At 44.4% G+C, this 71,604-nt stretch overlaps 1 protein-coding gene and 1 long non-coding RNA gene across 4 annotated transcripts; one reads left to right on the top strand and one right to left on the bottom strand.

Annotated features, from left to right (window-relative positions):
• Positions 1-21,838: 21,838 nt before the first annotated feature.
• Positions 21,839-64,204, bottom strand: CPNE7 (copine 7). The gene is made up of 15 exons (XM_001377467.4): positions 62,041-64,204; positions 52,578-52,760; positions 51,504-51,578; positions 47,239-47,313; positions 46,813-46,896; positions 42,958-43,047; positions 42,435-42,533; positions 40,688-40,774; positions 39,127-39,186; positions 35,922-36,055; positions 35,630-35,684; positions 34,899-34,950; positions 34,183-34,316; positions 24,782-25,018; positions 21,839-23,948 (listed from the first exon to the last, which is right to left on the bottom strand). Exons 1-15 carry the CDS (start codon positions 62,212-62,214, stop codon positions 23,811-23,813), a joined length of 1,677 nt encoding a protein of 558 aa, XP_001377504.1. The 5' UTR covers positions 62,215-64,204; the 3' UTR covers positions 21,839-23,810.
• On the top strand, positions 30,219-47,443 carry LOC107650619 (uncharacterized). Of its 3 annotated transcripts, XR_001626233.2 has the most exons (6): positions 30,219-30,664; positions 32,682-38,000; positions 39,534-39,758; positions 43,026-43,119; positions 45,939-46,050; positions 46,862-47,443. It is a non-coding gene; the product is annotated as an uncharacterized LOC107650619 (long non-coding RNA). The 3 variants fall into 3 exon arrangements; XR_008915021.1 differs by having other exon boundaries at positions 32,682-39,758; XR_008915022.1 differs by having other exon boundaries at positions 32,682-39,758; positions 46,791-47,443.
• Positions 64,205-71,604: the final 7,400 nt, after the last annotated feature.

The raw sequence follows: 71,604 nt of genomic DNA, 5'->3' as shown, positions 1-71,604 counted from the left end.
TCACCTTCCATCTTGGAATCAATACTGTGTATTGGTTTCAGGGCAAAAGAGGGGTAAGGTTTAGGCAATGGGGATTAAGTGACTTGCCCAGGGTCACACAGCTGGGAAGTGTCTGAGCCCAGATTTGAACCCAGGACCTCCCATCTCTATGCCTGGCTCTCCATACACTGAGCTACCTAGCTGTCCCTCAAATGCCTTCTTAACCACTGCCCCCAATTATTAGTATCCTTCTACCCTCACTCTGTCCCCTCAACCAAAAAAAAAAATCTATGTATTCACTTGCATATCTTTTGTATTGACTTTTCCTCCTCAAGAACAGGGGTTTTTAAATCTATCTGTGTGTGTGTGTGTGTGTGTGTGTGTGTGAGAGAGAGAGAGAGAGAGAGAGAGAGAGAGAGAGAGAGAGAGAGAGAGAGAGAATCCAAGGTTCCAAGGCAAAAGAGCAATAAGGACTAGGCAATGGGGGTTAAGTGACTTACCCAGGGTCACACAGCCTGGACATGTCGGGGGTCAGATTTGAACCAGGACCTCCTGTGCAGGTTTTGTTTTTAGTTGAGTTTTGGACTTGTAGTCCCAGCACCAGATCTGATACAGAAGAGATGTTTAATAAATGCTTATCAGATGGAGAGATGAATGAATGAGCCCTCCTTAACCTTCAGACATCTGAATCCTTTCACTCTTTCCAGGGATGCTTGGGGCTTAAGGAAAAGGCTGGTGTTAAGAAGATTTGGGGAAAAACTAAAGCTGACTTGGGTGCTCTCCTACTGCCTTCTATTCCCTTTCTTGTCATCTGGATTCCCAAAGTCCTGGTTTATATCCACATTCTCCCAGCCCTTTGTCCTCTGCTAGTGGGAGACTGGGGATATAAACCAGAACCTTGGTAATCCAGATGACAAGAAAGGGAATAGAAGGCAGTAGGAGAGCACCCAAGTCAGCTTACTGATTACCTTCCACTTACTAATATGTAGATATATATATATTACTAATATATATGTATATACATTTATATGTGCACATAGAAAGAGAAAAGGAGGGAGGGAGAGAGACAAAAAGAGAGAGATGGGGAGACAGAGAGATAGAGACAGAGGGACAGAGAGAGAGACAGAGAGATAGAGGGGGGAGAGACAGAGAGAGGAAGGGAAGAAGAAAAAGAGACAGACAGAATGGGGCAGTCAGAGACAGAGACAGAAACAGAGAGAGATATCAAGGGGGGAGAGAGACAGAGATAGAGAGAGAGAAACAGAGAGAGCCAGAAAGGTGTGGGGGGGGGGGGGCAGAGAGAGAGGAAGGGAAGAAGAAAAAGAGACAGAAACAGAGAGATATCAAGGGGAGAGAGAGACGGAGACAGAGAGAGAGACAGAAAGAGGGGGGAGAGACAGAGAGAGAGGAAGGGAAGAAGAAAAAAGAGACAGACAGAAGGGGGCAGTCAGAGACAGAGACAGAAACAGAAACAGAAACAGAGAGAGATATCAAGGGGGGAGAGAGACAGAGATAGAGAGAGAGAAACAGAGAGAGCCAGAAAGGGGGGAGGGGGAGGCAGAGAGAGAGGAAGGGAAGAAGAAAAAGAGACAGAAACAGAGAGATATCAAGGGGAGAGAGAGACGGAGACAGAGAGAGAGACAGAAAGAGAGGGGAGAGACAGAGAGGAAGGGAAGAAGAAAAAAGAGACAGACAGAAGGGGACAGTCAGACAGAAACAGAAACAGAGATATCAAGGAGGGAGAGAGACAGAGAGAAACGAGAGAAATGGGGACAAGAACTGGATCTGTGATTTCACTTATATAGGGAACTTCCAGATGAAAAACTACAAAAGCAGGCAATTTCCATGGTCTTAAATTCCCCAGACAATTGAGAAGTAGAGTCAGTTGGCAAGTTTATCAATAAGCATTTAATAAGCACCTACTATGTGTCCTTGAGGGAGACCACAAGCAAACACGCGTGTATAAACAAGCTATATAGAGGATAAATCAGAAATGTTTAACAGAGGGAAGACTCCAGAGTCGCCCAGGCTGTAGTGAATCCCAGTCTTAGACTTCCCGGTTGGCTCTCATCCACTATTGCACATTATGCCTCTCATACATATGTGTGTAAATACATGCATATACATATATATGCACAGGTGCATTCATCTAGGTATTTGGGTGTATGTCGTGTACATAGCCCTACATCCAGTGTTTGCATGTGCGTAGTGTGGCATGCATCCACATCCTGGAGAGCCGGGCTCAGCTCTCCTCTCAAATCACGCAGTATGGCTAGGGAGCGCCTTCATCTACTCATAGGAGATAATGGCAAATTGCCCCTTCCCATGGATACATCAGGGTCCAACAAGTGCACCCAGCAGCCGCAGCAGCAGCCCAAAGGTGAGCTGTTCCTTTCCTCCCAGCTCCGGGCTCCCTCTTCCATCCTGTAATCACAAGTCATCAGACAGCATTCATGTGCAAAGCTGAATTCAGGGATGACTCATCTCCGGGGAGGTGCGGTTGCAGCCTTGGGGGAGGGGGTCTGTGGGGGACTCCAGACTCGTCCCTGGGAACTAGACCTGTTGCAGAAAGCTCCCAGCTCCCTCTGGGGCCCTAATAAGCACACTGGCTCAGCCCCCGAAAGAGAGGTTGTCCCCCTAGAGAGGAGTGATGAGGGAGTCAGGGGACTGTCTTTATTTGTTAGCTCTCCCCAATACCAAGAACTCATTTAAATCCAATTCACATGCAAATCAAGACATCTCCCCAGGATGCCATTGGTCCTCTTCCAAAGGAAGAATTAACAGCTATTACAACTACAAACCAGGACTGAGGCTAGTAGCCAGATTCTTAGTCCAAGACTGCAACTGATTGACTACAGGAAGGTTTCCTGAAGGTTAAAAATACACTGGTTGGTTTTTATAGACCTCACTCAAGCTCTGGTCAGCCCCAAGTCCCCTTTGCCTATTTGCTTGCTTGCTTGCTTTCGTTTTCTTTCTTTTTTCTTTCTTCCTTTCTCCCTCCCTTCCTTCCTTCCTTCCTTCCTTCCTTCCTTCCTTTCTTTCTTTCTTCCTTCCTTCCTTCCTTTCTTTCTTTCTTCCTTCCTTCCTTCCTTTTTTCTTCTCTTTTTCTCTCTTCTCTCTCTTTCCTCCTTCCTTCTTTTCTCTCTTCCTTTCTTTCTCTTTCTCTTTCTTTCCTTCTTTCTTTCTCTCTTTCCCCCTTTCTCTCTTTCCTTCTTCCCCTATTCTCCTTCTTTCTTCCTATATGTATTTATTTTTTTTCTTTATTTCCTTTTTCTCTTTCTTTTTTCTTCCTTTCTCTTTTTCCTTCTTTCTTTCTCTCTTTCCTTCTTTCTCTCTTTCCTTCTTTCTTTTAATCTTTCTTTCTTCCTGTATTTCTTTCTTCCCTTCCCTTCTCTCTTAGAATCATACTAAGTATTGGTTCCAAGGCAGAAGAACGGTAAGGGTTAGGCAATAGGAAATAAGTGACTTGCCCAGGGTCATACTGCTAGGAAGTATCTGAAGTCAGATTTGTGTCCAGGACCTGCTATCTCCAGGTCTGGTGCTCTATTTATTTACTCGCCCAGCTGCCCCTTTGCCTGTTTTTCCAATTCTGTCTGTGTCCCTTTAATTTACTTTCCCTTTCTGGGCCTTGGAGCCTTAGACTTCCACCCAGATAAAGCTGGATCCAGAGCTTCCCACTAAAGTTTACCTCTCTTCTGCCTTGGAACCAAAACACAGTTCTAAGATTCTAAGACAGAAAGTAAGGGTTAAAAAAATCATATTGCTTGATTTCTCAAGGGGTTGGGGAGGGAGAGGGAGAACATTTTTTAAATGAACATTATTAATTTTCAAATACAACTGGGAAAATTTAACAAAATTAATTATCAATTGATTCCAAGATGGAAGGTAAGGGCTTAAAAAATAAAATAAAATAAAATAAAATAAAAATAAAGAAAATGGAAGTTTGGTTGGCACTTAAAGGAAACCAAGGAGATCAGAAAGGAGTGGAAGAGGGAGAGTACTCCAGGCATGGGGGACAGCCAGAGGGAATTCTTGGAACTTAGAGATGGAATGTCTGATTTGTGCATCAGCCAGGAGGTCAGTGTTACTGGGTGGAAGAATGCTCAGAGGGGAGCAAGGTGCGAGAGGACTGGAAAGGTATGGAGGGCTTTGAATGCCAAGGAGAGGATTTTGTATTCAAACTAGAGACCTCCATGGAGAAAGTTTGCTGGGCCAAAGACAAGAGCAAGAGAGTCTTCTCTGGATGGAGGTTTCAGGTTCCAGGTAGCTTCTTGGGCTGAGGAGGGAAGGTAGGCATTAAGAAGAGCAGAACAATATGTCCCACCATTGAAGGATGGTCAAAGATGATGAACGGAGAGGTTGGTGACCTCCTCCCCTCTCCTTGAGGTCCAGAGCACAGTCTGAAACCATTTCTTCATGAGACGGGAAACCCTTCTCTATCATGGAGGGCAAATGAAGGTCTCTGGTGGCCCAAGACTTTCCCCCCACTCTCCTCTGTCTCTTTGGCAAGGGATGAAATGGAGACTCCTTTCTGCCATCTACACTTACAGTGGTTGGATTTACTCTTGAGTTTGGGCCATTTCTGGGAATCAAAGCAAATGTGGCTTCATAGATCCAACTATGAGGATGAGCAGAAGTCTGAGAACCAGACAAAACTGGGTGAGGGGAACAGGAGAGGAGCCAAAGGAGAAAGAAAACCGAAAACTACATATTCCCATAGACAGCTCTAGAATGTAAGTTCATTATAGATGTTAGAACTAGAAGAGCCTCAGTCCAGTGGCTTCAAAGTGAAATGGAAACAATCCCTAAAAACCCCACAAAATAACATTATCTATGTTATATTTGAATTTTTATTTATTTTGTTCAACATTTCCCAATGACATTTAAATCTGGTCGCCCTTGGAAGTGATCTAGACAGCCTGTGGCTTGCCCCCAAGTCCAATACTCTTTTCCTTATGCCACTTTGTGACTAGAGGTTAACCATGGTCACCTGCCCAGCAAAGGCTGTTTGACCTTTCTGAATGGGATCTGTATCAACTCTATTCACAGACTGGGTGACTCAGTGGGTAGAGAGCCAGGTCTAGAGTTGGGAGGTCCTGGGTTCAAATTTGACCTCAGACACTTCCCAGCTGTGTGACCCTGGACAAGTCACTTAACCCCCATTACCTAGCCCTTACCACTTGTCTGCCTTGGAATTAATAATTAGTATTGATTTTAAGACAGAAGGTAAAGGTTTTAAAAAAGAGAGAAAACCTTCCCTCCCCTTATTTCTGCTCCTGTCTTTGTGAACAAGCCCCAACAGCCCCCCTCCACTTCCAGCTGCCCCAGGCACCTCCACAATTCCACACACCCCCCTTGCTCTTTCTCCAAGGACTCTTGGTCAAAGCCCAGAACCTCCTGCATTCCCTTCACTTTTGAAAGCCAGAGAAAATAATCACCAGAGCTGGCATTTATGTATAGAGTTCTCTAAGTTTACAAACATCTCAGAATCTCCATTGCCTAAGGCTAAGGAAACCAGTTCTGAATCTAGATCTTGGCCCTGTGGTATAACAGAAAGGAAACTCCATTTGGAGTCTGGGGACCTGGGTTCAAATCTCAGTCTGCCATTTACTGTACAGCCTCTTCACTGCCTTTCTCTAGGACTTAGTTTCTTCTTCCATAAAATGGGGATGGATAATGGGTTCAAATCTCAGTCTGCCATTTACTGTACAGCCTCTTCACTGCCTTTCTCCAGGACTTAGTTTCTTCTTCCATAAAATGGGGATGGATAATGGGTTCAAATCTCAGTCTGCCATTTACTGTACAGCCTCTTCACTGCCTTTCTCCAGGACTTTCTTCTTCCATAAAATGGGGATGGATAATGGGTTCAAATCTCAGTCTGCCATTTACTGTACAGCCTCTTCACTGCCTTTCTCCAGGACGTAGTTTCTTCTTCCATAAAATGGGGATGGATAATGGTAGACTAAATGAGGCCAGTCTATTGTAGGCTGCTGACTAACTGAGGTCTCTACAGCCTGCCTTGCACATGGATGCCAGTTCTCCTCTGTCTGTGAGGAAAACGGGCATGTAGTTTCCTTTTCTTCTGGAACATTCATGTCCTGTTTACTTCCTTTCTTCTTCCACCTCTGCCAAAGGCGCCATCAGCTTCTTGGTAAACATGTTGTAGCTGGAAGGGCTAGGGGTCTTTGCCACCTGCTGCAAAGCTCGAGCCCCCACTAACGGCGGTTTTCAGGAATTATATTACAGCTGTGGCAGCAGGACCAGCCAACTCCTAGTAGGCGCCCCCTCTAAGAGGCAGAACGAGGTTGAGGCAATTGGGGCTTTCCCCCAGGTGCTGAAATCTTGAGTGTTTGTCCAAGTAGAAATAACTGACTTTAAGTACTCAGCCAGAATAGTCAAAACAGGAAGCCACCAGATGGTGCGTTTCCTCCTCATAATGATCCAGTCCCAGGAGTAGTGCCTCCCTCCTTCCTGACCTACTCAGCTTTCCTCCCCACCCCATTTCCCCATCAGCAAGTTCACCGGCTCTTCTCCCTCTCTGCCACAGGGAGGCATCTTGGGGTCTCTTTTGTACTGCTTGCTCTGGGGCATGGATGTAGTGCTCACCCAGCAAGCCAGAACTGCTAGTTATATCTCAGGCATCTGGGAGTATTGCCTATCACCACTGGCTCCCATTCTGATCAGGAAACTGAGGACTGGAGGTCCTCCCTGCCTCAAGGCTCTCCCCTCTCCAATCCATCCTCCAGCCTGCAGCCAAAGTGACTCTCCTAAAGCTCAGCTCCGACCAGTCACTCCAGCGACTCTCTGTTGCCTCCAGGAGAGTGCAAAATGCTCTCCTTGGCATTCGAAGCCTTCCATAAGCTAGCCCCCCCCTTACCTTTCCAGTCCGCTCGCACCTTGCTCCCCTCTGAGCACTCTCCCACCCAGTGACACTGGCCTCCTGGCTGATGCACAAATCAGACATTCCAAGAATCCTCTCTGGCTGTCCCCCATGCCTGGAACACTCTCCCTCCTCCACTCCCTCCTGACTTCCTTGGCTTCCTTTAAGTCCCAACTAAACCTCCATGTTCTTCATTTTAAAATATACATTATTACATATAATATATACATAAAATTATATATCCAAATTATACATTCTATTATATATACATAGAATTTGTTTTGTTAATATTTCCCTATTATGTTTTAAAATTAAATGATTTTATTTTATTTTTAATTAATTAATATTAAATTATTTCTAAATTAAAATTAATAGTGTTCATTTTTTAAAATAGTCTCACTCTCCCTCCCCAAAACCTTGAAAAAGCAAACAATATGATTTTTTTTAACCCTTACTTTATGTCTTAGAATCAATACTGTGTTGGCTATACTTCAATACTTAGAAACAATACTGTATTGGTTCCAAGGCAGAAGAGCAGTAAGGGCCAGGCAATGGAGGTTAAGTGACTTGCCCAGGGTCATACAGCCAGGAAGTGTCTGAGATTATATTTGAACCTAGGACCTCCCATATTTCGGCCTGGCTCTCAATACACTGAGCCATCTAGCTGCCCCCATGCAATATGATATTATAAAATCCCATTTTCTACAGGAAGTCTTTCCCAATTTCTCTTATTTCTTGGACCTTCCCTCTCAATTATTTCCCACTTTTCTCGTATATAGTTTTCATGTATTTATTTGCTTGTTCTCTCCCCCTTTAGACTGTAAGTTTCTTGAGGGCAGGGTCTGTCTTTTGTCTCTTCTTGTTAATAAAAGGTGATTGATTGACTGATTGGACAGAAAAACACAGTGAAATTACTCATGAACTTAAAATAAATTTGTGGAAATTTAGACACGTTCCCTGAAGTGCAGGGCCAAGTGCAGGTTGGTTTCCCTCGGGATGTTGTAGACTGTCAGATTAAAAATGAATATCCAAATACTTCAAGTATTATATTCTTATAAGAATTTATTAATTAATAACTTGAAGAAAAAGAAAAATGATAGCAGTAGCAAAGAGAGAGTTGTCCAGACCGCCAAAAGCAGAAAGAGAGCCAGGAGGAGAGCACAAGAAAAATTAGAGGGTGGGGGTTACAGCAAACTCTTATGTACAATACGTGGACAAAGGGAAAAGGATTCTGGGAGATGAAGTCCAAGGGTTCAAGATTTCTTATTACACAAGACAGACAGGCTATGACCATCTTCTAGCTGCTTCTCAGCAAAGATCCATCTTTCCTGGTGTAGGTCTTGAAGTCTAGCCTTGGTGTTCTTAAGGACATGGGCTCTACTCTAAGGGTGATGGGCTGCCCAGTGAAAGCCCTCCCAAAGATCCAAATGCCAGCCCTGAGACAAAGGACTAACTGAAGGGTTGATTCTCTCTGGCTCAGCATTGTGCATTCCAGTTCCACTGAGAGCTACCCAGACTCAAGCCAGTCTTCTGGTCCATGAGGAGATTAGCTCCAAAGGATTAGACAAGCCATAGCTCAAGGGGGAGAGCAGGAACTGAAGAGCCAGGATTTGAATTAGTTTAGTAGATTACTAGAAGCCCACATGATAGCCCTGAGAGGTGGAGTGGAAGGGTTAACGCAGGCACAACTCTAGGAGCCATCGAAGGTCCATGGAAGCTGTTGGATCAACAGGGTCTCAGGAGCTTCTGCTAGCCTTTAAATCAGGCCAGCTAAGGCCCATCTGAGCAGCCCTCCTCCATTTATCCAACCTAGATTCTCTTCTCACTGGTTCCTCCAGCAGGAATTGGGACTCATGCCAACCCACACCCCATTCCCTTTACTAAAAGCCCAAGTTCTAAGGTTCTCCAGGGCTTCCTGTGTTCTCCTACTCCATTGAGGAAAGAACTTGGTCTTCCTTACTCAAAGCTCTTCCCTCGACCCTGCTCACCCCTACAGGCCCCCCACTCTCAAGGGGCTGAGATCCTTAATTATAGTATCTACAAGAAAGATGAAAGCCAGTTGGTCAGAGAACCTTACGTGTACCCTGGGGAGAGTGTGTAGAGGCAGTGGAGGAAAATGGATGGAAGGAGAAGGGAAGAAATTTACTATTATTTCTTTTTATTTAAAGCAGGAATTCTTCACCTGAGACCCTTGGATGTTTTTTGTTAGCATTTTGATCATTGTATTTCAAGATAATTAATTTCCTTTCTAATTCTATGTATTTCATTTTATGCATTTAAAAAGATCCTGAGAAGGGGACTCTAGGCTTCCCAGACTTCCCAGAGGTGCCAACACACACAAAAAGGTCAAGAATGCTTTGTTCTAATGGCATCCAGAAATCTGGAGAGGCCTGGGATCATAGAAGGAGTAGGTCCCCACGCAGTCCCTCCTCCTTGCCTACTTCTAGTTCCTTCTGTGAGAAGGCAGGGCAGAGAAAGAACACTAAGCTGGCACTGAGGCAACTTCTTTCCATCCCTGCCGACATTGCTTTGTCTCTCCAGGCTCAGTCGTTTTTAAAAAAAAACCTTTCCTTCCATCTTGGAATCAATACAATGTATTGGTTCTAAGGCAGAAGAAGGGTAAGAGCTAGGCATTGGGGGTCAAGTGACTTGCCCAGGGTCATATAACTAGGAAGTATAGAGAACTAGATTTGAATGCAGGACCTCCCATCTCTAGATTTGTCTTTCAATGACTGAGCCACTCTGCTGCCCCCCCTCCCCCCACCCCCCCACCCACCCCACCCCCCCACCCCCCACCCCCCCACCCCCCCACCCCGTCCCCAGTCATTGTTTTTAGAGCTCTTGGAACACCACCAACTCATGGCTGTGTGCTGCAGATAAAAGAAGACTCTGGAGCCAGAAGACTGGGGTTCAAATACCACCTTCACCACCTTATACCAAGTACTGACTGGTGCCTAAAACCAATTACCAGTTTACATAATTATAGCTTCTAATTGTGCAAATTCTGCCACAAGTAACCCCTTTGAAAGGATTCATTATTTCTACTAATTCACTTCTCAGGCAACTAGGTAGTAAAGTAGATAGAGATTTGGACCTGGATCAGATCAAGAAGATCTGAAATCAAATCCTTTCTCACACACCTATTAGCTGTGTGACCCTGGGAAAGTCACTTTCTGCCTCAATTTTCTCAACAGTAAAATGGAGATAATAACAGCACCTACCTCAAAGGATTGTTGTGAAGGTCAAATGAGATACTTGTAAAGGAGTGAGCATAGTGCCTGACGTATACTAGGTGGTATATAAATGTTTATTCCTTTCCCTCTATTTGATCTGTCAACTATGGATGATAATCTCTACCCCATCTACTCCTAACTAATTACTAATTTGAAAAAAACAGGTTTTTTTAGTGAACTCTAAGTTAAATTGGGGCATGTAGATGGTAGAGTAGATAGAATATGGGTCTTGGAGTCAGGAAGATTCATCTTCCTAAATCCAAATCCCAGTCTTGGATACCTAATAGCCGTGTGACCCTGGGCAAGTCATTTAACCCTGTTTCCTCAGTTTTTTTCATCTGTAAAGTGAAGGCAAACCAGTCCAGTAATTTGCCAAGAAAACTCTAAATGGGGTCCCCAAGAATCGGAAACAACTGAAAAATGACTGAATCTTTATAAACTCAATTAACAGCCAACAGTATAATTTGGCAGTCAAAAATCAAAGCATTGGAAGATCTTACCCAACTCTGCCCTCTTCAGATTTTATCTGGAGCTTTCTGCTTACATCTGATGGGACTGATAAGTTGGAATGTATCCAAAGAAGGGCAACCATGATGGATGGATGAATGAACAGAAGGATGGAATAAGTATTTATTAACCACCTAATAAAAGTCAGGTACTGTGCTAAGTGCTTTTCAAATCTGATCTCTTTCAAGATGGTGGGGGAGCCTTGATTCCATGTTATAGGAGAGTCCTAAAAGAAATGAGCCTGTTTAGCTTGGAGAAGACACAGGGGAGGTGTGACAACTGTCTTTAAATATTTGAAGGGCCAGTGATGTTGAGGATTAGGCTTGTTTTGAATGGCGCCAGAGGACGGGACCAGGAAAAATGGGTAAAAGTTATAAAGAGGCAAATGAAGTTGGGCTCAATGTCAGGATTGAAAATTCCTCCTAAAAGAGCTGTCCAGAGATGGAATGTGCTGCCTCCAGAGGTGACCTCCTTTGAGGCCTTCAAGAAGAGGCTGGACAACTACTTGTCCAGTATGTTGTAATAGGGGTAACTTTTGTGTATGGGTCACACTAGGTGGCCACCAAGGTCCCTTCCAGTTCTAGATCTAGGATTCTAGTAAGTCCTTGTTTCTGAGACTGAGTAGTAGTAATAATAATAGTGATTAATAATAATGATGATGGTGGTAGTGATGGTGATGGCTAGGGTTTACCAAGTGCTTTACATATTTAAGATCATTTGATCTTCATTTTTTTTTACACCCTCACCTTCCATCTTGGAATCAATACTGTGTATTGGTTCCAAGGCAGAGGAGTGGTAAGGGCTAGGCAATGGGGGTCAAGTGACTTGCCCAGAGTCACACAGCTAAGAAGTGTCTGAGGCCAAATTTGAATCCAGGACCTCCTGTCTCTAGGCTTGGCTCTCAATCCACTGAGCTACCCAGCTGCCCCTTGACCTTCATTTTTAAATGCTTTCAAAAGAACCCTAGATGGTTATCATGGCACCTGGGCGAGCTTCACAAAGCATGCCTTCAAATAAATTCTGTAAGATAAGTCAGATTTGAGGCAGAAATAGGAGAAACCTTGGGGTACCAAAAGGCTGCTCTATGGAAGGTATGGGATTCAGAGGGCATAAGGCAGGGGCAGGCTAGGAATTCCCTGAGGTTATACTTCTTGTCATCCTTTCTAGCCCTTGTTTCATCAAAAACTCTTCCATTTTCCATAGACCTGACAGGTAAAACTCCCCTAATTTGTTTATGATATGTCTAAATCATGTACCCATTTTGGCTTTATCTTGTTATACAGAGTGAGATGTTAGTCTATGCTTAATTTCTGCCAACCGGCTTCCCACTTTCCCCAACCATTTGTCATACAGTGAGCTCTTTCCCCAAAAGCTTGGATCTTGGGTTTATCAGGTAGCAGGTTATTATGGTCATTTTTATTCCATCGATCCACCACTCTATTTCTTAGCCAGTACCAGACTGTCCTGATGATTACTGCTCCCCAGATTGATATGCTCTCTGATCCAGGGACAGTTCCTCCTGGCTGTTCCACATCTCTCAGCTCTGGGCATTCTCTCTAACTGTTCCCCCCAGAATTAAAACGAATGCTCTCCCTCCTTCACTATGTTGAATTTCCTGGCTTCCTCCCACCTTCTACCAGAAGCCTTCCCCAGGCCCTCTTAATTCCAATGCCTTCCCTCGGCTAATTATTTCACATTTCTCTTCGATATAGCTTGTTTATATGTGTTTGCTCGCATATTATCTCCTCCACTAGATTATAAACTCTGTGAGGGCAGAAACGGTCTTTGCCCTCTTTTTTTGTATCCTCAGCCCTTGGTCTCATGCCTGGCACATAGAAGCACTTAATAAATGTTTACTGGACTGAAAATGTTACCTCTCGCAGCCCTGGTTTCCTCAGCCCTGTAAAGACAATGAGAGCAGCATCTACTTCTACAAGGTTGTTGTGAGAGTCCAGCGAGGTCACATATAAAGTGCTTTGGAAACTTCCCATGTTAGTGGAGATCCTTTGACAACAATAGAGTACCAGGAGGATGGCTCACAGCCCATGGAACTTTGTAAAAGTAGAACCACATCTTTGAAATCATCGAATTCGGCTCCTCCATCTATAGAAGAGTAGACTCAAGATGCCTGGAGACCCACTAACCCCTGCTGCTTCTCATTCATGCCAAGGATAAAATTTGACTGAGAAGTATGGTAGAGAGGTAGGTTAAGGGATGAGGCAAGAGGAAGACTGGGGCTGGGGGAGGGGGGCTAGAAGATAGAAGTGAGAACCCCGGGGGTGTGGGGGTCGAGACACAGAAAGATGGAGCCAGAGTTGAGAACAACAAACTTACCCTTCTCTCCATTCTACCCACCCCCATGTCTGACAGCCTTGCCACCCCCTCACCAATTACACACACTTAGTCACAATTTTCTCCCTGATTTGCCTCCTAGAAACTAAAGAAATAAAAGCACCAGGACTGGCTCCCACAAGCTCCCTCGCTCTAGTCTTCACACACAGGAGAGGTCTGCTGATGGATTCCATGATGGGCTGTGGGCAGAAGGGGAGGGTCCCTATGGAGGCTGCAGCAGCAGCAGGTCCTCGCTGGAGACAGAATGGAAACATGGAGCTCGTGCTCTTCAAACACCAACCCCAGCATCCCGTGTTCAAGGCCAGTGGTCTGTTATCGGGGACTTTCAGAGGAGTGGCACTAGCAACCCAATGGACCAGTCCCAGCCGCACACCTTGGATGGAGTTTTAATAGGGGCCACATAGGCAGGGGTGGATCCCAGAAGGAAACAGGGGGAAAGAGAGCTGGCCCAGTTCTGCAAGCTAGTGGGTTTAGCCAACTCTTTTTGCAGTAGTTGGAGCAGCTCTCTGTCTGTCTCTGTCTCTTAATTGCTATATGTGTGTGTGTGTGTCTGTCTGTCTGTCTGTCTGTCTGTCTGTCTCTCTCTCTCTGTCTCTGTGTCTCTGTCTCTCTCTGGGTCTTTCTGTCTCTCTGTCTCTTTTTGCGTCTCTCTGTCTCTCTCTGTGTGTCTCTGTCTCTCTTTCCTCTCTGTCTCTGTCTCTGTCTCTGTCTCTCTGTCTCTGTCTCTCTGTCTTTCTGTCTCTCTCTGTCTCTATCTCTCTGTCTCTGTCTCTCTCTGTCTCTCTATCTGTCTCTCTGTCTCTGTATCTCTGTCTCTGTCTCTCTGTGTCTCTCTCTCTCTATCTCTCTCTGTCTCTCTCTCTCTGTCTCTGTCTGTCTGTCTGTCTGTCTCTCTCTCTCTCTCTCTCTCTCTTCTTCCTCCCAGACTCCTCAGTTTCTGCTATTCAAAGAGAGTCAGAAGAGGACAAATAGAATGAATCCCTCAGAGTGAAAGTTTAACCTTACACAATCTAGGCTGCATACATGGTTGTTCACATGTTTTACTCCCCAGTTAGACTGAATTTTGAGACCAGGGATTGGTTTTTTATTTTCTTTTTATTCCTACCACTTAGCTAAGAGAACCCCAAATGGGGTCACCAGGAGTCAGACATGAAGGAAACAATTTACCACCACCACCAAAAGCACAGTAAAAGTACTTCACATTCATGTACATAGTAGGCATCTAATAAATACTTCTTCACTTGACTTGCCCTCAATACATTCTCCAAGTGTCAGGAAGACCTAATTTCAAACACTTTCTCAGACACTTACCAGCTCTGTGATCCTGGGCAAATCACTTAATCCATCTCAACCAGTCAACAATCTCACCTAACAACAAATCTCTCCTAAGCACCTACTGTGTGCTCTGCACTGTGCTAGGATCTCACAGAGGTATGAGGGACAAAGAAGCCTAATTCCCTGCCTTCAGGGAGGTTATAGTGTAACCCAAGTGACAAATAACTCAAACAAAATAGGGCATAGAATCAAGTGGTAAATTGGGAATTATCCGTCTGCTTTTCACTCTCAGTATCAATCCACATCAGGGCTAAGATTTGCTGTCACCGAGGAAACTCAAAAAGATATTATACAAAAGCAATTACCAATACGATCTGAGCAATTAGCAGCAGTATTACTGGAATAAGTGTACAGCCTCTCAAGGGGGCTATTTTTATTCTACCTGGACATGTAATCTGTTGTGCTTATCAAAATCTGTCTTGCCATATTACTTCAATTATTATACTGTATAAAGCTTTTTATTCTAGGGGGAGAGAAGAAAGAAAGGAAAAGGAGAATGAGGAACAAAGGAGAGAAAGAAATGGAAAACACTGAAGAAAAAAGGAAAGAGGAAGAAAGATGCACTGAAGAGACAGAAGAAGCAGTTATTGGCTTTCTAGGCATTTCTAGACTGGTAACTATCTCCTCCATGATTTGCTCTAAGGCCACCTAGTAAAGGAAATATCTATCTGTACAATTCAATTCAATAAATATTTAAGAACCTACTATGTGCCAGGCACATAGTGGGATACAAATAAGAAAGACAGTTACTGCCCTCAAGGAGCTTAAAATCTAAAGGATGTAGGGGCAGCTAGGTAGCTTGATGGATAGAGTCATGCCTAGAGATGGGAGGGTTCAAATCTGGCCTCAGACACTTCACAGCTGAGTGACCCTGGGCAAGTCACTTAAGTCAATTGCCTAGCTCTTATCACTCTTCTGCCTTGGAACCTATACTTAGTATCAAGTCTAAAACAAGGTAAGGAATAAACGGCAGCAAGAACAATCTAATGGGGTAACCCAAAACAAAAAGGTAGTTGGAAAGTAGGGAGGAGGGGAGGGGACCCCAAAGGGTACCTGGGGGAGGGTTGGCATTTCATTCTATGGAGTTGAGACCAAGCAGGATCTGTTATGGAGTATCTGACTCCGTGGCAAAAATCCTTATGAAATGAAAGATAAGACTCCTTTACTGATCAAAGCACTTCATAAAAGTGCCACGCCCTACCTCAGGAAGTTGTGAGTTCTAGGCCAGAGTGCTTCATCACCTGGGAGAAGATGACGTTCAGTAAGGCATGGGCTAGCACTATGTACATGAATGTGAAGTATTTTTACTATGTTTTTGGTGGTGGTGGTGGTAGTGGAGATAAATTGTTTCCTTCATATCTGACTTCTGGTGACCTCATTTGGGGTTCTCTTGGCAGAGACACTGGAGTGTTTTGCCATTTCCTTCTCCAGCTCATTTAACAGATGAGGAAACTGAGGCAAATAGGATTAAGTGAGTTGCTCCAAGGTCACACAACTGGTATCAGGGGCCAGATTTGAACTCAGGGAGATGAGTCTTCCTGCCTCCAGGCCTGGCACTCTATCCACTACCCACCTAGCTGCTTTAAGAAATGACAAATCATATAAAATACCTGGAAATCTACTTGCCAAGGCAAACACAGGAACACAATTACAAAACACTTTTAGGACAAATAAAGTCAGATCTAGAAATTGGGAAAATATTAATTGCTCATGGGTAGGATGATCTACTATACTAAAATGACACTTCTAACTAAATTAATTAATTTTTTCAATGCCATACTCATCAAACTATCAAATAATTATTTTAAAGAACTAGAAAAAATAATAACAAAATTCATCTGGAAGAACAAAAGGTCAAGAACATCAAGAGAACTAAAGAAAAAATGAAGAAAGGAACCCTAGCAGTACCAGATCTCAAACTATACTATAAAACAGCAATCATCAAAACATTCTGGTACTGGCTAAGGAATAGAATGGTAGATCAATGGAGTAGATTAGATACACAATATACAGGGATAAATTACTTTTGGAATAATAACTCACTCTTTAACAAAAGCTGCTGGGAAAATTGGAAAACAGTACAGCAGAAGCTAGATATAGACCAATACCTCATACCCTATGCCAAGATAAATTCAAAATGGATATGTAGTTTATGTATAAAGAGCAATACCATAAGTAAGGCAGAGGAATATAGAATAGTTTACTTGGCAGGTATTTGGAGATAGTAAGAGTTTGTGACCAAATAAGATAGAGTATTATAAGATATAAAATAAATAATTTTGATTACATTAAATTAAAAAGCTTTTGTACAAATAAAACTAATCTAACCAAGATTAGAAGGGAAGCAACAAACTGGGGGGAAAAGTTTAGCAAATATCTCCGATAAAGGTCTAATTTCTCAAATTTATAAAGTACTTAGTCAAATTTATAAAAGTACAAGCTATTCCCTAATTGACAAATGGCCAAAAAATACAAACAAGAAATTTTCAGATGAAGAAATCAAACTCGTCAATAATCATATAAAAATGTTCTAAATCACTCTTGATTAAAGAAATACAAATTAAAACAATGCTGAGATACCACTTCAAACCTATCAGATCAGCCAATATGGCAATAAAGGAAAATGGTAAACACTGGAGGGGACATGGCAAAATTGGGACACTAATGCATTATTGGTGGAGCTGTGAACTGATCCAACCATTCTGCAGGGCAATTTGGAACTATATCCAAATGGCTATAAAACTGTGCATACCCTTTGATCTGGTAATTCCACTACTGGGTCTATATCCCAGAGAGATAACAAAAAAGGGGAAAGGACTTTCTTGTACAAAAATATTTATAGCTCTTTGTGTGGTGTCAGAGAATTGGAAACTATGGGAATGTCCATCAATTGGAGAGTGGCTGAACAAATTGTGGTAAATGTTGGTCATGGAATGTTACTGTACTATAAGAAATAATAAGCAAGATGATTTAAAAAAAATGAAAAGATCTGTGGGAACTGATGCAGTGTGAAATAAGCAGAACTGGGAGAATATTGGCTAATAGCAATATTGTATGATGATTAGCTGAAAACTTGACTACTCGCAGCAGTGCAATGATCTGGGACAGTCCTGAAAGATATATGTTATCCATCTCCAGAGAAAGAACTGTTGGAGTCACCTTTCATATGAGTGTATTTTTGGTTTTATTTTGGGGTTTGGGTTATGTATGACTTTGCTCTTACATCAATGACCAATATGGAGTTGTGTTCTGCATGGTGATAAAAGAAAAGAAAAGACAAATCCACGGGCATAAAGGATTCAGAGAAGCAAGAGAAATCCTATGAACTGATACAAAGTAAAGTGAGTAGAACCTGGATAGCAGTCCATGAGATGACTACCATAATCTCAGTAGAAAGAATAATGATGACACAAATGAAACTGTTCAATTGGAATGACCAATCACGGCCCCCAAAAGAAATGAGAAAATATACCTTTGTTCTTTGCAGAAGTGGAAGACTATGAATGTAGAATACAGCATATACTGTCAGCCTTATTGTTGATATATAGGTTAATTTTGTTGAACTGATTCCCCCCCCTTTTTCTTTTTTGAAAGGGTGCATGATCTCAGAACAAAAGATAGCAATGAAGTATTGATTTAAAGAACCAGTCGTTCTGCATGTGCAGAGTAAGTCACAGAATCAGAATCATAGATTTGGAAGTGATCTCTGAGGTCATCTATTCCAACATTCCAGAACAAGAAAGTTCTTTATGACAATCCTGTCAAAGAGTGACCCCATCCAGTTCTACCAAGGAACCCAACTCCCTCCAAAGCCAACGTGTTCTCCTTTGAAATGATTCTCATTGTCTGGAAGTTTTTCTTTATTTGAACCTAGAACTGCTTCTTGGCCATTTCTGCTTACATTGCCCATCCCTCTTCCACACAGTAATCCTTCAAATACTGAAAGGCAAGTATCACAAGAATGTAAGCCCCACCTCAGAACCCCACCCCCCAGAATATGAACTCCTCAAGGGCAAAATGTGTTTTTCTAGTCCTGGAATCCTTAGCACCTAGCATAGTGCATATAGTAAGAACCCAACAAATATTTGTTCAATTTAATGAATTTCTACCCCTCTGTCCATCCCAGGTCTGTTTGTCTCCCTAGTCCCGGGGCTCTTTATGAGCTTGATTGCCCTCCTTCAGACACCCACTGGCTTGACAACAACACTAGGTCCTTATCTGAGCCTAGTATGACTGTCCACTTCACCTTGTCCATTTCTCCCTCCCTTTCCCCTGATAATTTCAATGCACCGCTGGAAGTAGGAGTTTGACCAGCAGCATAGAGACCAGAGAGTAGCATGGCCATCCATCACCTCAATTGAGCCTGTTTCCATGAAGCTGTCTGTATTTTGGAATTACACTAGGGGCCCTGTATCCACAAAGGATATATTCCAAGACCTACCATGGATGGCTTAAACCTCAGACATAAGTGAGCCCCTGCTGAACCCCATATGTGTGCTTTCTCTCCCTGCTCCTGTACCTCCACTGAGCACTCCATGGCTTCCCATCCCCTTACCAGAAAACAAAGAAAACCCCTAAAAAAAGAAGCAGAAGAGATTGCCACCAGGGATGACCGCTACAGCAGACAGACTTAGAAAGCTTCTACCTCTGCTACTTAGGGCTGGCCATAGATAACTGAAACTGAAGAAAGAAAAATCTCGGATGAGGAGGCCCTACTATATGTGATAGAAAAGACCTTAGAAGTCTTTCATTTTACAGATGAGGAAACTGAGGCCCAAGGAAGTAAAGGGACTTGGCCAGGCTGTCAAGGTCAGTAAGAATCAGAGGATTTGAATGTAGTTCCTCTAATTCTAGAGCTCTTCCCATTTAGTTTTGCATCAGAGAAGAGTCTAAGGATTGTCGGACACATTTCACAGCTAGAACAAAAAGGGTCAAGTGAACTTCTCATGGTCATACAGCAGATTATCAGTGAGGTAAAGATTTGAATTGAGCTCTCTCCAACTCCTGGCATGAGAACTTTTGCCCCTTCAAGGCTCTGAGGTTTCCTGGAGGAAGCCCTAACCCCTGAGGGTGACCTTAAGAGAGGGGCTACTCCATCACAGAACAGAGGGAATACTTCCATCAGGAATTCACCCAGCACCCAGGTTGCCATGGTGATGTCTATTATCCCTGCTTAAGAGGAGATGAATCAGGCACTATAAATAAGCCCTGAAGTTGATTGATGAAGGTCTGGAGGCTGAGGTGGGGCTATTTATTTTTCCCAGTCAGGCTAATTAGGGGGGATTTCAATCAGGAAGTCCCCAACAGCTGCCCTGCTTGGGGTTGGGGTATGAACAGCTGTGCTTCAGGGTGCTGCTGCTTTCAACAACATCCAGATGTTAACCCTCCTTCCTCCTTTCTGCAGAAGAGGGATACCTCTAAAAAGAGAAAGGGACAAAGCCCCAGGCCACAGGCTCACAGGATCAGAGATGTAGAGATGGTCATTTAGTCTGGCCATATCATATTACAGATGAGGAAACAAGTATCTAGAAAGATGAAATTACTTGTTCAAGATGGCACAGATAGTGAATGACAGTTAAGTGACTTAGACCCAGGTGCTCTGAGTTCATACCTAGTATATATGTAGTAGCATGCTGCTTGAGTCACATCAATAGGAGTGGGGGACACCATGCATTTATTTATTAAAATGCCTATGTACCAGGCATGATTATCTCATTTAATCCTCATTATAACCTTAGGGAGTAGGTGATATTATTATTCTCCTTTTACAGTTGAGGAAACTGAGGCAAGCAGAGGTTGCATGCCAATCAGCAATGGACAGTATTGACGAGTCAGTGCTGCACTTCCAGTCTGGGCAAGATATAGAATTCTTAAAAATAAATAAGTAGGAAGCAGGTAGGTGACTCAGTAGTTTGAGAGCCAGGCCCAGAGATAAGAGGTTCTGGATTCAAATGTAACCTCAGACACTTCCTAGCTGTATGATCCTGGGCAAGACACTTATTCCCCATTGCCTAGCCCTTACTGTTATTCTGTCTTAGAACCAATACACAGTATTGGTTCTAAGACAGAAGGTAAGAGTTTAAATAAAGGAAGAAAGAAAGAGAAAGAGAGAGAAAGAAGGAAGGAGGGAGGGAGGAAGGAAAGAGAAAGAAAGAAAGAAAGAAAGAAAGAAAGAAAGAAAGAAAGAAAGAAAGAAAGAAAGAAAGAAAGAAAGAAAGAAAGAAAGAAAGAAAGAAAGAAAGAAAGAAAGAAAGAAAGAAAGAAAGAAAGAAAGAAAGAAAGAAAGAAAGAAAGAAAGAAAGAAAGAAAGAAAGAAAGAAAGAAAGAAAGAGAGAAAGAGAGAAAGAGAGAAAGAGAGAGAGAGAGAGAGAAAGAGAGAAAGAGAGAAAGAGAGAAAGAGAGAAAGAGAGAAAGAGAGAAAGAGAGAAAGAGAGAAAGAGAGAAAGAGAGAAAGAGAGAAAGAGAGAAAGAGAGAAAGAGAGAAAGAAGAAAGAAAGAAAGAAAGAAAGAAAGAAAGAAAGAAAGAAAGAAAGAAAGAAAGAAAGAAAGAAAGAAAGAAAGAAAGAAAGAAAGAAAGAAAGAAAGAAAGAAAGAAAGAAGAGAGAGAGAGAGAGAGGGAGGGAGGGAGGGAGGGAGGGAGGGAGGGAGGGAGGGAGGGAGGAAGGAAGGAAGGAAGGAAGGAAGGAAGGAAGGAAGGAAGGAAGGAAGGAAGGAAGGAAGGAAGGAAGGAAGGAAGGAAGGAAGGAAGGGAGGGAGGGAGGGAGGGAGGGAGGGAGGGAGGAAGGGAGGAAGGGAGGGAGGAAGGGAGGGAGGAAGGGAGGAAATGTGCCCTACCAGACACTCAGCCTAGGAATCCCAATATCAAGGACTTGTCTTCCCTTATGTTGCCCCCATCCCAGCCACATAGGGCTTTTTAGCATTATGATCCCCCATCTTAAAACATTCCTCATGAAGACAGCTAAATGGCTCAGTAGAGTCAGCCACAAAGATGAGAGATCCAAGGTTCAAATCTGGCCTCAGCCACTTCCTAGGTTTGAGGCACTGGGGAAGTCAACCCTCATTGCCTAGCCCTTACCACTCTTCTGCCTTAGAACCAATACTTAGTGTCGATTCTAATACAGAACAGAAGACTTTAAAACAAACAAACAAACAAATATCCCTGATGGAGTTTCCTAGATGGATCACCTCATAGTTCTAGACCTACAAAAAAAAAAAAGGCCTGGTCCAGAATAAGAAATGTACCTCCTCCTTGTATTAGAGCCATTAAGAACCAGGGGTGCAGGATGGTAATCAACCAGGTGGTTTGTTGTTTTGTACAAAAGCAGGCTCACTGGGGTAAGAGATGGAGATGATGTAAATAAAGGAAAGGCATCAATAACACTTTAAAAATAAAACATCCTTGGCCTGTGCCTTATCCCCCAGTGTGCAGAAATGGAAGGGAGAAAGAAGGCAGATTTCACCAGCTTCTTAATTCTGCTCTAGGCTTATCACCAAGAGTCCAAGCCCCCAAATAGAACAGTGTGGCAGAAAAAAAGATGTAAAAGGACCAGGCTGCAGCAAGGAAAGGACACTCTTTATTAGGTTACTCTTTCCCTCTGCATCCTCCCCATTCCCCTCCTCCCCCTCCTGCAGCCCTTGAGAGGACATCACTGAGAAGAGATACAAGCAGACACCACATGGAGGGGCAGAGGGGAGCTCATAAGAACATGGAGATTGAAAAGTAAACAAACCACAGACCTGGGGAGTTTCTCGGTTTCTGGGGTTTTTTTCATCATGCATATTGCTGAGAGAGGGATTTGAACCTCATTTCCTATCCATTGGCCTGACAGCTCTAAGGATTGGGGGGATGGGGGTGCGTGGGATGGGGGCTGCGCACCTCTAAGCAAAGCAGCTCTATCCTATTCCATTCCACTTCACCTTACCTATAACTAGATAGTCCCTTGGGCCCAACTCAGTAATGACAAGGGTTCTGATCTTGGTGGCCCCCCAATAAGAGAGAAGCAGGTGCCCAGATGGGGAGGGAACTTTGCTAAGTGGGAGCCAGTAGAGAAGATAATAAGGAAGTAAAGGTAGACCCCCTGGTGCAATTTGACCATTTTCACCCTTAAATTCTTGGGGTTCAGGAGTAGCCACAGCTGGAGAAACAATTCTGTGAGCTTGACAAAAGGAGAAAGTAACCAACAGAGCCATAATTGGGGAAGGAAGGGGAGCACTAGGGCAAAGCCTTTGACCCAAAGGTAGAAAATTTAGGGGGTGCCAACTGCACCACTAAAGGGTAAACTTCCTCCTCACCATCAGCACTAGCCCAGAGAACACTTCCTGTCCACCCTTCCCACCCCTAACAGTCAAGGGCTTTGCAAAGTAGAGGGAAGGGTGAAAGGATTAGTAAAGGAAATCTTCCTTGGACTGATCTGTCCCTAGAAATGGTGGCCTCCTCACTGGGTTTATTTCCTCTTCCTTTGACAGCTTAAAAATTCTGTGCTATCCCAAGTAGTTCTTCCTCTCCTCAGTGGCCATAAACCAGATGAGCATCCCCTTACTCCTCCCTGTGCCAATTGTCCCCAGTTCAAAAATAAAAGAAAATTGCTAATTACAGATCTGAGAGAGAGGAAAGCCGCCTGGGTACAAGAGGCCTGTTTCCTTGGAGGGGAAGGAAGATAAATTCCAAAGTCTTTCCCTATTTCCCACCTTAACTTGGAAATTATTTTGAGATAGAACAGGAAGGTAATTGTCTTTTCTGAACAGCAAAGACTAGAGTCACTGACTTTACCTAACTCCTTCTGTCTAGAACCATCCACCAGGCCTGCAAATTAATTTCTCCCATTCCCTCTCCATTTCTGAGCCCACTGATGAAGGACAAAAAGAGAAATTCAGATAAGCTAAGCCAAAGGAGACCAAACCAGGTCAATGTGACCTCCCCAGAAGCTTGAGGAGGGAGTATCACCCTGGGACTTGGTCTCTACTCTCACACCATTATCACAAAGGGAGGACATTTAAGATAGGAATATGGGGTTCAGGTAGGAAAGGGCTACTCTCAGACTATTCTGAAAGGAAGAGAGAATCACTCTGTCTGCTCTTTGAATCTCCAAAAATCCCATCTCCTCCCCAACATGGAATCTTCTCCCACACTCTGTGCCTTTCTGGAGCAGAGAGAGAGGGGAGACCCAGCATTTATTGCCTGGACTCTGGTTCTCACTGGGGTTGGATCAGGAGAAGCCAGGATTCCCCCCCTCCTTGTTATCCCTTTTTTCACATGCTATGGCCCCTGGTCCGGACCTCTCTAGAACAAGTCACCATGGAAACACAAGATGTTGGGGGAGAAGAAGGGAAGGGGTGGGGAGAGTCTGATGTGAGCACTGGGGGAAGGGGAAGACAATCTGAGAGGTTCTGGGAGGTGATGGAAACAGACATCTCCTTCTGTCTCCCACCTCCGTGACCCATTCTGTCTCCCTCCCAACCTTCAGACTCAGCATGGGAAGGAAAAGTGAAAGGGTAGTGGCTGGCTGGAGGCTGATGGCACCTCTTCACTGTGGAGGGCCAGGGCTGGCATCAGGGGAGTCCATATTGGGACAGCGAGGAGGAAGCTCTTTGTGGCTATAGTATTCAACCACCTGCTTGGGCACCTCAGCTAGGACACACTTGGCCAGGGCTGTTGCAGAAGCCTGGGGAAGAAAAGGAAAAAAGAAGCATTTTATGCTTGTGACAAATATACCCTCTTCAAGAACTGAGGAATATGACCTCATGAGTAGACACCTAATCCAGGGACTAAGATGTTTCTGCATGAAAATAAAAACCTGCAATCATATGGATTTATAAATGCTTAACAAAAAAAAAAATGGGATCTTCTCAGAGCAAATTTCCTTCACTTCTCTATGCCTAGATTTCCTCATCTGTAAAATGGGGACAATACCTACTGCCTACATCAGAACACTATTGTGAGGATCAAATGAGTTAATGTACATGAAAACACTTTGGAAAGTATATAATATCAGGGCAGTTAAGTGACACAGTAGATAGAGGGCCAAAGCCTGGATTTGGGAGGACCTGAGTTCAGATCTAGCCTCAGACCCTTCCTACCTGTGTGACCCTGAACAAGTCATTTAACCCTGTTTGCCTAGCCCTTGGCCTTCTTTCTTAGAGTTGTCACTAAGAAAGAAAGTAAAGCTTTAAAAAAAGTACATCGTGTCATCTATATGTAAGGTATACAATCTCTGACCACTGGAGAACTTTGAGGCCCATACAATGATATTGGCTTATAACAGCATCCTCTGGGCATTTTAGTATCTAATTTCTTGGTTTGGATTTGAGATAGACCCATAGTAAACCAAATTTTCTCTATAGATAGAAGTATCATGATATAATTCCATCACATTTATCTAGATCACACAGCCCCCCCATTCCAATGCCACCTGCCAACAACCCTCCCTCTACACCACCAGTAAGATCCAGTGCTCATTTTCCTTATACAAGCCAATCTTCATCCCAAAGCACTCACATTCTTGAATTCACGGAAGGGGACAAACTGCACAATGTCTCGGAGGACAGGCTCTCCCTTGGGGGAACGCAGGACCCCATCATCCCCATCCAGAATCTGCATGTCTGTGAAGTCAGCATTGCCCACGCCCACTATGATGATGGACATGGGCAAGTAAGAGGCACGTACAATGGCCTCCCTGGTGTCTGCCATATCAGTCACCACACCATCAGTCAGGATCAGGAGAATGTAGTATTGCTGTATAGAGAGAAAAGAGGCAGGACACTGGAGAGAAGCCTGATAAACTCCCCTGCCACCTCTTCTGGGACTAGGAAGGAGGCAGGGTAGGGGATTTACTTTCTCTGGGGTGGGGGGGAAGCTACAAGCTGCTCCTTTCCTTTCTTATAACCCCTAGTAATAATTTCCAAAGCAGACACCTTTATCTTCTCTTCCTTCCAAAGGTTTTCCCTCTGTCCTTGTTCCCTCTCACCACCCAATTGTGTTCTTTATTTCTAAACCTTACTTTTTGTCTTAGTAACAACTCTAAGAGAGAAGGACAATAGTGACTTGTTCATGATCATACTTGCCCAGGTCTGAGGCCAGATTTGAACCCAGGATCTCCCATCTCCAGGCCTGTCCATACACCATTAACTTAAAAAAAAAAAAACTTTACCTTCCATCTTATTTTTTAAATCCTTACCTTCTGTCTTAGAATCAATACTGTGTATTGGTTCCAAGGCAGAAGAGTGGTAAGGGATAGACAATGGGGGTCAAGTGACTTGCTCAGGGTCACACAACTAGGAAATGTCTGAGGTCAGATTTGAACCCAAGACCTTCCATCTCTGGGCCTGGCTCTCAATCCAGTTAGTAACCTAGCTGCCCCCTACCTTCCATCTTAGAATCAATATTGTTTATTGATTCCAAAACAAAATGGTAAGGACTAGGCAATGGGGGTTAAATGACTTGCCTAGAGTTACACAGCTAGGAAGTGTCTGAACCCAGATTTGAACCCAGGACCTCCTGACTCCAGGCCTGATGCCTAGCTGCCCCTAATTCTGTTCTCATATGCACTTTTGAACCTATAGTGAACTAATTCATTGTAGTTGACCATTGGACTCCACCTGGCCCAAGATGTTCTTCCCCAAATGAAAAAACATTGCCCAAACTAAGAATATTCCTTCTCCCTTGGGTTCCCATTTGACATTCCTTATTCTTATGGCTTAGAAGGACTTAAACATAGAAGGAATCTGTGGTCCTTCCAGCCCAGCATTTTGCTTCTGACAAGGAGACTAAGGGACATACTGTAGGAAGACAAGTCAGGTGCTCTATAGCAAGCATTTGGGCTCCAAAGAAAAACAAAAAGAGCTCCTATCTTCAAAGTGAGACCCAAACACATACCATATAAGTTTTATTATCAATAGGTTCCCAGAACTGAACCCAGCTGTCTTTGACCAACACTTGGGTTACACTTTCATAGCCCACCAGGACTGTTTATACCTTTTTTGAATTTGTACTTCCATCTCTTGGGGAAAGCCCTATCCATCTGTTTTCTTCTTTGTAAAGTCGGATAATGATCCTTTTTTCTTTAAAAGCGTAGTTTTTTCTCTGGGGGAAGGAGATTTCTAGCTTTAAGAAGACTCCCTTCCCCTAATATACATGAGTTTGATGAACAAGGCTGTTTCCCTGTCCAAATTTCCCCATGGCATTCATAGACTTTGATCATAGAAATCATCTACTCTTGGTCCTTCTACCTTCTTTACCAGGCTCAGATAACATTTACAAAAGACCAAAATATTCTCTCTCCTCTTTTTCTGTCTCCCCTCAATGCCTTTAAGCATCTCATTCTTATGCTGAGAACCATCATCACTCCTGAACGCCTGGATGGAAATCAGTATATCCCAGAACTCTCCTTTACTCTTTAGGTAATAGAATAGGACTAGCCCTCATCTGGATGATGGAATATTTTCAACTCAGACAAATCTGACTAGAGGAAAAAATCGACATGTGAACCCAAGTCCCATTTCTGTTTATATATATATAGAGAGAGGTCATTATATATTCATAATATTCCATAATCCTTTAGCTCTCTAGGGAACAAACTACCCTGGGAGATTTTAATGCATTTTTACTGGTATTTTTTTCCTAGAAATAACAGTTGTTTCAACCTTTCAAACTAAAATGCCTCTGATGACAAAGAAAAACAAAGAGAAATATTCAATATAGTGACATCCAGTAATATATAACCTATTCTATCCTGGTAGTCCCCTGCTACAATCTCTGCTATGAGGAAGGTGCTGTTTCCTTGCCTATTGTCCCTGGAAGTTTTGGTTCATAATCTTTAGGTCACATCCTGAGTGCAGAGTTTTCTCTGCTCCTTCTGGGGTCACTAACTTGGAGAAAGTAGTTAATACTTCTTTCTTCAAGGGGCACCTAGGTGGCTAGGTGAATTGAGAGCCAGGAGCTCCTGGGCCTAAATCTAGCTTCAGATATTTTCTTAACTGTGTGATCCTGAACTGAACCCTCATTGCTTAGACCCAAGGTGGTGAACCTATGGCACACATGCCAGAGAGGGCACTCAGAACCCTCTCTATGGACATGTGTACCATCATCCCAGCACAGAGTTTTCAAGAGTTCATTACTAGAAAACCAGAGGGAGGCAAGGCTGGGCTGCTCCCCTCCCCATCACCACACACTCCAGAGGACATCTCTCACATCACCTGCCCCTCTAAAAGATTCTAAAAGCAGAAGGTAAGGAAGAGTGTTAAAAAAAAAAAGACTACCCCCTTCCCCAGCAGGAGAGATTCTGGGTTCTACTCTCCACTGACTTGAGAAGTCTGACTATTCTTCCACAATCCCACCATCTTTTAAATAGAAACATCAGGTGTGCTCCAAAGAAGAAGGGATAGATCAAGATGTTAATCCCTATAAGAAGTGACATGACCAGGACCACTGTGGTATATAATTGAATAATACACTGCCATGAAAATGACCAGTATGAGGAACATAAGGAAATTTGGAAAGACTTATACAAAGTAACACAAAGCCAAGATTATAGCAACAAAGAAGAGCAGTATATACACTGACTATTGGAAAGGGAAACTATTTCTATAAATACAGAGAAAGAATGAAATGAACAAGCAACACACAGAATACAAAGGGAAATTTTAAACAATTAGATATGGTCATCTTATAGGTATAAATTCACTTTTAAGTGAAAGAAATGAAAAAGTATTTATATTTGGGTTTTTGTCCTTTTTAAAAGTTACAAGTGAATAATAAACTGTTTAAATAAAATAATTTTTATTTGTACTTTGTTAAAACCTTTTCATTCTTAGGTTCTAAGGCAGAAGAGTGGTAAGGGCTAGGCAATGGGGGTTAAGTGACTTGCCCAGGGTCACACAGCTGGGAAGTGTCTGAGATTAGATTTGAACTCAAGACCTCCCATCTCTGAGCCTGGATCTCAATCCACTGAATCACCTAGATGCCCCCTAAATAAATAATTTTTAAAAAAAAAATTACATGTCCTACACAGATTGCTTGCTCTGAATGTACAAATTGTTTCCTAGGGACAGCCAGGCAGTACAGTGCATAAAGTATTGGATTTGCAGTCAAGAAGACCCAAGTTCAAAACTGACCTCAGACTCTTACTAGCTATGTGACCCTGGGCAAGCCATTTCACCTCTGTCTGCCTCAGTTTCCTCAGCTGTAAACAGTCACTGAAGCATATTAACTAAGCACTTACCATGTGCCAGGCACTTGCTATAGGCTGGGAATATTAGAAGGACAAAAGGAGTCTCTGCCCACAAGGAGCTCATTCTAATGGGAAGAACAATAAATAAAATCGCTAACATTTTTATATTACTATGTGCCAGGCATAGCAACGAGGGCTATATACTTATGATCTCATTTGACCTTCACAATAATCCTTCAAGGGAGGTGCAATTATTATCTTCATTTTACAGCTGAGGAAACTGAGGCAGACAGAGGTGAAATGGCTTGCCCAGGGTCATTCAGGGAAAATAAGAAAGGGTACCCTTTGCTTCTTTCTATCCATCTGAAAGCGGTGCTCTGAAACTACAAAACAGAACAGAGAATAGGGAGGCAGGCTACAGGATGGGGCTGATTTTCCAATATCTCTTTTTTATTTAAAACCCTTACCTTCTGTTTTGGAATCAATACCAAGTACTGGCTCCAGAGCAGAAGAGAGGTAAGGGCTAGGCAATGGGAGTTAAGTGACTTGCCCAGGGCCACACAGCTAGGAAGTATCTGAGACCAGGTTTGAACCCAGGATTTCATATCTCCAAGCCTGGTTCTTAATCCCTGAGCCATTAGTTTCCCCTCCAATATTTCTTAAACTAGCTCCTCTTGAAGCTTCATTATTTTGTTCCTGATGAGTCCTCAGAACATTGGGTACATTCATTTTCTTTTTTTAAACCATACCTTCTGTCTTAGAATCAATACTGTGTATTGGTTCCAAGGCAGAAGAGTGGTAAGGGCTAGGCAATGGGGGTCAAGTGACTTGCCCAGGGTCACACAGCTAGAAGTGTCTGAGGTCAGATTTGAACCCAGGACCTCCCATCTCTAGGCCTGGCTCTCAATCCACTGAGCTGCCCAGCTGCCCCCACATTCATTTTCAAGTAAAGATCAAAAATGCAAAGTCCATAAATGAGTTTTGGATTCTCTATTACAAGACTGGCCACCATTGACCTAGACCCTCAAAGCTCTTGCTAAAGAAGGCTTTTCCTTGGGCAAGGGTGAGAATGATGTTGCCAAGTCAATCCCTGAAGCTGCGTGTGAATCACACAGATGCTTGCCAACCCCTGGGTAATTCCTGACCTTTCCTTCCCCCTCTACTGATCACATCTCACCAGCTGCTGTCTGTTGACTTGCCAGGAGTGATGTATTAACAGAAAAGGTTCCTGGTGGCGATTAGCAGCTGCTCAAATGTTGTGAAAGGGCAGCACGGAGGCTGGGGAGAAGGCAGCAGGAAGTCCTCTCCACAAAGCTAGTGTGGGGGGCTCTGAGTGTCTGCCCAAGGCTCTGGCTTATCACTGGCCCAGGTTCTGCCTTGGCTTTGCCAGGAAGAGCTGGGCAAATGGAAGATGCTCAGAGCATGAAAACAAAAGCATCCTTTAGACCATGCCACTGTGAACTAGGAAGCTAGGAGCATGTGGGGAAAGACCTTCCCTTGGAAGCTAATAATGGGGGGGAAGGGTGGCTCAGTGGATCCTGAGTTCAAATCTTGGCCTCAGACACTTCCCAGCTATGTGGCCCTGGGTAAGTCACTTGACCCCCATTGCCTAGCCCTCACCACTCTTCTACCTGGAATCTATACACAGAATTGATTCTTTTCTTTTCTTTAAACCCTTACCTTCCATTTTGGAGTCAATACTATATATTGGCTCCAAGGCAGAAGAGTGGTGAGGGCTGGGAAATGAGGGTTAAGTGACTTGCCCAGGGTCACACAGCTGGGAAGTGTCAGAGTCCAAATTAGAACCCAGGACCTCCTGTCTCTAGACCTGGCTCTCAATCCACCGAACTACCCAGCTGCTCTCCACAGTACTGATTCTAAGAGAGAAGGTAAGAGTTCTTTAAAAATGTAAAAAGAATTAGAAGAAGCTAATAACCTTCCTTCCCCATCTTCCCCAGCCTAGGTTCAACAGTTTGCATTTCTATGAGATAATCGAGGTAAAGTACTTGGCCACCTGAAACAAATTCCAGAGAAGAAAAGTGAAGTGTTCGCCTGCCACAAAGAAAGCACTCTTGCCCAGGCTTTTGCAGCAAGCAGCCTTTTATCTGGTCCCTCCTGCTCTCTCCACTCAGCAAAGCCTGACCACATCACCTCTCAGCCAGCGGCCTCACCCCACCCCTGCTCAAACAACGGTGGCTCCCTACTATCCCCAGGTCTGAATCTCAAATGTGGTATTTAAAGCCCTTCACAACCTGGCTCCTTCTGCCCTTTCTGGTCTTCTTCGATCAATCAGTAAACATTTATTCTTATATTTGATTCCCCTCTCTGAGCCTGACCTTCCAGAAATGCTGACCTACTCCATCTTCCTTGAAAATGGCTCCTGGCTCCTGCCTTTGAACCCTGGCCCCACTGCCTGCAAGGTTCCCCCTCCTCACTTCTGCCTCCAGGACTCAGCCCAAAATAGCTCCCCTTCTGGGAAGGTTTTTCCCAGCTTCCCCTGCATCAGTGCCTTCCCTCCTGAGCTTACCTTTCAGCTCCTCTGCCTCTATCTTGGAAATACCTAGTTCTTTACATACAGGCTCTCCCGTTAGACTGGGAGCAACTAGTGAGGAGGAATCGTTTTATTTATTTATTTGGTTATTTATTATTTTTTTTGCCCTTCCTTTCTTCCTCTGTCCAGCTCCTAAAATATTGCCTAGCACATGGGAAGCCTTACTAAGGGTTTGCGTGAATGTTCCTCACAACTAAGCTCTGAAGGATATAAGACAGGTTGTAACTCCTTTTTACAAATGAGGAAACTGAGGCTCAAAGCACAATGTATCCAAAGTCATACAGCTCGTAAGTGGCAAAGCCAACATGTGAGTCCCAGACTTTTGAAGGCAAATCCAGTGACTTTTCAATAATGTTTCAGCTACTTTGCTATGATCTCACAACCTTCAAATACTCTAAGTCTGGGACATTTGAGCTTCCAGCTTCCAGTTCAGCCAAGTTTATTACATGCCTCTTTCCTCCCTTGAACCTCAACATTATCAGTCATTTCTTTAAAAAAAAAAAAAAACTTGAGAATCAGTACTATGCATTGGTTCTAAAGCAGAAGAGTGTCCAGGGCTAGGCAATGGGGGTCAAGTGACTTGCCCAGGGTCATACAGCCAGGAAGTGTCTGAGATCAGATTTGAACTCAAGACCACCTGTCTCACCCACTGCCCCCTGTATCAGTTGTTTCTGAAGTCGTCCAAGTCAATAGCTGTGCTTGCTTTCTGAGGCAGCCACAGCTCCATTCACAAGAACCCCTTCCACACGTGATCATTTCTGTCACTGCCCGTATCCCTAAATCTTGCACTTAATAACTTGGTTGAAATGAATTGGCGAGAGGGGAGCTAAATCTTCTCCTCTTTGGCAATATTTCCACTTGCTTTGGCTTATCTAGTTGAATCTCACAAACCCGTGATAAAGTCCAGCTGTTACCCTGGGGTTAGATAGGCAGAGGGGGAGCAGCTAGCAGAGAATCTGCTCTTTCACAGAAACTCAGAATAATAGAATTTATTAAAGCTTTTTATACTTTAAAGTTCACAAAGTACTATACATCTTATCTCATTTGATCCTTATAACTCGAGGGTACTATTATTATCCCCATTTTACAGATGAGGTAACCAAAGGGGAAACTGGGGTACCTTAGTAGATTGAGAGCCAGGCCTAGAGATGGGAGGTCCTGGGTTCAAATCTGGCCTCAGACATTTCCCAGCTGTGTGACCCTGGGCAAGTCACTTGACTCCATTGCCTAGCATTTACCACTCTTCTGCCTTGGAACCAATACACAGTATTGATTCCAAGACGGAAGGCGAGGGTTTAAAAAAAAATAGCTGTGGTCAGAGGGCACCTGGGTAGCTCAGTGGATTGAGAGCCAGGCCTAGAGATGGGAGGTCCTGGGTTCAAATCTGACCTCAGACACTCCCAGTTGTGTGACCCTGGGCGAGTCCCTTAACCCCCATTGCCCAGCCCTTACCATTCTTCTGCCTTGGAACCAATACACAGTATTAATTCCAAGACAGAGGGATAGGGTTTTTATAAAAAACAAACAAAAAAAAAAGATGAGGTAACTGAGGCAGACAGTGGTTAAGAGACTTGTTCAGAGGCACACAGGCCCAATTTGAACTTAAGTATTCTTGACTCCAGGTCCAGGGCTCTATGTACTGTACCACCTAGTTACTTCTTTTTTTTTTCTTTTTCTAGCTACTTCTAATAAGAAGAGACACCAGAGTCTAACACCTAACTAAAAGTCGCAGCAAGGTATAATAGATGCCAACACTGGAATTGGAGTCAGGAAGATCCTTGTTCAAATTCTGGCTCAGATACCTACTAGCTGTGTGACTCAGGGAAGATCCCTTAACCCCTCTGTGCCTAAGTTTCTTCATCTGTAAAATGAGGTGAGACTCAATGGTCTTCTAAGGTTCCTTCCATCTCTAAGTCTAAGACCCTCTAAGCAGGATTCCTCTCTTCCCCCATTTCTCCTTTCTCAACCCTGTAGGGGAAATGCCTCTAATCAAATGCATAAGGCCCCCACCACCATCACTATCATCATCATCATCACCTTTCAGCAGGGTCCCATATCCTAGAAAGAAAGTGCCAACTTTCTGGCCAAAAAGACCTGGGTTCCACTTCTACCTTTGATACACACTATGTAAGCACAGGCAAGTCCCTTAACCTCAATGAGCCTCAGTTTCCTCATCTGTAAAAGGAGGATACCTGTAGCATCTGCCTCTTCAGGTTGCTATGACGCTCAAGTAAAATAGCATACATAAAACGTTTCATGAACTTTAACGTCCATTATAAATTTCTCTTATCACTATTCTGCCTCCGTGCATATTCAGGCAGGAAGTTGCCAACAATAACTAGAAGCTTTACCCTGGCAGTGCCTTAGACAAGTTTTATTCAGTTAGCGGAGATCACAAGAATTTGCCAAGCCCCAAGGGCAGAACTGCTCCTGCCCTCCATCCTATCAGACAGCCTCAGGGCTGCCTTCTAGTTCCTTCTCAGTCAACCATATTTTAATAGTAGATAATAGGAAGCTAATATAATTCAGATTCAATTACTTGATATTCTCATTTTGCTGTTTTAATCATAATTCACATGTGCCTGATGCTTTAAGGCTGTTAAAGGGCTGGCTCAGTGAGTAGCCTTCTGGGAAAGCCTTGCCCAGCCATTGTTTGGAGAGTAGCCAAATGATCTATCTTACATGAGGATAATAGAATTGTTATAGCACAGTAAGAAATGATGAAGCTGGGAAATGCAGAAAGACACAGGGAGATTTATATGAACTGATACAGAATGAAATAAAACAATATGTGTAGTGACTACAATGGCAATGAAGACATCGAAAGGGGATCAAGCTGTGTAATTGACCAGTTGATAATGGAACCGGGGAGCATAATGAAACAAGCCTCCCTCCATTAAGCAGAGAAGAGGCTATGAGGGCAGAATGCTGGGTCCACTGTCAGACAAGTAATGGTAGCAGGTGTTTTGTTTAATTGTTTTTCTTTGGTATACAAAAAGGTTCCATTTGGAGGAAATGGAAGAGGGGAAGAAGACAAGGGCAAGTACTTTCAGAAATGGCTCTGATGTAGAAACAAAAGGCATCCAGAAAACTTTTTTTAAAAGCAGTATCCCAAGATCAGCTGTATACTGCTCAAGCATGCCCCTCCTTTGTACCATCAGGTACACTTTGGGTACCTACAGAAGCCTCTCCAGTTCTCTCCTCAGCGGCTGCCATCCTGGCCACCTTGGCAATGATGGGTGCCACATTGGTAGGGCCATAGAGTTGGATCTTGGGTAGGCAATTCTGATACGATTCCACCACTCCCTGGATCCCTGTTGAGGTGTAGTAGAGAGGAAAAGCCTCTTATGCCTGCATGGCACTGACCATCCGCTTCCTCTCCTCCCACAACCCATACCAGCATAATTGGCTAATGCTATCTCCCCAGGATGTATTTCTTCCTAATCTATACCCAGAGACCCAAAGCACTGACAGATGCAACAAAAGGCATGTCATTGTCATCATCAGAGCCCAGACCACTACCATTGTATAGTTCTGTTGATACCCTAGAGACTAAGAAGGGGAGCTTCTCCTAGATCCTTGGAGGCAACCTAGCACAATGAGGAAAGATCTAAATTTGGAATCTGAGTTCAAGACTCACAGTCAGGGTGGCCTAGGACAAATCTATTAACTGCTCTTGGCCTCAGTTTCCTCACCTGTAAAATGGAAGGATTGAACTAAATGGCCTCTAAGTTCCCTTCCAGTTCTAAGTTGATGAGCAATCGGGGCATTGGGAATAGACAATCTCCACTAAACGTGGCCCTCCTGAGGTGAGAGAAGCTCAAAGCAGCCCAAGGCAGTATCCTTGTAAAAGCAGTAAGTCTAGTCCTCTGTACCCCAAGGGCCCTTCCTCTTACCTTCACACTCATCATCATCTGGGTTGAAATTAATGGCAAAGTCATGGGAAACCTGAAATGGAAAGCAAGGATGGGAGTAGCTTGCCAATGAAATCTAATTTTCCAAGTGGAATTATAGTTCGTGCTACTTCCTTCCCTCACATCCCAGCTGAGCCTACCCAGCCATCCCACTCCCCAGAACCTTGCTCAAGAAGTTGCAAGATTCTAGAAGACATCCAGGGAAACCCTCTTAGAATTATGGGTATTTATGGATTTGCCAGATGGTTGCCCACCTCACTTTGGAATGGTATTGAACCCACATCTTTAGTCTCAATAACATGCACAACGCTTAGCACATAGTAGATCTTTAATAAATGCTGATTGAATGAATGAATGAATGAATGAATGAATGAATGAATGCATACAGAATGGATGATGAATGAATACTATTCTACCCTTAGATCAAGGTTTCTTAGCCTAGAGTCTGTGAACTTGCTTTTTGATTCCGTGGGGGTTTTGATTTTGATTACTGAATTCCAATACAACAGGTTTCTATCCTATATATTTCATTGTGTGGCTTTAAAAATGTTATTCTGAGAAGGGGGCCATAGACTCCATAGCCAAAGGACAGTCACAGTCACAGGATCCAAGAGGCTAAGAACCCTTGTATTGGATAAAGAAACCCCAGCCGAGTGCTATAAAACCAAGCTTGGGGATCACAGCTTTATAGAGATGTGCTCAGAAGCTCTGACCTCATACTTGGGAGGAATCCGGGCACCAAATCCCAGAGCAGAAAATTTCTTGTCACTGGAAGAGAGTAAATGTCAGATCCAGCACTCCCATCCTGCTTTGCTGACTCCCATGCTCCCACCTTGCCTTTCTGACTCCCATTTGTCTTCTTAATCCCACTCCCACAGAGAGTCCCCAGGAGACAGGGACAAACAGTGGAGAGCCAGGGGGCAGAGAGGGAAGGGAGGTGTGTTTGTTTATTTGTTTATTTGTGGGGGGGGCTGATACAAAGAGTAATGAAAGTGAACATCTCACCTGTCATAGTCCTGGCAAATTTCTCCCACAGCAATGAGTGCCTTCAGGTACTCATTGGGTTGGTAAGGGTTGATATAATGGAGAGAGCAACTATTGCGGGGATCTCCATTGGAAGCTGTAAAGTCAATGGCCACCTAGGGAGCAGGAAAGGAACACTGAGTCAGGATATCCCTGAATAAGAATGAAAACCACAGATAAGTCTACATTGAAGAGGTTGGTATACTTTTTTTTAAAGCCTTACCTCCTGTCTTAGTGCAAATTTTAAGACAGAGCAGTAAAGGCTAGGCCAGTGAAGGCAAACCTATGGCATGAGTGCCAAAGATGACACAGAGCACTCTCCGTGGGCATGCATGTTGCCCTCCCCTCACCCCACCCCAGAATTCATTACTAGAAAAGCAGAGGGATTCAGGAGAATCAACTTCCTTCCCCCTCTCCACTGTGCTTGACAACATTTTTTCATATCACCTGCCCCTCTGTTCAGCAGCCCAATGGGAATGCACAGGGTTGCTAAGGTAAGGTGGGCAGCTCATAGGCAGCAGAGCTGGAGGGGTGCAGAGCACTTGGGTCACTCATCTCCCCCTCTCTATACTCACTGAGGACATTCCTTACCTCACCTGCCCCTCTGCCCAGCAACCCAATAGGAGCACTTTCTCCCTCCCTTGTGTGGGGTAAGAGAGGGGATGCATCTGGCACTCATGGGGAGTGTGGCATGGCATGGCATATGGTCTCTGGGGGGTAGGGTATAGCATATGGCCTCTAGAGGCAGGGCACAGCACATGGTCTCTAAAAGGTTCATTATCACTGGACTATGCAATGAGAGTTAAGTGACTTGCCCAGGGTCACACAACTAAGTGTCTGAGGCCAAATTTGAACCCAGAACCTCCCAACTTTAGACTTGGCTCTCAATATACTGAACCACCTAGCTGCCCTGCCCCTATTCATACCTCCTCTTATCCTTCCAATAATCTTGAGGGGTAGATATTATACTATTATTAACATCTGACTGAAAAGTAAACTGAAATCAGAGATGTGAAATAAATTGTCTGAGGTCACACAACAAACTAATGACACAACCAGGACTAGAAGCTAGGGTCAAAGTACACAGCAGGCAAGAAATTGCACCATAGAGCTCACAGCAGATAATGTTAGCACTATGGCTCAATGGGCAGAATGGGGATGTTTACTTGGTCTCTCACAATTCAGAGAAGAACATACCAGAGTAAGGACCAGGCAGTTGGAGCTGGACAATGACTGAAAGAAAGTGATGGATTGAAGAAGGGAAGGTGGAAACACCAGTCTTTGACAAGCTCAAAATCACATAAGGACAGATAGAAGGAATTGGGGATGTTTAACTTAGAGAAGACTCAGAGGGAAGATGAAAGTTGCTTTCAAATAACTAGAGGGTGCTAACTAGGTGGTGCAGTGGATAGAATATTCCAGGCTCTTTACAAATATTATCTCATGTGGACCTCATGACAATCCTATGAGGTAGAAGGGCATCTAGGTGGCTTAGTGGATGGACAACTAGGTGGGAGATCCTGGGTTCCAATCCAACCTCAGACACTTCCAAGCTGAGTGACCCTGGGCAAGTCATTTAACCTCAGTTTGTCTCAGTTTCCTTTGCTGTAAAATGGGGATTGTTATAAGATCAAAATGAGATAATATTTGTATAGCACTTGGCATAATGCCTAGCACACAGTAGGTAATTAATGTTTCCTTCCTTTGTGTGAAAAAGGAATAGGATATGCTTTGTCCTTAGAAGAAAGAACTAGAAGTAACTAGGGGAAGTTATAGAGAAGCAGATTTGACTTGAGGTAATTCCAGATTTCCTAAGAATTAAAACTGATGAAAATGGAACAGGTTCTTTAAGGGGACAGTGGATTCCCCTTCCTGGTCTTTAAGCAGAGACCAGATGATTCCCTTTGGGGAGATGTCATAGAAGGGACTCCTATTCACATCCACATTGCTCTGTGACTTCAGAGGTCTTTTCCAACTGCATGAATTGACTTAGATATTGCACAGCAATTTTACTCTTCCCTCACCTTCCACCACCATCAAAGCAAAGGAGGTAGAAAGCAGGTAGGCTGACAGTCAACAATACTGCCTTAAGAATACCCATTACCCATTAAGGAGTGTTTTTCCCTTTCTAGGCTATCCTTAGTTCAGCTAGGTAGCATATAGAGCACTGGACTTAGAAAGAAAGAGGGGAGAGGACTGAGTTCAAATCTTGCCTTACTTATTAGCTATATGAACAGAACAAGTGAATTCATTTCTATCAACCTCAGTTTCCTCATATGTAAAATGGGAACAATAATAGCATCAACCTCATAAGATTATTGTTATAAAAGCCCTTACCTTCTACACAATAATGTATATTGAGTCTAAGGCAGAAGAGTGGCAAGGGCTAGGCAATGGGGGTTAAGTGACTTGCTCAGGATCACACAGCAAGGAAGTGTCTGAGGCCAGATTTGAACCCAAGATCTCCCACCTCTAGACCTAGCTGTATATCCACTAAGCCACCTAGATGCCCCCTACCTCATAGGGTTGTCATGAGGACCAAATGAAATAATATTTGTAAAGAGCCTAGAATAGTGCCTGGCACATAATAAGGAGCCATTGTCAGAGTCAAGATTTGAATTGTGCTCTCCCAGACTTAGAGCCCAGCACTCTGTCCGTGGTACCATGCTGCCTCTTGAGGGGGCTGTGCCCTCAATTAACCAATACGAATAGTTGCCTGTGTTATTCTGGGTAATGATGTGAAACTAGCTGTTGATAATCCCAAAGTATTTCATTTTTGAAACACCCCCGAGCTCAGTATATGACTTCCCTTTCACAGCACACTGATCCCCACATTATGTTATGCTTATGTTAAAATTAGTTTACATCCCCGAGTACCCACCCTCTGGGCAGAGGAGGGAGGAGGCCCAGAAATCTGCTGGATGATGGCAGGAAATTATCCAGACCAGGATATTAACCAAGGAGATGACTCCCCAAAAGGGGAACCAGGCAATAGTTAACTTAGCCCAGCTCAGAGGTTCTCACCACCCCTGCTGACCACCAAGGTCTTGCCCAGGAAGTGCCCACCTCCCCCAGCCCAACCCCGAGATTCCCTTTCAAGCTGTTTCCAGCACAGTACAGTGGGCGGCTCTGCTCCTGGCAGCGTTCCCAGCATCACCGAGGAGGTGACAGAGAAAGTGTTACTTACAGTGAAATGAATCTGGCATCCACCCATAATGTAATCCAGGAAGGAGTAGACCCTGTGGATCTTCCAAACAAATAGCATTAATGGGGCTCATTGACGACTCCACTGAGCACTTTCCCCTTGCCCTCACTGCCCTCTGCCAACTGCCAGACCTGGGACTCCAGAGATCAGTGAAGAAGCCTCCCAAGACATCAGAGGGAGGGAAATTAGCAAAGAGGGTAGGGAATGGGGCATGGGTCAGAAATAAAAAGCCAAATGTTTTAGGCTGGGAAGGAGGGAGCGGTGCAGAAGGTCTCCTCTTCCATTTACCCACACCTACTCATCCATCAGTCTAAACATTGTCCATCTGCACCCCTTACTTCCAATTTCATTACAAGCCCATACTCGATTCTCCCTCATCTCTCCCCCAGGGGCTTCATCATCACCACTAAATGATCCACAAATAAGCCCCACAACAGAGCCCAGAGGATCAATTAATTTAAGACTGGGAAGACTTTCTGTCATTCCAACTACCCTGGCCCATCTCAGCAAAACTCGGAGGAGCCTGAGATCTGAGGATGGAGTAGGAAATGCCCCCTTCTTCTTCTTTCTCAAGCCCACCGAGACTCAAGAATAAGGAAGAAGGGAACCTGAGGGTAATTATCAGTTTTCCTACTCTATAGGGTGTTGACCAAATGAAAGAGGAGAGGGTCATATTTAGGGTGCTCAGTTTCTGACCCTAGAAAAGCAACATGTCTGAAACAACTCTGGAATACCACATCACACCTCTCAGACTGGCTAACATGTCAGAAAAGAAAAATGGCATGCTGGAGGGGATGTGGAAAGGTAGGGCCTGAGATGCTATTAGTGGATCTGTGAACTGGAAAACAGCTTGGAACTCTGTCCAAAGGGCTATAAACCCACCCCTACAATTGACCTTTTAGGTCTGTATTCCAAAGAAATCAAGGGAAAAGGAAATGGGCCTAGACACACAAAAATATTTATAGCAGCCCTTTTGGCAGTGGCCAAGAATTGGAAATTGAGGGGATGCACAATGGGGAACAGCTGAACAAGCTATCATAGTGTATGACTGTGATGGAATTCTATTGAGATCTAAGAAATGATGAGGGGGATGGTTTCAGAAAAACCTGGGAAGATCTATATGAATTGATGCAGATTGAAGTGAGTAGAACCAGGAGAACATTGTACAAAGGAAAAGCAATTTTGTAACACGGAGCAGCCATGAAAGACTTAACTACTCTGCTCAATATAATGATTCAAAACAATTCCAAGGGACCCACAATGCTATTCACCTCCAGAGAGAGAACTGACGAACTCTGAAAGTTTATCTTTTTTCACTTCCTTTTAAAATTTTTTTTGCAACATGGATAATATAGAAATATGTTTTTCATGACTTCATGTGTATAATCAATATATCACTTGTCTACTCAATATGTGGGGGATGGGTTGGGAGGTGAAAGAATTTGGAGCTCAAATTCTTTTTGGAATAAATGAATGTTTAAAAATAAATAAATGATCATTTTTTTAAAAGAAAAGCAGAATTGTGAACCTTTCCTGGCCTCACCTTCAGGTCTGATAGGATGACCACCCCTGAGTTCTTATAATTCCGTTTCTTAGTTTTGTACTTGGGATTCACGCAGTCCCATTGGACCTAAGGGTAGAGAATACAGGAAGAAGCCCTGGTGTCTTCAGAAGAAAGCACACGAATACTTACCCATTTATTAGTCCATAGATTATCACAGGAAAACACAATCAAACACTGGCACAATATAGCTTGCCTTGTTGAGGTTGCAGAATATTATAGGTATTTCAGGTGGGAAACCTGTTTAGATGGCTTAACTTCCCCCTTTAGACTATAAGCTAGTACAGTGGAAAGAGCACCAGGTCTGGATCTGGATGACCTGAGTTCAAATTTGTCCTCACTCATTCCTGGCTATGTGACCCTGAGCAAGTCACTTACCTACAATTGCCTAGCTCTTGCCATTCTTCTGTCTTAGAATTAATACTAAGATGGAAGGTAAGGGTTTGGGGGGGTGGAGAATATAAGCTCCTTGATTCATGTGTGCTTTGTCTCACCAGGGCCTGGCACATAGCAGGTGTTTATTGAATGAATGTAAGGAGGATGTAAGGAGGATGAATCAGAATTTCTACAGCATGCAATTATGCGTGTGGCCCTCACTTTACACAGTATGACCTGAAAAAATGATTGAAATCAAATTACTCTATAAAGGACAATTCCTTGGTAAAAATTAATGGTAAATTTCACAAAGCAAATATGGCCCCTTCATTTAATTTGTGTGGAAATCTGGGTTTTCATCTATTCGATTTCTGTAAAATGGCAACAAACCTGTATTCGACTACCCCCATGCAGAGAATCTGAGCTTTCCCTAACAAGTACAGTGTATCCCTTGTACACAGTGTATCTATCCCATGCATATGGCTTTCCTGCTCTCTAAGATAAGATAAAATACACTTTCCCAGAGGGATGGCGCCCATGCATCTTGGAAGCTTTGCAATGGCCGCCCACACACACGGAGAGTCCTCCTCCGTTAGATGTAGTGCACTGATCCCTAAGGCAGTCTGGTACTGAAACAGCAGCCTGCTCCTGGATTTCTTTGGGTCCCATCGTTGGCCTCCAGGTCTCCGGACACCTTGTACGCCTCACTGATTCTCCCCCAGCTACCGGGGAGCCCTTGACAGTGGAGGCACTGAAAACCTACGGCTCATGGCCTAAGGAAGCTAAATGGTGAACTGGAAATAGAGCTCAGATGCCCTTGCTGCCCAGATGAGCAGCCCGCCTACGCTACCCACTCTGCTATGTTCTGCGGGCGTTCTCAGTCTTGCCCAACTCATTGGGGTTTTTTTGGCAAAGATACTAGAATGGTTCACCGTTTCCTTCTCCAGCTCTTTTGACAAATGAAAAAAACTGAGGCCAACAGGATTCAGTGCCCAGAAAGGGTCTGAGGCTAGAGTTGAATTCAAGATGAATCTTCCTGACTCCAAGCCCAGCATTCTCTCCATCACCCTCATTATAGTCTTCCCTTCTCTCTCCTCTATTTTCACCGCAAACTGCTCCAGGCGAGGAAGGAGGGACCCTGGAACATAGTGAACCACAAAGCGCTCCACTCTGCCCCAGGTTGGCGTTGGGGGGAGGGACCTCACATGGCCAGGCTCCCTGGCATCGACCATATGTGGAGATGGGTGAAGGGAGGAAGGACTAGCCCTATGCCATCTGGTTCACCCATGCTGCCTGTGTGCAGCTCCTAACCCTGCAATCCTATGCCCTCAGCCCACCCCATCATCCCACGTACCTTGTCCTCCTCAATCGCCTTCTGCATTTCCATAAAAGTGGTAGAGAACTCGCCAATGAAGTCGTGTTTCCCCCGAGAATCGTAGTCCCAAACCAGACACTGCCACAACAGGAGAGCAAACTTTAGCCCAGGCTGCCCAAGGGCATCCTGGGAGAAGTGGTCCAGCTCCTGAACCACGTGACCTGTCCATCCATTTCCTCCCCTCTTCTTTCCTCTTTCTCAATCTCTTTTTCCCCCTGGCCCAACCTATCCCTTGACCAGAATCCAAATTACCAACCTCACAAAGCTGAGAGCCTATGAACGTGAGCTCCTGTCATCATTCTTCTCTAGAGCCACCTGGCGCTGGCTCTTGACCCCTACCCCTTCTGGGCCATGGCCTTGCTCCTAGATCTAGTGCTTCCCCCTTCTCCACCAATCAGGACTTTCCTTCCAGAGGGGAGGTTATGCCCTGCTCCCAGACCACCTCTCAAAGAGGGAAGATGCACTTCTTCCCGCCCCATTCCTTGGCCCCAAACCCCACTACCTTAAGAGGCCTCTTCTCCTCACAGCTACAAAGAGAGTTCAGGGAAACCTTGAATGTCTCCCACACAGGATTCAGGTTATTCTTCACGACCTGTGGAAGTCAGAGAGAACCTGTAGTCGGGGCTTAGAGGGCCTCGTCAGGGCTGCCGACATTCACCTTCAGGTAAGACCGATGATGAAATGATTTGTCCTTTAGACCTCATCAGGGTCCCCACCTAACCCGGAACATAAAGTCTGGCTCCAACCAAGGACAGGATTTTCTCCTCGGAGCAGTTCTCCTAAGAGCCGGCTTCTATGGTTTCAGCCAGAGAATTTTCATACACTAAGGGGCTTCAGAAATTTTCTAGTTGAATTTCCTCATTTGGCAAAAGAAGAACTGGAGGCCCAGAGAGGGAAGTGACTTGTCCAAGGGCATACAGCTAACCCGAATAAAAATCCCAGGCTTGGCATAAGGGAAGGGGGAGCAGATGTGTTCATCATATTTTTATTGATAGTTTTTGTTTTCACATCCCCTTCATTTCCAAATATATCCCTACTCTACACATCAAAGCCAGCCTCTGTAACAATGCTTTTTTTTTTCAAAAGAGAGGAAAGAAAGCCAATTAGTAAAACCAATGACCATATCATGTGTCTGCATAGCTGACATTCCAAACCCAGAGTATCTCACTTCTGCCAAAAGGGGGAGGGACATGAATTTTCTCAACAACAACAACAAAAAACAGCTTGACAATTACAGCTGGCTCCAGATGCCATGAGCTGTAGCAGATCCCAAATCACTGGAGGTCTTCAGAGGATGCTGGGAAAGCACTTTTCAGGACTGGGTCTAATGTCAAAGGACTTGGGTCCATACTGCCTCGGTTCCTCACTCCATTCTGAGTACTGGCTTCTCAGGACCCCTGTCTGATCTCCACCTTTCCCCGTCTTAGCTCCCAGATGTTGACCTTGTTCCCAGACCTACCTCTTCTGCCTTCTCCAGAAATTAGGGCTTTTCTTCCTTTCCACCTGTGCATAAAAGCTAAATTCTGATTCCCCCCACCAAGCAGAGGCAAGGGCAAGAAGGGAATTGATTTCCTGTGAGTGTATTACCTTAGACAAGTCATTCAGCTATGATCTCTAAAGCTATGATCCTATGAAATTAGCTCATAAATAGAATAATATACATTCTAGAAATAATCTAAACCAAAAAGGCAATCAGATCCTAAATCAATCTTAATCCAAGAGAGTGGATGATGAAAATGTTGTCCCTCCTCTCAAAAGAGAAGGATACAGAATGTGACCGTATACACTGTCCCATAGTGGTGATGTTCATGTTCCTTAAAGCCTAGCTTGGTTCAATGCGGAGAGGACATGTGAAGGGAAATGATGGCATAAAAACAAAAGGTATCACAGAAACAAAACCCACGCTGTTTAAAAAAAATTATTGCTTCATTTTACAAATGGGTAGGGGGCGTATACCATCATTTCCTTTTGTGTGGATGTGCATGTAATCAATTTATAATAAAAGGAATCCTTACATACAGATATCAATTCTATCTTATCAGTAAATTAACACTAGAACCTCTTCTGGTACTATTCAACACCATCCTATACCATCATTATTATAATCTGCAGGGGTGTGTCTGTGTGTGTGTGTGTGTGTGTCTGTGTAAGTAAAGTCAAGAAGCATTTGTTAAACACCTACTATGTAGGGGGCAGCTGGGTAGCTCAGTAGATTGAGAGCCAGGCCTAGAGATGGGAGGTCCTAGGTTCAAATCTGACCTCAGACACTTCCCAGCTGTGTGACCCTGGGCAAGTCACTTGACCCCCATTGCCTAGCCCTTACCACTCTTCTGCCTTGGAGCCAATACACAGTATTGACTCCAAGACGGAAGGTAAGGGTTTTTAAAAAATTAAATTAAATTTTAAAAAACACCTACTATGTGCCAGGTGTTGTACTAAGGGAAGTGTATGTGTGCCTGTTTGTGTAGTGTGTGCAGTCAGCTAAGTGGCACAATGGATAGAGCATCTGGTCTGAAGTCAGGAAGACTCATCTTCCTGAGTTCAAATCCAGCCTCAGAAACTTCCAGTTCTGTGACCCTGGGCAAGTCACTCAACCTCTTTGCCTCAGTTTCCTCATCTGTAAAATGAGCGGGAGAAGGAAATGGCAAACCACTCCAGTATCTTTGCCTAGAAAACTTCACAAAGAATCAAACACAACTGAAAATGACTAAACAACAAAAATATATGTCTGCGCATGTATCCATACATATATAAAAATGCACATTGTCTCAAAAATCTTAGTTTCATTTTAAGATATTAATACTTGAGCTATATTAGTTACTTAAGTTCTTAAAACTTAAAGTGGCATTTAGGGGCAGCTGGGTGGTCAGTGGATTGAGAACCAGGCCTAGAAATGGGAGGTCCTGGGTTCAAATTTGACCTCAGACATTTCCCAGCCATGTGACCCTGGGCAAGTCACTTAACCCCCATTGCCCAGCCCTTACCGCTCTTCTACCTTGGAACCAATACACAGTATTGATTCTAAGACGGAAGGTAAGGGTTTTTAAAAAAATACCTAAAGCACTTAGATGAGCAGCTAGGTGGCACAGTGTTCAGATCCAGCCTCAGATACTTCCTAGCTGTGTAATCCTGGGCAAGTCATTTCACCCTGTTTGCCTCAGTTTCCTCAACTGTAAAATGAACTGGAGAAGGAAACAGCAAACCACTCTAGCATCTATGCAAAGAAAATCCAAAATGGGTTTTCACAAAGAGTTGGAAACAATTGAAAAACAGATTACTTAGAGGTTAAATGACTTGTCCAAGCTATTGCATCTGGTACGTGTCAGAAACAGAACTTGAACTCAGATCTTCCTGGTACCATGGCTGCCTCTCCAGTCTAATTATAAACATGAAATTTAAATTTGATGTAAGGGAAAACTTCCTAACAACTGAAATTGTCTACTGGGTTGCCTCATGATTAAATTAATTCCTTGTCACTGGAAGTCTCTCAGCAGAAGCAAGATGGCCACTTCTGGGGGACATTTGGTTCTGAAGAAATTCTTGGTTGGTTTCGATCGTTAGACTGGATGACCACTAGTGAACTCTACGATTCCAGGTGAGCCATCACCCAGTCTCTCTGCAGCTCCTTTATAAGCTAGAGAATAATATTATTTGCACTGGCCCTACCTCAACAAGATTGTTGGAAGGAAGGGGAAAATGTCTTTGTAAGCCTTTAAGCTCTGGATACGCAATGAGCAGTATAACTATGAGCTGTTTTTTTCTTCCGATAAGCTCAGTCTGTCTTCTTCTCATAAAAAGAACTATTGACAGCTGCTCCATCCCCCTTCACAGTCTTCAGTTCCCTGGGAGGCAGCTGGTGACTCAGCACTGGGTCTGGAGTCAGAAAGACCTTAGTTCAAATCTGGGTGACCTTGGGCAAGTCACTTAACCTCTGTCTGCCTGGGTTTCTTTAACTACCCAATAAGGATATCCAATAATAATAGTAACTACCTTGAAGAATTGTTGTGATTGAATAAGATCATATTTGTAAAAAGTGTATATAAAATAGCTGGGTGACCCTGGGCAAGTCACTTGACCCCCATTGCCTACCCCTTACCACTCTTCTGCCTTGGAACCAATACACAGTATTGGTTCTAAGATGACAGTAAGGGTTTTTAAAAAGTACTTAACACAGTGCCTGTTACATAGTATGCACCATATGAATGCTCTGCATCTCATCCATAGCTTGACATGTTCATGTTCCAGGGAAATAAAAATGGCGCCTAGCTGCTATCTATGGCCATATATCCCCTCTGCCCTAAATGTCCCCCAAATATGCCATTGCTCCCATTCTAGACAATGACCTCCCACAGCTCACCTCTGTCCGGTATACCAGTTGCTCACTCTGATCATCGTTGATTCGGTAGATCTCCAGGAAAGGATCTGATTTGCTAAAGAGATCCTGGGAGTAGCAGAAGAGAAACACAGTTAATTCCCCAGGTGTGGAGGAAAGTGGATGAAGGGGAACATAGTGACAAGAACTCAAGACTCTTTGATCTACCAATCAGGATGCAGAAGGCAAGTCAGTTCATCGTTATGGGTCTCAAATTGTCCTATCTGAAAAGTGGAAAGAATGACACTAAGATTTTCTTGAAAGCTACTGCTTTTTAAAGTAATAGCTTAAAAGAAAATTAAATTAAAAGGCAGTTGGGGGGAGAATAAGATAAAGTTAAAGCAATCACGTTCACCAGGTACCCATCGCTGGACTCCTAGTCCTTCCGGAGTCCTGTTCCTTTCCACCTACCTTGTCATCGAGCTTCTTGGCCCGAAAGGAGAGTTCCACATATCCATTGTTCCCAGAGATCTCCTCTGCTATCACCTATGGAGGGTGAGAATATCCTAAGATCATAAGACTCCAAGGTAGAAGGAAGCTTCCAGAGTTTTTCATTAACTTCCTTTATTTTACAGATGTGCTCCCAAAGCACTGCCAAACCAAATCACAATCATAAAGAGGCCAGGGAGGGGCAGTTAGATGGCTCAGATACAGAAAGGGAAGGGGGGGGGGGGGGGGGCAGGGAGAGAAAAAGAAAAAAAGAGAGAGAAGGAAAGAAACAAAGGAAGAGATGAAGAAAAAAGGAACAAAGGAACAAACAAAGAAACAAACAAAGGAACTAACCAATGAACAAACAAAGGAACTAACCAAGGAATGAAGGAAGGAAGGGCAAGTGGGAGAGGCCTTAAGCCTTGTTTAAGGTGATAGAGAATACTCCTCATTGGGAGTCAGGAGACCTCACCCCAGCTCTGCAATATCTATATGACCATGCGCAAGCTTCTTTACCTCTCTAGCCTTAGTTTCACCATCTGTAAACGGAAGGTCATCGCGCCTGCTCCCTTTAATTTGAAGAGTATTATGGGAGTCCAGCAAGAATATTTGTAGAGTGTAATTAGTTATGCAAATAGGTCTTAAGAACAAGTGGAAAATCTGGCCTCAGACACTTCCTAGCTATGTGATCCTGGGCAAGTCATTTGACCCCCATTAGCTCACCTTTACTACTCTTCTGCCTTGGAACCAAAGTATTGGTTCCAAGACAGAAGGTAGGGTTTTGGTTTGGTTTGGTTTTTTTTTAATGGAATTAAATTTTAAAAGAAATAAAAAAAAAAAGAACTAGTGGAGAGGACCTGAATATGTTGACTCACCTTTAACCCTTACTAGCTGGGTGCCCACAGGAAGTCACTCGACTCTGAGCTCTTGTTGCCACATTGTAAGATGAGAATATATGGAAGCTCTCTCCCAGAATTATTGTGAAGATCAAATGAGATAATGGAGATAAAGTGCTTTGTAAACCTTAAAGCTTCATATAAATGTGATTATCATTCATGCAAGGGGCTATCCTTTTGGTGGTTATTCATTATGAATAAATCTCATTCCAATAATGCAGGGGCTTACTCAGATGCCTTGAGATGAAGGCAATCTGCCTTCTAAGGCTTTGGCAGGTGTCTGTCTGTCTTCAGAGGACCGGTCCCCCTAAATTCCAAAACAAGAGCATCATCGCCTTGTTGACCACAGCCGGGGTCATGAAGGGATTTGGGCCACAGGCACTCCCAAAGCCCATCTGCAAAGATGCAGAAGTGTAGAGATAGAGTGAATGATGGGCGTGGACTCAGGAGGGCAGCTTCATCTCTTGCCTCTGATCCTGTCTGTGTGATCAGAAGGAAGTCCCTTACCTTCTCGGATTCTGTCACCTCATCTGTAAATATGGACAGAGGGGCAGCTGTGGTATAGTATACAGAGCTGGCCTCAGGGTGAGGAAGCTAGGAGTGTAAGCCCTGCCCCAACAGATATTGGTGGTGTCATCCTAGATCATTCATTTCACCTCCTAATGAATGAAATCAGATCCAGGTCCCTCGAAAACAGGGATGAGATGATATCTGCAGCACTGACAGCACTGGGTTATTGAAAAGTTCGAATGAGGGACAGCTAGGTGGTTCAGTGGGTAGAAAGCAAGGCCTGTAGCTGAGAGGTCCTGAGTTCAGCTCTGACCTAAGATCCTTCTAAACTGTGTGGTCCTCAGTAAATCACTTAATCCCAATTGCCTAATCCTTACTACCAACACTTGTATCAATACTAAGTATCAACACAAAGACTTAGTATCAATTCTGAAAAACTTATAAATGGAATATAAATGTCAGTTGTTACAGATTTTGAGAATGACAGGGCAATCAACTACCCCGATTCTTGAAATATTTGGCGGAACTGGTAAAGAGTGGAATCAGAATCCTGTGACATCACTGGTCTAGAAAATGTTTAGTTCCACAACTATTATGCAATTTAGAGCCTCGGAGAGGTTAAATGATTTGCCCAGGGGCACACAGCCAGCATGTGTTAAAGGTCAGGTCAAAATCAATAATCATTTATTAAATGCCTTCTGTGTGCCAGGCATTGTACTAAGCTCTGGGGCTACAAAAAAGAGGCAAAAGAGAGTCTTTGCCCTTAGGGAAACTCACTACCTAATAAGGAAGAAAACAAACACATATATATGTCTGTACATGTGTGTACACATGCCTTGCCTACATGTGTATATTTGTGTATGTGTGTGCGTGTGTGTATACATGTGTATATAAATAAACTATATACAGGTTAAATATGTAATAATGAACAGTGGGAAGGCAAAGGAATTAAGAAGGGTTGGAGTTGGAACTTAAAGGCAGAGAAGGCTAGATTATGAAGGGTTTTGAATGACAAGCAGAGAATTTTGTATTTGATCTTGGAGGTAATAGGGAGCCTCTGAAGTTTGTTGAGTAGGAGAAGAGGGTGACAAAGTAAAACTTACATTTTAGGAAAATAGCTTTGGTGGCTGAATGAGGATAGATCAGAGTGAGGAGAGACTTAAGGCAGGCAGACCTGCCAGCAGCTATTACAATAGTCCAATCCTGCGGTGAACAGGGCTTATACTAGAGCCCTGTTGGTGAACCTATGGCATGAGTGCCAGAGGGGGCTGCTCCCTTCCCCCTCTCCATGTGTGCCTGAGATCATTTCTCACATGGCATGCCCCTCTGTCCAGTATCCCAATAGGAGCGTTTCCTCCATCCCCTTTCTGGGGTAAGGGGGTGGCTCACATGTGGCTTAAGGGACACAGTTTGGGCTCTAAAAGGTTCACCATCACCACACTAGAGTGATGGAGAAGGCAGAGAGAAGGGGGTATATTTGAGAGATGTTGCAAATGTCTTGGCAACAAATTGGTGAGGGTAGGGGGTTAGAAATAGGGAGGAATGGAAGATGCCATGCAGTTGGTGAGCCTGAGGGGCTGGGAAGATGGTGTTACCCTCTACAGTAAAAGGGAAGATAGGAGAAGGTGAAAGAGAACAAGTTTGATTTTTGACATATTCAGCTTAAGGTATCTGAAAGGCAGTTGGAGATACAAGATTAGAGGTCAGCAGAGAGTTTGAGGAAGAATAGAGAGATTTGAGAATCACTAGCATAGATGCAATAATTAAATTCATAAGAGCAGATGAGGAAAGTATGTAGTATAGAGAAAAAAAGGGAAGATGACCAAGAACAGAGTCCTGTGGGACACCCACAATAAGTGACCCTAATAAGGAGCCAGCAAAGGAGAATGAAAAGGAGCAATCAGATAGGTAGGAGGAGGATGAGGAGAGGAAAGGGAGTATTAAGGAGGAGAGGATGATCAACAGTGTCAGATGATTCAGAGATGTCAAGGACAATGAGGATTGAGAAAAGGCCACTGGATTTGTCCCCTCAGAGATGACTGCCAACTTTGGAAAGAGCAATTTCAGTGGAATGATAGGGTCAAGAGTCAGATTTTAAAGGGTTAAGAAGAGAGTTGGAGGAGAAAAAATGGAGTCACCTATAGTAGTTGGCTTTTTAAAGGATTTAGCCACAAAGGGCAGAAGAGAAATAGAACAATAGTTAGAGAGAATACAAGAATCAAAGTGAAGGGTTTTTTTCAGGATGGGAGAGACAAGGGCATGTTTATAGGCGGTGAGAAATGAGCCAGTAGACAGGGAGAGGTTGAAAAGTGATAGAATGGGGATGACAGAGGAGGCAATGTGCTCGAGGAGATGGGATGGAATGGGATCACTTGAACAAGTGGAGGGGTTAGCCTTGGTAAAGAGTAGGGCTGCTTTATCATGTGAGACAGGGGTGAAAGAGAAATTAGTGGCAGGAGGCATATAAATGATGGGAAATAAGAAGAGAAGAAAAGAGAGAACACAGTGAATGGCTTTAATTTTTCCTGAGAAATATGAGGTAAATGCTTAACTGAGAATGTAGGGTGAGAAGGAGCTATAGGAAATTCTACCCATCATGATACATCTCTTAAAGGAGCATGATAAATAAGGAAAGAGGAAGGGCACATTTCTATGGGGTACAGTCTCCTAGGTCTCCAGACAAAGGTCTGAATCCAGGGAAAAATGATCACCCATGGATGGAGTTGGCTAGTCCTAGAGGAGACTCAAATAGGATACATCAAGCTTAGAACCATTGTGGGGGATCCAGATGGTGAGGGATAGAGGATACAAATGCAAAGAACAGCAGGAGAGCACTCATACCGTGATGGTGGACTTGCCAGCATGCTTGCCATTTTTAAGGAGCAGAGCTCTAGTCATCTTCTTTTGGGCCACAATCTACAAAAAGAAGATAGGGAGTCCCATTGGTGAAAGGAAACCAAAGATCTATCAAAGATCACCCTCTAAGGCTCCAAACTATATAAATTAGAGTTCTGTGCTATCAGGATTTTACAGAATCTAAGAGTCTGATGGAACCTTATGGGCCATCTCACCCAATCCATACCCAAACCCTCCATAACACCCCCAAAGAAGCAACCCATCATCTGGCCTCTGCCTAAGACTTTTGTGATGGGTAACCCATCTTGGGCAATTCAGTGAACTTTTGGACAGCGCTAATTGTTAAGAAACCAACCAATTCAACTGAAATCTTCCTCTATACAACTTCCACCTACCCATTGCTCCCCTCTAGGGCCAAGCAGAATAAATCTAATCCCCTTTCCACATAACCCTTTAAATTCTTGAGGGAAAAAAAAGCTACCTTGTGAATCTAATATTGCTGTGTTCTCTATTGTCCTTAATATCCGATTAGACTATAAGTGCCTCATGGGTAGAGACCTGGGCTAATACTGATTGCATCCTCTACTCCCAGGGTTGAGTCATCAACACTTGTTGCTTTATACTGAAGAATGGGGGTGGAGGGGTGATAAGCACCTTAATGAATGATCTCCCCAAAATAGACATTTTACTCTCCAAAGGAGGGAATTTCAAGTAGAGATTTCAGTTGCTACCAAGGCATGACCCTTAGGGAGATTGCTTCCCAGTCAGGAAGAGGTAAGGGGCACCCCAAATCCAATTGAGTAGCCTATACCTGCCTAAGCAGGAACAAAATAAAGCTTTTGCATGTGGGGCAAGACCAATGAGTCTCAGCTCTCCATAAGACCCCTCTTCTGTTTCTTGAGTTGTCCACTGACTGGTCCAGGGTCTGTTTCTCTGCCCCTTGCTGCAGTCCCATTCCTAACCCTCAGGTGACCCCTTCTCTCCCTCTCCAGCACTCTCCCACCCACCACTATTCCACCCTCAGTCTTCACCCAGAGCCTAGGGAGGACAGGTGGTTACCTGCCCCAGAGTACACTCCATTCCTCCCAGGAAGTCATCATCCTGCGAGCCAATGCTGCAGTGTCCATGAATGTCGTACGCCTCAAAACGGAGCTTCTGTACTTCCTCAAAGTAGTAATCCAATGTGAAGACCTTGGAGAACACCGGGTGTAGACTGCTCTTGATTACTTCTGTCCTGTCCACCTAGAACAAGTAGGGTACATTGTACCAGCCCCTTCCCTAAAATGCCTGAGACTTCCCTCCAATGGCAGGCAGCACCCCAAGGGGCCAAATGATGACTGGACCAGGTTTTTTCCTCTTGGACCCTCATTTCTGTCCTACAGGACCATGAGACTCAAAGTCCCATGTCAGGATCTTCTAGGTCCTAAGGAAGAGGAAAATCAGTTCCTAAACTCTAATAAGAGAAGTACTAACACCAGCAGGGCAGCCAACTGGCACCATACTGCATAGAGTAACAGGCCTAGAGACCCGAAGACTCCTTTTCCTGAGTTCAAATTCAGTCTCAGTCACTTACTAGCTGGGCAAGTCATTTAACCCTGATTGCCTCAGTTTCCTCATTTGTCAAATAAGCTGGAGAAGGAAAAGGCAAACCACTCCATCACCTTTGCCCAGAAAACCCCAAAATGGGGTCACAAAGAGTTGAACACTACCAAAAACAACTGAACAACAACAATTAACAAGAGCTTGTAAGAGAGAAAGTACTAGGCTTGGGGTTATAAGAATCATCCGATCATAGATCTAATGCTAAATCAAGGTCTTTTCCCCTTATAACACTCTACTTCTCACAGGACTAGGTTTCAGCCCTAACTCTGATGCTTAATTTACTAGCTAGACAGCAGAAAGAATATTAAACTTGGGAGTCAAAAGAATCAAAGTTCAAATCCTACCTTAGATACGGATTATAAAACTGGGTAAATCAAGTAACCTTTCCCAGTCTCAGTTTCTTCATCTGTAAAATGGCAATAATAATAGCACCACTTCCCAGCATTGTTGTAAAGATCAAAAAAGACAACCCAAGTAAAGTAGCTTGTGGACCATAGTGTTACTGAAATGCTAACTATTGTTGATAGCTGATTTTAGCTAACATATTTCATCTCCCTGACTCATCCCTCAATATCGAAATGTTTTTGGCTCACTTTACAGAGATGTTAATAAAAGAATGAAATTAGTTAATCCTATCTAAAAATGCTTTCCACAGATGAGGAGTAAAGCAAAGTCCCCACCAAGTCCTGCTCCCCTAGTCTACACCGCTCATGCCCCAAGCTCTAGGGCCACCAAGAAGCAGCATTAAACTCTTCACCACATTCCCCACTTGCAGTCATCCCCAATCCAAGGTGAGTCTCTTTCCTTCCTTTGCTGCTTTTGAGGACATGAAAGACACTCCCAGGTCTGGTTCCCCACAGTTCAAACACTGGCAGTGGGAATTCAGTTACCTATTCTTTCTCCCACCCCTACTCCCTCCCCAAGCAGTGCTTCCATCCCTAGAATAAAATAGGCTGCTGGGCAGAGGGGTGGGGGTGTGAAAAAATGTCATCAGATGTGGTGGAGAGGGAGAGGGGAGCAGCTCTGCCTGAGTCCCTCTCCTTTCTAGTAATGAAGGGGGGGGAGGTTTGGAGGGAAGGTGGCCAAGTGCCCACAAAGAGTGCTCTGCATGCCCTCTTTGGCACTCATTCCATAGGTTCACCATCACTGTCCTATAGGATAAAATATAAACTCTTTATTCTGTATTTGAAGATAAAGCTGGTTCAGAGCAGCAAGGTGACTCAGTCAGTGCACAGACTGTCAGGCTTGGAGTCAGGATTACATTGGTTCAATGTTCTCCTTAGACATTTCCTAGGTATGTGACCCTGGGTAAGTCACAACCCCAATTGCCCATCCCTTACCCCTCTTCTGGGTAATGTAGTTTTAGGGGTTCAAGATTTTCCAACTATACAAGGAAATCAGTCTTCCTCCTCTCTACACCTAGAATTCCTTCTCTTCAAGATCCAGCTCAGATTCCACTCTTCACTGTTGATAGAGATAAGCCCTAGACCTGGGATTTCAAGAGTACAGAAAACTTAGGGTAGTCCTAGATTCAGATTTGGCCTCAGACACTTCCTAGTTATGTGACCCTGGGCAAGTCACTTAAATTCCATTGCCCAACCCTTACCACTCTTCTGCCTTAGAACCAATACACACTAATGATTCTAAGACAGAAGGAAAGAATTAAAAAAAAAAAGAGTACAGGACACTCAACACTAATGCATTGCTGGTGGAGCTGCAAAATGATCCAACCATTCTGAAGGGCAATTTGGAATTGTGACCAAAGGGCTATAAAGGAATGCAATTTTGACCCAGTAGTACCACTATTAAAAAAAGGGATTTTTAAAAATGGGAAAGAACCTGTTTGTACAAAAATATTTATAGCTGTGCTTTTTTAGTGACAAAGAATTGGAAATTAAGGGGATGTCCATCAGTTGGGGAATGGCTGAACAAATTTTAGTGTATGATGATGACGGAATTCTATTGTGCTGTAAGGCATGATCAGCAGGATAATTTCAGAAAGGGCTGGGGAGACCTACACGAACTGATGCAGAGTGAAATAAGCACAACCAGGAGACCATTATACATAGTAACTGCACTATTGTGGAATGTCCAAATGTGATAGATGTTGTTATGAGCAGCACTACAATGATCCAGAACAATTCTGAGGGACTTATGAAAAAGAATGCTATCCACCTCCAGGGAAAGAACTGTGGGAGTCAAAATGCAGAAGAAAGCATAGGATTTATCTCTCGTTTATTTGGGTATATGATTTGGGGTTTTAGTTTTATAAGATTACTCAATTACAAAAATAAATAATATGGAAATATGTTTTGTGTGGTAATACATGTATAACCCAGATTAAATTGTTTGACAGCTCTGGGAGCAGGGAGGGAAGAAGAAAGGGAAATAATATGAATTCTATAACTCTGAAAAACTTATGTGAAAATTTGATACTAAAATATTTTTTAAAGATATCTTTAAAAAAGGGGATGCTTGTTCCATCCCATTCGTAGTGGTGTTTAATGGGTATTTGCAGGTGGGATTTCCATCCCTTTGGGGTTAGGGACTTCTACCTCCAAAGTCCTGGCTTGGGTCATGAAACACGGAGGCTGGAAATGTGGGCACAGGCTGAAGGAGCTGCTTCCTAGGGCTGGACACCCATTCTAGAGCATTCTTCTGGTAGAAATGCCTTCCACCAAGCACTCCCATTGACTTGAAGTAGAAGCAAGCACCTTTAATGGCCTATTGAAGGAAGGGTGAAAATGAGGCCAACTGTCACTTCCCCAGAGGGTGGGTGGAAGCCAGCCTTCCTGCCCCATTTTCTAGCCGAACAGAAATAGAAAAGGAGACATGTGGGTGACCAGCCTTGTACGAAGTGGAGTAGACAGTTCAGAGTTAAGGACCACGGTAGACCCGAACTGCCTGGATACAGGCAGGGACTTGATGGAGCTAAAGACGAGGCTAAGTTAATTTGCAAGAGATCCCAACAGATTTCTTTAGACCCATTTTTAATTACTGTAACATCACATATATTGCTTCTGAAATTAAATTCTTCTCCTTGAAAATCATTATCCTGGCTTTAACTCAAGAGGGGCAGAATCGGATAAGGGAAAGAGAATAGGTGTAATTTGTACCTCACTTGGTGATATTTGGTGTGAGAGTTCCTGATCTCTGGAGAATGAGATTGGGGGCAAGAAAATGAGTCTGGCCACCTTAAAGGTCATTCAATTCCTCCTAGGCTGGCTTGCTATGTTAGCTATGCCATAGTCACTGCAGAGGATTTGGAATCAGGAAAAGTCGTGTCCTTGAGTTCAAATCTGCCCTCAGACACTTAAATTCTTTGCCTCGGGTTCCTCATCCATAAAATGAGCCAAAGGGGGGAAAATGGCAAACCACTCCCATGTTTTTGCCAAGAAAATGGAATCACAAAGAGTAGACAGGACTGAACAATAGTGTCATAATACTCTCCACTACACAGATTAATAGGAATGATGCTCTCTTCTGAGCAGTTAGAAGCCGGGATGGAGTTGAGCAGTAATGGGGACCTGGGGATCTTTCTTTCCTCTGCATACCAGGTAGAAGCCCCCTTTTCCTTTAAGCAGCAGGATACTATAGGAAGACTACTGGCTTGACAGTCAAGATACCCAGATGCCTCGTTTTCTAGATGCCACTAACTCCCTGGGGTGATGTTGGGTAAATTATAAGATTTAGAACCATTTAGGACCTTAGAGATGATTTAAATCAGTCTTTTTGTGTCGTGACTCCTCAGAATAACTATATTTAGCTTTTTTTTTTCAATAATGAAAGGAAATGTTTCATTTTAGTTGGAGATGAGTGAAAATAAAGATGTAAATTTTTTTTTAACCATCTAAGTTTGTGGATTCCCTGAAATCAATCTCAACCATTCTTCTCATTTTATAGATGAAGAGGCCAGGATTCAGAGAGGGAAAAATAATATGCCCAAAGACACAGAGCTGGGAGTCTAACTTGGGTCTGGACTCAAAATCCAGTGCTCTTTCCCCCACACCCTTCCCCGGCTTCTGGGTCTCAGTTTCTGCACCTGTAAGATAAAGGGATTGAACCTGATTATTTCAAAGGACCCTTTCAGCTCTGTAGCTCTGATTCTACCTAAGTCATGCCAGGAGAGGAGTGGCAGGGGACCCAACCAGAACCTGGATCGAAGGACATTTGAAGGAACCAGATCTAAACCTGGTACTCTAGCTCAGAAGAACGTCACCTCGGGTTCCCTTTACTCTACCCCAAACAGCTCAACAAGAGAGGTTCTTTTTTTGCATCATGAACCTTCTGATATTCAGAGACACCTACTGACCTCTTCTTATAATCACAACTTTAAATGCAGAATATAAAACACATGGATAGAATGAAAAAGAAAATAATTATATTGAAATAAAGATGAAGCTTTCCCCATCCAAATTCCTATAGATGCCTCCCCCTGAAATCTATCCAAACAGACCATTGGTTTTCTGTGAACCCCAGGTTTTAAGGACCCCTGATCTAGTCTAACCTCATTTTGCAGAGAAGTAAATCAAGGCCTAAAGAAGGGACAGAATTTACCAAAGATTGCAGAGCTAGAATTCAAACCCAGGCCCTCGAACTCCAAATATATGGAGTGAGTGAGCTTTTCACTGCATTCCATTAGCCTGTTTCTCCCACAGTGGGCTCCCAGCCAGTCAGCCAGGCTGAGTGGAGCAGCTGCCAAGCCCCCCCACCAAGGTTCATCCTAGTTGGGTCCCTTTGTTCCCATCTCTCCCTTTCAGACCATCAGCCTCCCTACTCTGCTTGCAAGCTTTTCTGTTGCCAGCTCTCTCAGATCCAGGAGATCTGATAAACTCCATCACCCTCAGCTCTTCTGGACATTGTGTGGTAACCTTCAGAGGGGCTTTCGCTTTTTTAAAGGGTAGAGTGATATTGAATCCAAAGCAATGAATTCTAGAAAACAGAACTAGAATGGGCTGTATATGTCATATTGTTCAAATTTCCCATTTTACAGATGAAGAAAATGAGGCTTGGAGGATTAACCTGATTTTCCCAAGGGCAGTTAATGGCAGAACTGAGACCAGAATGTAGCCCTCAGGAGTGAAAACACTATTAAATTGCCTGGCAGCTACCAGAGTGGGGAAGAAAGGAGGGAGGGGGACAATTTTGATCATATACCTTTGGAAAATGCATGTGGAAATTTGTTATTACATGTAATTGGCACCAAAAAAAGGCACTTGCTGATGTGAAAATTAATGAAAACCAAGGCAAGTGTGAGACAGGTAGATATTGGAGAAGAGGGTTAGGGAAGCCTTTTCCATGGGACCAACCATATCCCTCTGAAGAGATGCCCCACTCTCTCTGCTGGTTCTGCCTTGGATCCTGAGGTTAGACCAACTTTATCCCTTGTGAGCTCAGAAGAAGGAAGAAGGGGCACTCGAGTTCTCCAGCTCCACAGAAAATCACCCCATCAGGTGGAGGTGACAGATTAATTCATGAATAAAGAAAGAACTCTTCTTTATGATGAGGCAGAAGAACACCAGAGCAGTTTCAGCCCCTGAACCAGGGACTGACATCTGGAGAGATCTCTGCCCTACTTTTCCCAAAGGATCTGGGATTTTGACAAGTCTTGCTACAAAGCTGGAATCCAGTTGGCCTTCCAAGACTTCTACCATTTTCCAAGACCTGGTAGGCACAACCTTCCCCTGGGCCATTTTGGCCTGGTTCCTCTGAGACTCCTGATGGCCCCCCAGGATGGAGGATTCATTTACATCTGCACCTTTCCCCTCCCCCATTCCCCACCCTCCTTCTGGCCTCAAAAATCTCCTTTGGGTTCTTCCTGAAGGTTTTCCTTTCTTGTCCTTCTCTTTGTATGTATAGCAGCTGCCAAGACCTTGGGCCCCAAGATCAGTGGCTTGATATAGACTGAGGTGCCTCTACTTGGGACCACTGGGCCAGGGCTACCCCCAGCCCTTCCAGATTCACACCCATGCCTGGCACCAAAGCAGTGGGCTCTCAGTCCCATCCTGTCACTCTCAAGCAGCTAGCTGGCCCCAACCTCCTTTCTCATGCTTGGAGGCGGACACTTCTAATCAGCCCTTTTATTCTCCTGCAGTTTCCCAACTCCTCAGCCCTTGCAGTCCCTCCCCATCCAATAAGAGAAGGGATTGGGAAGAAGGCAATGGATGGTTAGGTGGATGGATGAATGGATGGAGACCAGCAGATAGACAGACAAACCACAGCCCATTAGTGTGGCTGAGTCATTATCGGACCTGACTGGCAGCTCCCAGGCTTTTGGCACAGGAGTCTGCTGCTAGGGGCAGATCCCTAGGGTCCACAAGGCTGCAGTGAAGCCCATGGCCTAGGGAGGGGCAGGAGAAAGAGAGAGATCCAGCCTGCACTCCTTTGCTTCTTAGACTGTGGAAGGATCTCTGCTCCCCCTGGGAGGTCAGAGGAATCAAGCTGGCCCTGATCTGAACACCTAGGATTCCCAGAACAGACTGGGGAGCTCAGGTCAGATCCAGAAAAGAAAAAGGGTCCCAGCAAGTATATCCCACTCTGATCTCCCTTGACCAAGAGCGGCCCAAGGTGTCTCTCTCTAAATTATCCTTTTATCCTCCCATCTCACCCCCACCCTGCAATGCCCACAACTCTCTAGTCTTCATGATCTGGAAGGCAGAGATAGCTCCTGCTGGACAGCACAGTTTAACTGGGCCAAAGCAGAGAGGCCAACCCAGAGAAAGCTAAGGAGCCTTAGTGGTGATTAGACTTAGATTATTAGAACTGGAAATTAATCCTAAAGACCAGCAGATTGAAGGAACCTAGAGAGGGAAAACAACCTCTGACTTCCTCCAGATTACAAAGAGACAGAAGTGAGATTAGAATCCAGGTCATCTGACTCCTCAGTCCAGTGGTCATTCCAGAAAATCACACTACCCTAAAATCACACGGCTTCCTATTCTCTCTGGACCCAAAACAGGCTATAATTATAGGGCTGTGGATTAATTCTCTTGTGGTTTACTGGATTGAGGCAGCTGAGATAAATTTAATTCAAATAATTTAGCCCTAAACGGGACTGTTTGATAAGATCTTTTCCCTCCATCTCTAAACTCTCACTCTTCATTTCCTCTTAAAAAAAAAAAACAAACAACTTACCTTTCATCTTAGAGTCAATATTGTGTATTGGTTCCAAGGCAGAAGAGTGGTAAGGGCTAGGCAATGGGGGTCAAGTGACTTGCCCAGGGTCACACAGCTGGGAAGTATCTGAGGCCACATTTGAACCCAGGACCTCCCACCTCTAGGTTTGGCTCTCAAGCTACCTCCCTTCATTTCTTCTTGCTTCCTCTCCTCCCACTACTCCCAAAGCTCAGTGAATAAATCAACCTAGCCCCCTTGATTGAAAAGCAATGGAACTCCAGATTTTTCTATCATGGCCTTGTGACTAGAGGGTAGTGTAAAGACTAGGGTTGAAGGAAGATAAGAGCAAGTGTCTGCAGTATGCTGATTCCCAGATAGGTTTCTGACAGCCATACAGAAAAGCTTAGGTGCCCAAAACCAGTGGGCTCCTTACCCCAGGCAGGTTTAACTCACTGGTTTCTTTTTTGTTTTTTTTCTGGGTTTCTAAAGCAATGGAATCTAAATGCCATTAAAAGGGCCTTAGTTTCCACCCCACCCATCCTGGCCCTCTAGAGACATTTTCTAGGGCCCAAAGACTTCTGTCTAGTCCTAAACATGCCACCCTTAGCCTCAGAGGGGTCAAGAAATGATCAGCCTTAAGTCAGTGGGGCACAAGGTCCTCAGTAGCTGGCATCTACCCAGAGTCAGGTCTGTCCCAGGCAGATACCATCAAATCATCCATCCTGACTGCCCTGGGGTCAGTTTTATTGGCCACACAACCAATTGCTGGCGCCATGGCTTGGCTACACTCCTTAGAACCTTCTCCTAGAGCCTCTTTGGACAATGTGGATTCAGTGTCATCCAGGAGGTGAGGATGGCCACACCCTGGATCAGTCTAAGGGTGTCAGAAAGGACTCTATTTGGGCTGCTCCACTCCCATCTCCCAGCCCAGGTCCCTGTCCACTGGGGCTAAAGAAAAACCAGAAGGAAGCCTGGGAAACTGAGAAAGTCTTCAGAGCCTGAGAAGGCTGGGAGGGAAAGGGGAGAGGTGGCTATTCACCCTCTCCCCAATCAGGAAAGGCAAACCACCCTCCCCCACCCCAGGGCAGACTCACTCTGCCCAGCTCTTCAGCTCCAGATTACCAGGTCAACACGAGGACTCCTGGGCACCTTTTCTCCTCACTTGGATGGCTCTTGCCACCCCCACATCAATAATTAATTCTCTAATGGAGCGGGCCCAGGGTCCCAGGAGGCAGTCTGCCACCTCCTGGCACCATAAACAAGGATGGAGGTGTGTCCCCTTATTCTCCTCACACACACCCCAAAACGCACACTCGGTTTTCAGTCTCTAGTTCCTAGGGGCCCAACATCGCCTGCAGGATGGGGAGGAGGGGCGCAGCACTCCCACTAGGTACCCAGGGGGAACCAAGCAGTCCCCTAGCAAGCAACCTGTTATTAGTCAGGAGCGAAGCCTTCCTGCCCCAGGTAGACAGTTCAGGAGCTCCTCCGCTTGCCCTTCCCAGACCGGGCTGGGGTGCATCTGATCCCTTCAGGGAAAGGCTACTCAGTAGTCCAGCTAAGAAGCCTCACCTCTGAGGTGGCCATAAATGCCCCGCAATTCACCTCCCTCTCCTTTCCATCCCCAGATTCGCCCGGAACTGGGCCACATTCCCCACTCTCCTGCCCTAGCCCACCCTGAGTCCCCCGCCTGTCGCACCTCTCCTTCCCTTTTCCCCTCTCTTCTCCCCCCCCCCCCCCCCTTCACTCTTCTCACTCCTCTCACTCTCTCCTCGCAGCCGCAGCCACAGCCACTGCCGCTTCCTACCTCCACCCACTGGCCCTGGGACTGCATAAGCAACACCACGCTGGGGTCCGACTTGTTGAGCGGGTCCCGGTCCAGCAGATGCCGGCAGCTGAGCCGGAGCTCCACCTTGGAGACGCAGGTGGCGGTGACCACCCCTAGGGCGGCCGGAGCTCCTTGCTCCGAACCTGGGTTCATCTTCGCTCCGGCTAGCACTTGGTTCTCCCCGGGAGTTCGCTAGTAGATTGGCTTAAGGAAACGAGGGGGCGCAGAACAGGGAGCGTCCGGAGAAAGTGGAGATGTCGACGGCTCTGGGAGGGAGGGAGTCCTGCAGGTTCAGGATGGAGATCACTCCCCCTTAAAAGGTTTCCACCCCTTTCTTCTTCCCGAAAGCCCCCCTCCCCAAGCCCCTTTCTCCACCCCGGCTGGGGATGGGGCTGTTCTCCGAAGCCCGGGGCAGAGGACAGGATCCGAGGCACGAGAAAAGGTCTAGGGGAGCTGGCTCACTGGGAGTGGTCCAGAGCCAGATCTGCTGGCCCGTTGGCTTTCCCGCGGGTCCTCCGTTCCCTCCCTGGGGGCACGGGGTTGGCTTCCGAAAGGGCCAAAGCGCCGGTCTCCAAAGTGGCAGAGTAATATGGGGGGAGAAGCCGGGCCCCCGGCGGGCGCGAAGTTGACAGCAGGAGCAGCCCCACGCAGTGGCGGGCCAGCTCTGGGCCGGCGGGATGGAGGGCAGCCGCGAGCCAGCCCACTGTCGCTGTCCCCGAAGCTCTCCAGGCGCGCCACTGAGGGAGGCGCCTGCTCCCAGCCGGCGGGGCGCAGCTGGACAGAAGGGGCCAGAAGGGACCAGGACTGGCAAAAGGCAAATGAGGGCTATGGATGGAAGTAGAGGGGTGCCAGGGGAGAGGGAGGAATAGAGGGAGGGAAGAGAGTATCGGAGCCCCCAGGCCAGCTGCTCCCCTTGTCTCTCTGCCTCTGCGCCAGGGGAAATGGTGGCCAGTCCCTAGGCGCGGCCCCGGCTTCCCATTCATACCCACCCGGGGCGGCGGGCACACGTGGCTCGACGGGCAGCAGCGCCCGGCGTATTGGCTGGCGGGCAGGGCCCCTCCTTCTCTCCCTCTTTCCCTCTCTCTCTCCGTCTCTCTGCCTTTTCCTCTTCTTCCTCCTCCGCCTGTACCGCCGCTGCCCGCCGGTATTGCGGGGAAAGAGGTCGCTGCAGCCACCGCCTGGTTGGTCTAGACTTGCTCCACTCAGGGAGCGGCCTGCGCCCCTCAACCGAAGGCCATAGAAACAGCCCCACCCCGCCTCCCCCCGCCCCCACCTTAGGTGGCTAGGGTTCTTTTGGCCCAGGGCACAGACATCATCCCAGGCTGGGCTGCAAAGCAAGTCTGACATTCCCACAGGTAGCCGGGTGTGCCTTTCTTGGTGCCTCTGGGACCCGGTTAGACCTGGAATGCTATTCAGTACAAAGGGGGGGGGGGGAGGGAGATGAGTCAGGAGGATAGGAAAAAGCAGACTCGTTTCCAGCTGCCCTTGGTGGGAGCACCTACTGTCTTCAGGAGCACCTACTGTCTTCACTGCTTCTCTTTAAGTGTCTTTCTTCTAAACTGGGTCCACTAGGAACTGATGCCAGCCCCTGGGAAGGCTCCTCTCCCTCTCTCTGAGGCACCAGTGCTTCAGCAGGAACAGCTAGTTACCCAAGTAAACTATTGGCAGTTTCTTATTCAATTCTACAAGGCAGGCAAGGAAACTGGGACATTCTAGGTCTCCTTCCCCCACCAATCCTACCCCAGGAAGAGCCATCTCTACCTGCCTCTGACAAGAGAGAGGTGAGACACATTGTGCCTAATTGGGCACCTCAAAACCTAGGGCTCTGGGATAACTTCTCTTAATATGAAGAAGGAGCACCCTAGGACATCCCTACACTCACATACCCCAGCCCCTTAGACCCCATCCTAGAGCAATGCATCATGTTCCTGGAGTTCTTCCAGGTGTGGGATGTGGAGATATGTGGAAGAAGGCTGAGCCTTCTTCTGGCTCATCCCTCCTGCCTCTTCTGTGTTGTGGGTGCTATCAGCTTGGCTCCTGGGATCCTTCTCAAAAAGAAAGAGGCACAAGCTAAGAACTCCTGGGTTCCCGAAGGCTTTTCATTTGAAGACCACAGGTTTCTGGCTAAAGCCCAGTCATACCCAGGACCTTTAATGTCCTTATGTCCCCTCCCACAAAGCCAGAAAGGAGCCAATCCTGATTCTACAGGAGAGTTAGCAACCTTTCCTCTATGCTCTAAACATGAAGACTCCTCCCCAAAGAGTAGTTTCACACCACCTCCACCCTGGCAATGAAAGGAGCAAGGAGGAGTCAGGAAATATCCTCCCAGCCCATTCTCCTTGACTATTTCAGCTAAAAAAAAAAAAAAGTAGGCTATAGGCCTGGGCAGGAGCCATGTCATCTCAGGAAGGGAGGAAAATATAGAAATTCTGAAGCAGAAACTAATGACAACCTAGAGTGAGTTTGGGGTTTAAGGTAAGAAGGAGAGAAAGGAGAAAGGGAAAGAGGAAAACCTCATCCTGTTTTACTGAGCCCCTGGAAGAAGAGTCTGTGGCCAAAGTGGTTCTGGAAGCCCAAGATAATTCCTTTCCCTGTCCTTGAGATAGTGAGCAAAAGCTGTCAGTGTCATCTTGTTTATTGTCTATGTCTCCTGAGAAGGGATATACTTCTAACAGAGAACTCCATCTCTTAATTATCCTGTCCCAGCTTTTGATACTCCCCAAAACCAACTGAAAGGATGCTAATCCTAAACCCCAGGGAAGAAGCAAAGACAAGAGCCCTCACGTGGTCATATGGCTTCATTGCAGGGGTTTGACACCTAGTATAGAATCAAGGAATTCACCTTTGTTACCTGGATCTGGAAGTGTGGAGAAGAGGTAAGAAACCTGGACCTAGAAACCTAGGAGCCAGATGAAGTGAAGGGTGGAACATCCACAGCAAGTCTCGACCTTCTAGCCCAAGGCAGAGCTGGGCTTATATCTCCAGGTCTGGTAGGATCCTTAGTTTCCTATTCTGAACACCTGCCCCTCTGGGCCCAGACTGCACTGTTCATTTGCTTTAGTCCCCTTGTTCCTCTGGGATCTTGCCCTGGTGCATAGACCTCTGAAAGGAAGGTGCCTCTTTCCCAAAGGTTCCTCCCTCAGGTTCTAGACCAGTAGTTCTCAAAATTTGTGGCATTGGACTCTTTTGCACTATAAAAAATTATCTAGAACCCCAAAGAGTTTCTATTTAGATAGGTCTTATCTACTAGTATTTACCAAATTAGAAATTAAAAAGAAGGAATTTTAATATTCATTAAATATTAATATTTGCCATATTAGAAAATAAAAGTGAGAACATTTAAAATACTCCATTTAAAATTTCATTAGAAATTAGGGTTACTTCTAACAAATAACATATTTTTGTGAAAAATAACTCTATTTTCCTGAAACAAAAAAAAATGTGGTGACAAGAGGGACATTTGTTTTGCATATTTTTACAAATCTCTTCAGTGTCTGACTTAACAATAGACAGCTGGATTCGCCTTTCTGCTTCTGTACTCAATCTGTTAGAAGGAGCCATTATGCTGCCCAGTACTCAGACTCATCTTCCCGAGTTCAGATACTTATTAGTTATGTAACCTTGTTTGCCTCAGTTTCCTCATCTGTAAAATGAGGTGAAGCCCAAAATGCAAACCACTTCAGAGACTTTGCCAATGGGGTGATGAAGAGTTGGGCACAACTGAACAACAACACTCAATCTGTTGTGATATATTATTTTGGTCGAAGTATAAGAAGAAACTCTGGTCTTGACACAAGTGTATGATTGGAAAAAGAAGAAATATTTTACTAGGCAAAAAACAACTTAATATTATCATGAAAGTAATTTTGACCTCATGGATCCCCCGAAAAGGTCTCAGAGTCCCGTAGGGGTCCTCAGACCACACTTTGGGAACCACTACTGCTGCTGTTGGAGAGTCTCCTCTCTCCTGGAGGCCTCAATAGCTCCAAGCTCCTTAAAGTTCAATGTCAGTCATCCTGACCCATTCAGTTCAGCTCATTGGGTTGCTCTGAAGAAAGCCCTTTTTAATCTTAAAGTGTCATAGAAATGTGAGCTTTATTCTATTTGGCTGCTTCCACCTTTTAGAAAAATTGTCTGTTCTAAAAGAGTTGCTAGAATAGCATAGTAAAGAGAAGGCTATTCAACTCTGGGCTCCATCAATTGCTAGTATGTGAGCCTTTGTGCAAGTCACTTCCCCCAATCTGGACCTTGGTTTGCTCATCTGTAAAATTACAGGATTGGGCTCAGAGATGTTCGTTTTTTTTTTTAACCCTTACCTTCCATCTAGGCTCAATGCTATGTACTGGTTCTAAGGAAGAAGAATGATAAAGGCTAGGTAATAGAGGCTAAGTGACTTGCCCAGGGTGACACAGCTAAGATGTGTCTAAGGCCACATTTGAACACAGGATTTCCAATCCCTAGACCTGGCTCTCAGAGATATTCTTAAATTAGGGTCCATGAACTTATTTTATATATATGTATGTACACAGTTATGCAAATATATTTATATATACATGTATTGATAACTATATTTCAATATAATTGGTTTCCTTGGTGACTATGTAGTTTATTTTATGCATTTAAATATAGTATTCTAAAGTGGAGGAATTCCATGGAGACTGGAACAACCTCCAGGAAATGATGCAGAGCGAAAGGAGCAGAACCAGGAGAACATTGTACACAGAGACTGATACATTGTGGTACAATTGAATGTAATGGACTTCTCCATTAGTGTCAATGCAATGTCCCTGAACAATCTGCAGGGATCTAAAAAATACTATCCACAAGCAGAGGATAAACTGTGGGAGTAAAAACACCGATGAAAAGCAACTGCTTGACTACAGGGGTGGAGGGGATATGACTGAGGAGAGACTCTAAATGAACACTCTAATGCAAATACCAACAACAGGGAAATGGATTCGAACCAAGAACACATGTGATAACCAGTGGAATTGTGCAATGGCTATGGGGGAAGTGGTGGGAGGGGGGCGGGGGAAGGAAAAGATAATGATCATTGTTTCCAATGTTTGTAAATAACCAAATAAAATAATGTTTAAAAAGTCAAAAAATAAATAAATAAATATAGTATTCTAAGAGAGAGTCTTTAGACTTTACCAAGTTGCCCGAAGGGGTCCATGATCTCCAATTGACCTTGTTGAACATATTTATTTATCTTGTTCATATATAGTTATTGGCATGTTGTCTCTGCCATTACTACTGTGAGTTCCTTGAGAGCACAGACTGTCTTTTGCCTTTTTTGTGTGTTTAGAGAACTTGGCAGTGCCAGATAAATAGTAAGTACTAATAAATGCTTGTTGGCTTAACTTAAGAACCCCATAGACTAAATGATCTCTCAGGTCTTTCCCAGTTCTGATATCCTGTAATTCTCAATTCCCATCTGGGCCTTTTCTGATTGGAAACCATTTAGCCTTTTATTTTCCTTTTAAACTCTTACCTTCTTCTTGGAATCAATACTAAGCTTTGGTTCCAAGGCAAAAGAGCAGTAAGGGTTAGGCAATGGAGGTGAAGTGACTTGCCCAGGTCATCCAGCTAGGAAGTATCTGAGGCCAGATGTGAACCCAGGACATCCTATCTCCAGGCCTGAGCCAACTAGCTGCCCTTATCCATGTAGTTTTTGTTTGTTTGTTTGTTTGAACTCTTACATTCTGTCTTAGAATCAATACTGAGCAGTAAGGGCTAGGCAATGGGGGGGGGGGGGGTTGAAGTGACTCACCCAGGGTCACCCAGCTAGGAAGTATTTGAAGCCAAATTTGAACCCAGGACCTCCTGTCTCTGGGCCTGGCTCTACTGAGCCACCTAGCTGCCTAGATCCATGTAGCTTTGATGGTGGACCCCATCTCTCTGCCCTAAAATTGCATAAATCAACTCCTTTCTGTAGTCAAAAGCAGGGGGGAAAAAACCCACACTCCTCTTCTCTTTTGCTAGATCATGCTTCTTCTGCCTCCAGACTGGGGCCATCCTCCAACACTCCTTCTTGGAGCTACGCCCTTTCTCTCTCTCTCTCCTCTCTGGGTTGATGACCCCATCAGCTCCCATGGGTTCCGGTATCATTTCTACACAGATGATACCCAGGTCTCCAATTCCTACCTTCTCTTCTGAACTTCAGCCCTCTATTATCAGCTGCTTACTGGACAGCTCAATCCACATTTGTCATACACATTTCAAACTCAACATTTTAAAAATGGAGTCCTTCCATCCGATCTCTACCTCTTCCAAACATCCCCATTTTTCTCAGTGGCAGCATCATTTTTTAATTCAATTCTCCTCCTCAAAATCATCCTTAACTCTTCTTTCTCCCTCATATAGCCCCCAACCCATCAATTGTCTCATCTTGCCTAGCCCACCTCCATAGCATCCCTTGAAAATGTCCTCTCCTTCACACAGCATCTACTCTCATCATTTATCATTTGAACTGAGGCAGCTAGATGGTGTTGGGCCTGTCAGGAAGTCAGGAAGACTCATCTTTCCTGAGTCAAATTTAATTTACTAGCTGTGTGACTCTGGGTAAGTCACTTAACCCAGTTTGCCTCAGTTTCCTCATCTGTAAAATGAGTTGAAAGAAACGGCAAACCACTCCAGTATTTCTGCCAAGAAAACCCCAAATAGAGTCATGAACATGACTGAGAATGACTAAAGACCAACGAGGACAAATCCTATGAACAGTGGCAATAGCCTCCTAATTGGTCTTCCTCTCTCTATTCTCTTTCTTCTTTCCAGCCTATCCTCCATATAGCTATCAACTGATCTTCCTACAGCCCCTATTATGCTATCCTCTTACTCAAAAGTCTTCACTGGTTCCCTATTAGTCAGGGAGAAAATATGAACTTCTCAGTGTGGCATTTATTAAAGCCTTCTGCTATCTGGTCCCTTCCTATCTCTCCAGTCTTATTTCCTGTCGTGCATTCTTCATTCAGGCTGCTGTCACTCACACAAGACTAGCACAGTGGATGGATAGAATACTGAGCCTGGAATCAGGAAAGCCTGAGGTCAGATCTGACCTCCAAAGCAGGACAAATCACTTAACCTCTGCTTGCCTCAACTTCCTCATCTGTCAAAAAGAGAATAGCCACTTCCTCCCAGGGTTGTTACAAGGATAAAATGAGATCATATTGTAAAGTGCTTAGCACAATACCTGGCACAGACAGAGTAAGCGCTTAGTAAATATTTCCCTTCCTTGCCTTTGTACATTTCTTCCCCCACATCTACTTCCTTCTTTGCCTTTAAACTATAATTCAGGGTTCATACCTTTGTTGTTGTTGTTTAGTGATTTTTCAATGGTGTCCCACTTTCCATGACCCCATTTGGGGTTTTATTAGCAGAGATACTGGAGTGGTTTGCCAGTTCCCTCTCCAGCTCATTTTACAGATGAGTAAACTGAGGCAGGGTGAAATGACTTGCCCAGGGTCACCTAGCTAATAAGTGTCTGAGGCCACATCTTTCACTAGTTTGTTTTTTCCTAAGCTCCCCAGCTAATATCACTTTCTCTATCTCAAAATGACTTTGTATAACTTTGTATATACAGTACTTTTTTTTATCTATTTACTTGGGTACACATTGTATCTTCCCAGTGGAACATAAACTTGTAGAGGGCAGGAACTATTTTTATTAGACTTTGTTTTTCCAGTTCCCTTGCACATAGCCCCATAGGCCCTGAACAAATGTTTGTAGAACTGGATCAGGCCACCCTCTAAGTTCCTATTTCCTGTCTGAGAGCATTTGTTGTTGTTGTTGTTGTTGTTCTTTTATCATTGGCTCGAGAGAGACAGATGGTGAGATGCTGCAGTGAATAGGTTGCTGGACCTGGAGTCAGGATGACCTGAGTTCTAATCCAATCTCAGACACTTATTAGCTATGAGCCCCTGGATAAGTCATTTAACCTCTGTCAGCCTCAGTTTTCTCATCTATAAAATAGGGATCATAATAGCACCCAGGGTTATTGTGAGAATCCAGTGAGATAATATTTGTAAAGTGCTTTGTAAATCTTGAAGTGTTCTTGAAATGCAGGAGCAGCTAAGTGGCTCAGTGGATAGAGACCCAGATCTGGATTTGGAAGATCCATGGTTCAAATCTGACTCTGATACTTCTTAGCTGTGTGACCCTAGGCAAGTCATTTTAGCTCCATTATCTAGATCTCACTACTCTTCTGCCTTGGAACCAATACCAATACCAGTACCTTGTCTTGGCAAAACAAGGGTTTGGACTTTGTTTTTTTAAGTGTTATTTAAATGCTAACTATTATTGTTGTTATACTCTAAAGGTAAGTTCAACCCAGGCTCTCCAGTGCATTCTACCTCCTGCCCCAACCCACTCCAAATTTTCTCCAACAGTTGAAGGCAGAATGGAATAGTAGAGAGAATACTGAGCAAATGGCCTTGGTTCAGGTCCCAGACTAGCCATGCACTATCTGTGTGATCTTGGGCAAGTCACTTAACCTTGGTGGGTTTCAGTTTCCTTCCTTGTCAATCAAGGAGCTTGATCTAGGTCAGCATCACTTAATGCTTTTAGTGCCCTAGACCCCTCAAGCATTCAGGGAAGCCCAGGGACCCCTTCTCAGAATGATAATTTAATGAGTATCAAATGAAATACATAGGATTGCAAAGGAAACTGTGGTCATTATATTTCCTAAAAAACAAACTTACAGATCCCAGGTTTAGAGCCCCTGATCTAAATGATCCATCTCTCTGGGCCCTTCCAATTCTCTAGCTCTGATCTACATGGGAGCCCACCTGAGGCCACTTTTTTTGCAGGATTGTAGTGTCAAGAGGAAGCCACTGAGGGATACAGAATTTTTAACAACTGTATATAGACAGTGATAAAAAAAACAACATACCATTTTCATCAGGGATAAGGGAAAAGAGATCATTCCCTTCCTTTGGGAAGAAAACAATCTTCCTCAGGCCCTGTTCAAGAAGTAGATGCTGCTGTTAACCACTCAAACATTTCCTGAATCCCAGCACAATGCATGGGCATTTAGGGAGGGCACAAAAAGAGACAGCAGAGGATACACCTAAGGCATGCCCATCAAAAGATATCTAATATTACAAGGTAGTATATGGTACGTGCCCAAAAATGAGGGACAGACACTCAGTGCTCTAGGAATTCAGGGGGAAAAGAGGTTACTTGATAGCTGAAGTGGCCATGGAAGGCTTCAGGGAGGAGGCAAAACTCGAAATGGGCCAGCTATGCACTCTGGCACTGTAAGATGGACAGTTTGCTGGGGATTGAAAAAATCTCTCTTTCTAGGAGCCAATTCTGAATCCTGGCACTCATTGCTTGGGATAGATTCAAGGCAGGACTCTCAGTGCTGGGGGCCTGATATTAATAACTCCTGTGGAGAAATATTTTCATTTCCACTTTCAGGAAATGGTCCTGAGGCCCCGATCTTTGATCTGGCCTTATAGTTGGAAAGTTGTGGTCAACACTTGTTGTTCCCCACTGAGGAGAGAACTTAAATTGCAACCAGGAATTTGAGATCGATTCAGG

Source organism: Monodelphis domestica, chromosome 1 (assembly GCF_027887165.1).
Source record: "Monodelphis domestica isolate mMonDom1 chromosome 1, mMonDom1.pri, whole genome shotgun sequence".
NCBI classification, from domain to species: Eukaryota; Metazoa; Chordata; class Mammalia; order Didelphimorphia; family Didelphidae; genus Monodelphis; species Monodelphis domestica.
Note: the sequence above shows the minus strand (reverse complement) of the source record. Positions and strands in the feature narration are given on the sequence as shown.

Coding starts and splice junctions, on each gene's coding strand:
- CPNE7 (XM_001377467.4), bottom strand. CDS start 62,214: ATGAACCCAGGTTCGGAGCAAGGAGCTCCGGCCGCCCTAGGGGTGGTC. Junction 36,056..39,126: donor GATGCCAGATTCATTTCACT/GTAAGTAACACT, acceptor CCTGCTCCCTAG/GTGGCCATTGACTTTACAGC. Junction 25,019..34,182: donor AGAGAACTGGAGAGGCTTCT/GTAGGTACCCAA, acceptor CTCTCTATACAG/CAATACTACATTCTCCTGAT.